Raw genomic sequence first — 63,581 nt, 5'->3', positions numbered from 1 at the left:
GAGCTGAAAGACACAGACATTTAACCTTGGAAATTCCTGCCAGCAACTTAGCTGAAAGGTTAGAGAATTCTCGGTGTAAACATGCAACATGGTGATAGAGATTAACACTGGCTTTGACAAGGGACTTTGAACTCTCCAAATTATAGTTTGACAGAACATCCTCGGTCACATCAAGTGTTTCAAGCTTCGGAGCACTAACAGAGAAATTGTTGACAACACCGATAAGTGCCACATCTCTTAATCTTATTCTTAACTTCTTCAACTCGGTTGCAGAGATTTTAAAATTCAAAACACGAGGTCCAACATCTCCATGTATCGTCAAATCTTCAAGTACAGGGCAGCAAGAAAAAAGATTTCCAGCTGACTCATTATCAAGAAAACAGAAGGTAACATGGAGGAACTTGAGACTTTGGAAACATCCTGACTTAGGTGGAACATAGATAAGACAATTTGAATTCACCTTCAAAACCACCAGTTTTTTGTACATGAAAATACTTTGAGGCAACTTAAAATTTTGATTGGTGAAAGATTCAACAAGAAGATCAAATTCAACAGCATTACGACCAATGGCAGAGCGAATCCAGCCTTCAATAGGAGCGAAATCCTCAACATTTGAACAATGAAGTCGGAACTTATGAATGTCCGTTTCATGTAAGAAAAGTACACGATCTACAAACATAGAGAAACGCACATAGTCATTTGTGTCTCTGTTTCTCCTATAAAAGTGCTCATTCTCGTCGTCTAAGTCTATATTGGGAACAAAAACCCACACGTTCTTCCATCTTTTAGACAGAACGCTGGTCCTCACAGCATATTTTGTTGGAATTAGAGAAAGCATGCGACAAAGGACTGGATCCGGCAATTCACTGATCCTATCTTTAACTATCGATTGCGGCATTGGCTTCTTGTATAGCATGAGAGATTTTGACTGAGAACCCATTTTTGTCTCTGTAAATTGTGATGGAAAAATGAAAGTAAATAAAACAAACTCTTAATGTATGCAAAATTCTTCTCATTATCTTCACAGGTATTATGCAATTCTATTTTCTAGAGATAAGTTGTCCTCAGGAAACAAACATCATGAAATTCTACTTTCTGTAGAGTTATTTTCTCAGGAAACAAACAGCCCAAAGAAGAAAGAAAACAATGAAAAAACTTTGGGTGAAAGTTATTCTATTTAGATCTATGTAGAGTAAGCAACTGAATGGAAAGATTGCATTTTCTTCACAGATAAACAAACTAAAAGGGAAAAGTTTGAATTTTTTATTAATCATTTCTAAATTCTTTTTTTTGCTTTTGTCATTCTACATTTCTCAATTTTCTCAGTAACCAAACAAATGGTAAAGGAAGTAAAAGGGATGTGAAGAAAAGTGTACCTGAAAAGTTCAGCAAGCATTTGCTGTCTTTGCTGCAAGTAGGAACTTCGATCTGAGGTTTGAACACTCCATGCTCCCTAGGGAAGACTTATAAAATTTGAGTCTGACAAAAAGAAGTTTTGGTCCTTTTTAAGCTTATGTGTCGAGAGACTTGTAAGCAATTGCTGCGTGACCTTGTCATGTTTTACAACTGTAGGGTCATCTTTTGTGTCAGTGTGAAATTACTATTTAGTCTAACTCGACCCATTAATATATCGTTCCAAATATGTAAATTGTAACTCATTTGCAATTTGTCGTGTTTCACATTTTACCGTTTATTTTCTATCAATACAACGGTTAAATATAAATTCTGGTTAATTACACATTGCATCACTTTTTTAAATTGAACAAAAATATCCATTAAGTTACAAAATGTTTTAGTGTTAGCCCTTTAGTCCACTTAACTACTATTTTTTGAGTTAGGACGTGGCGGGCAAAAGTTTCTTGAGGAACAAGAATCAATAGTTACAAAATGTTATAGTGTTAGCCCGTAGACAAACCTAACAACAATGAAGTCAATCAGTGAGGTTGTTTTTGCTGGAATGAGATCGTCTCGTATCTCTGGTTTTGAAGTAGACAGACCTCAAAATTCAAATCATTCAATTTAAATCATGCGGCCTTCATTAGTCTATCCCACTAGTTCACCTCACAAACAAAGCCACCCTCCCTCTCTCTCTCTCTCGATCTCTCGAATGGCCTGGATTTCCCAGTCTGGCTGCTCCGGGGGCAGAGATCTGGAGATGTCGTCATGGCATTTTTACTTACATAAACGTTTGCATTTCTTGCCTAAAAAACGTTGTATTTGTGGAATATGAGCCAATTTTTACAATTTATATATTTCAACGTTTAAGATTTTCATTGATAAACCGTGATTCCACGTGACACCAATAACATTCATATATAAGTACAAAACGAACCAAATTAGTAGTAATTAACTTAATAGTTCGATGGACTAAGAGAATAATAGTGTAACACATGTGGCTTGAAGGTTTGTTTTGTCAATTTCACAAGACAATGACCAAACTGTAACTAGTACCAAATTAAAGGGGTGCAAAGTGACCGCACATAGATGTGTAGAAGTTGAAGTACACTACAAGCACTCGTATGATTGGACCTTGAAAACCAAGTAATCTTGCACCGTAAAGGTTTTGATATCCACAAACAATTAATTGGAGAAGTTGTAGTACATAAGAAATTACACAAAGTTAGCCTAAATTCCATGGAACTTCAAGCTCCCTCGTTCGAACAAACCCAGGGTCACCAAATGACACTTCCAACAGATTCATCATAAGATAGTGGTTAAAGATAAAGGAAAGAAACGGCAAAGACAATCATCTTAATATAAACAAGAAGTTGCTTGAATCGTCAACCTCCATGGCAGAATCCTTCTAAAACCCAGAATTAAAGTACCAGAATAATATCTTTGTAAACGCTAAAAATTGCATCTTAATTAGATAAATTTGACTCCTAAACCCAAAACTAGACTTACAAAATAGAACCCCCCTTGCAGCTAATCATCATAAACAAAACTTGACTGTTCTCTAACAAGCACTTTGCTGCTTCCATCTCATGGAGAACGTTTTGAGTTGTGAGAACAAATAAATAGGCACAAACCCTGGGGTATTCCCTTTTTTTTTATACTCTGAGGATTCATCCAATTCTTCATCATCTGAGCACATCTGTATCCTGCTGATAATTTTAAAACTATAAACAAAATACGAATGGTATAGCGGCTGTCCGAAACTTGTTGATAAGAAATGTATACAATACAAAACAAACATCTGCAAATCTTTACATCTTCAGATTAACAAAGGTGCTTGTCTCATTTCCAGCTTTGATAGCAGAATCCATCTAAATCAGCAATCCAAAATTATAACGATGTACAAGCTAACCTTCAACTGGTCAAGTCCTAGAAGCCCTTCTAGGTATGAAATCTTTGTAAGCCCCATTCTTAGCATAGATAGTCATCTTGTCCAAAACTTTACCGTTCTTCATCAAATATTTTAGCACTTTCTGCTCATGCGGGTATATCTTTAATCCCCTTATAGTGATGGTCTTCAGGTGCGATATCAGACAAATGGGCACAGACTCTGGTGTTCGCCATCTATCTGCCGAATTTAAGACATCTCCACACTCCTCAATGCATTCCTTGTCCTGAAAAGTACGAATGATGAGAATGGTAAAGAGCAGCATGTTGTTATGACTTAGTATGAGTGGAAATACTTCTTACTTCTTTATGTTCGACAACAAGAGATTGCAAATTAGGTGATTTCTTGAGCAACTCTGTTAGCAAATCCCAGTGATAGCAATCAGAAAGAACCAACTTCAATTCGGTCAAATGATTGAAAGCAGGCAGACAACCATCCTTCACAAAATACAAAAATGTTGATCAAACAATGCATAACTTAATCGCTCATTTATTTTTCTCAAATCATCAAAATGCAGGCAGACAGTAACCCTCTAGTGAAAGATAAAATATTGATCAAACATTCCATAAACCATGCATAAATGAAACATTTACTAATGCGCATATTGTTTCAAATTATAAATTGTCAAAATGTAATAAGGTTTCAGTTACAAACACTACTTGTGGTATAACGAAAGAATGATGTATAGGGAAAAAGGAATGGGAAAAGACGGCATGCATTTGCTTCATTTAGTTAAGGATAGGACAAGGAAATATGTGCATAAACTTTTCCTCATTTGTTTCGTACATAAAGACCTGATTCAGAAAAAATAAAATAAATAAAATAAAGAATAGGAACAAGATGAGAATTTTATTATTTCTTTTCTTAACACAAAACCAAAATACTATATGTTTTACAAATGAAGGAAAACAATATACTTCTTCTTTTAAAGATCCCCTGCCCTCCTTCCTATTTTTCCTCTTTACCAAACATAGTGTAAAAGAAACGAGTTACGGTGTAGACTAACCTCCACATAATGAGCTGAAATGAACAGATATTTAACGTTGGAAAATGCCTCCAGAAGAGCAGTTGCTCGTTCAGAGAAGCCAACCTGGGTTTTCCCAATATGGCAATAGAGATCGACACTGCCTTTGGCCAGGGATTTTAGATTCTCAAATGTATAATGTGACAAATAGTCCTGCTTAATGTTAAAGTATTCAAGCTTTGGAGCATTCACAGATATATCGTACTCAAAATCTTCAGCACCATTGATAAAACTGAAGAAAGTCATTCTTAATCTCTTGAGTTCAGGCGCTGAGACCTTAAAATTCTGACGGTTATGATCTGGAACAGTTGCCTTTATAGATAAATCTTCAAGTACAGGGCAGCATGAAAAAAGCTTTTCCATTGAGTCATTTTCAGGAAAATCAACTCTGACATCAAGGGACTTCAGACTTGGGAAACAACAGCCTGATGTAGGAGGAGCATAGGTAATAAAATTTGACATCAACTTCAAAACCACTAGCGTTTTGCAAGTGAACACGCATCGAGGCAACTCCAAAGGCGGTTCCTCAATATACTCATCATAATGTGCTTGAACACAGAGATCAAGTTCAACAACATTATGGCTAAAGGCAGAGCGAATCCAGCCATCAATACGAGAGGCATCCTCAACACGACAGTAACAATGAAGACGTAATTTTTTAATATCTGATAAGCCACGAAAATAGAGAACACGATCAACAAACGTCAAAAATCCAACATGGTCAGACAGATCTTCGGCTTCCCATCTGAAACCATCGGGGTCAGGCTGATTTTCATCTCTCCATACAATAGGTATGTTTTCGAATTCGAAGTCAAGAATGGGGACAGAAGCCCATATGCTCTTCCATCTAGTAGAGAGAACACTGGTCCTCACAACATATTTTGCTGGAACGAAGGAAAGTATGTGACAAAGAACTTCATCCGGCAATTCACTAATCTTATCTCTACCCATGGAGAGTATGGGCCTGAAAATTTCAAAGAAAAGTGAAATTCTAATTTCTAAATCTGATCAATTGATACATTAAGAGAGATGAATGCAACAAATTTCTAAAGAAAATTATTTCGGCGGAAACATAAACCCTAGACAATCTGCCTTGCACATAGATCATGAATTGAATGTAGCAATTTCCGGAAACAATATTGAAGCTATAACTAGTTGCATTTTTATAGCAGATAAACAAATCAAATGGCATGCAAGACTTGAATTTGCTATACTATCAATCTTTCTCAGTTTTCTCGGTAACCAAACAAATGGTAAGTAAATCAACAAGTTCACGAAGCAAAAGCATACCTTAAACGTTCAGGGATGGACCCAGTGAAACGCTAGTGGCAACGAATAGTGAAGTATGGTGTTTGGTTGCAGAGAAACGGTGGCAAAATCCAAGAAAATCAACCTTCCAAATTTAAAGTTTAAAAGTATCAACCTTCCAAGCTTTCCTCTGAAAAAATCTGAACCCCTTTTCTGCGACCTTATGTTTCCATGCTAGCTCTGGTTTGGGCCTCTCTTGCCTTTTCATTGGGGTTTTCTTCTTGGGCTTTGCCAATTTGTTTTTGTCAAATTTGGCATTTGGAATTTTGAAATAAAACTATTTGTCTTCTTTACTATTCCGTAAGAATTTGGATTAGTAGAAAAACTATGGAATCGGATGCTAATTACTAATTAATCTCATAACCCCTTGCCTAGTGAAAAGCGAACGAAGGCCCAACCCAAGTCTAAACTTCTACGGATGCATTCTTTAGGATTATCTGTTCTTCATCGAATTTACTTTAACGAACCGTTCCACTTAAGAATCAAAAATACATTGTTGCCTTAAGTGATATCGAAGCTACATAATGAAGGATAGAAATTGTGTGTTACTATTATCTCCCTTAAAATTATCAACTAGATATAAATAGTGTACTAAGAACGTGCATTGATACATAACAGCTAATCACATCGATTAGAAAACCCACATCAACGTATTTGCAAAATTGATCCAGCTCAAGATCAACAATGGACTTGCAATTTAAAAGTTAAAGACTGCGTTTTAGACGATTCAACTCCGCTCCTCCATTTTAATGCATGTTTGTCGTTTTAATCTTTGTAACTGGTTCTGTAAGTGTCGTGGAACTTAAATTCATCAACTCCTCCATTTTAATGCCTAGTTGTTGTTTCGTTTTATCACTTTGATCATCAAATTAGTTGATTATGATGTCCAACTTCCTCCAACGAATAAAGTGACGCATCAAGAAACTAGTAAGGGTTACAAGTGTAAATCCTTGAAGGATAAAACTCTGAAGTCCACCAGTTTGGTAGAAATCTCAAAAGATAATTTGATTAATTGATTAAAAGATTGATAGATTATTACAATGGATAACAAACATGGCTTTAATAAACCATTTACAATCTCTTTGGAAAACTTAAAAGACTTAGGAAATTAAAATGAAAATAAATGACATTAATCGGACTCAAAACTAAAAGGTCCAATTTTTATTACATAAATTAAAATACCATTTGGAAAACCAAAACGATCGATTTTGGCTTTAAAGCTAACGGGCTCTTAGTATATCATGAGTCTTGTTCAGCTCGCAATTCTCTTCAAAATCGACATATTATGCGCCCAATTTTGACATCAGAATATTGGTTGCTGCCTTTTCTATCACCAGATCAATTTGAATGCAATATTTTTCAACTTTAATTATTCTCTTCTAGAATTTAAAACATTTTATTTTCTTTATATTTTTTCGTCGGAATTGACTCATACCTTATCCTACACCAGTCTCCTCCACTTGAAAGCACCTCACCCTTGAGTTGATCTTGAAAAAAACTAGGCTTGATATAATCTTGATGAGTAAATAAATCCTTCAATCCGAGGACCCTATTCCTGATATTTAGTTGAAATCACCAATGAACTAATATCATACAAAAGATTAGAACATGCAACTTGATAATCTAACATCTTCTTGTACTTCATATTTGCTTGTTTTCCCAATCTTGCAATTTAAATCCGCATTAATTTTATTACCTCCAACCATGTCAATCATAATATTTTTCATATTGAAGACTACCTTGATTTTCATGGATGTATTGTTGTGGGATATCAACTTGCAAGATCTCGTCTTCCTCAATCTTTGCTTGTTTGAATTTGGATATCCCTTAGATAAATAAAAATCGTATTCATAAGGAAACAATTGTTCCACCAATAGCCGTTTCATCTTCCTCCATGTGTTAACTTCTGATTTGCCTTTTGTTGACGAGCTTTCTTTATACTTTCTCATGATATTTTAGTGGTACCCTTATCCATAATTTGAAGTTATCTCCACGATTCTCTTCAAAATTGACATATTATGCACCCAATTTTGTCACCAAAATATTATTTGTTGCATTTTCTGTCGCCATATCGATTGAATGCAATATTTTTCAACTTTAATTTTTCTTTTATAGAATTTAAAACATTTTATTTTCTTTATATTTTCCGTGGTATTGACATCATAAAGAAACCCTACAATAACAAGGTAAAGAACTAATAATCATAAATAAGGGGTAAGTAGACATAAATCTCAAAGCAACTAGGAAACGATAAGTTTAAAACTGCGAACTACATTTCATACCCTTGACTACTGCGTGAAAGTTTTATTTTAATTTTTTTCATTTTGCACCATAACATTGAAAATTGTATCACTTTATACTTCTCGACGAAGAATTTGATTATCATTCAACTGATGATATGCTGAGCCTGAGATCTTATATGGGCTAAAGTGCTTCATTTGCACCACATTATTCTCAGTTTTTATTTTTTATTTTTCAGTTCAAAATAAGAAAATTGAGAACCAAAACTAAAAATGGAAATCCATATTTTAAAAACTTGAGAAAATATTTTACTTTTTGATTTTCAGTTTTTGTACTTTTTTTAGTTGAGAAAATAGCTCACTTTTTTGTTGCTTATAGAATTTTGCTAACCATACCAGTTACGAAAGAGGTTTTTCAAAATTAAAGTTGATAAAATCTCATCTTCAATCAATTACATGTGACAAGAAAAACTAAGTGGGTTAGCTATTTTATTAATGAAAAAAGAATTGGTTGAAAAATTAGACTGTGTAAACTTTATTAATACATTTACGTCTAAAAACACGAGACCTGTAATATTTAAGTATTGTTTTCTTGTTTTGATATTAATTTTTTGGTGATGCTATCCAGACACCCATTTTTACCTACCATACACATATTGTTAATTTTTTTCTTTGATCTTCTATAATTCATTTGATCCAATGACCAAAATTTGAGAGAGGTGTATATGGGAAGTAAAGAGGGAAGTGTCAATAGCATCACCCAAAATGTTTAATGATATTTATATATAAATAGACTTTTTCATGGATTTAGTGAAATTTGTTTTTATACATATCAATGTATAAAAGATCGGGGGTCAGAAATAACTTTAGAGTCCCACTTAAAAAGCTCGCCTATAATCCCAAGTTTTCAGAACCGGCCTAGGGGATCAGCCCGCACCGCAGTACATGCCAAAATGGTATTTATATAAGAATTTATGTTTACACTCAATTTTCATTTTTTTTTCGAACAAACGATATTATCTACATTAAGGGGATGGGGGAGTGAGTTAAGCTTGACAATGGGCTAGCAATAATATGGTTCAACTTCGCCTTTGACGAGAATCAAACCTAAGACCTCTCACTTACAAATGAACAGGAATACCACCAAACTGTAGGCCGTCTCTGAGATTTCAGGGGCCCTGTGATAAATTTATAAATGGGCCCCTCCTTAAGATAAAAAAAAATAGAACAATATATTGATGCTAGAAAATAATCACTTAAATCAAAACAAAGTTTAGCACTCACAAATTGCAAGTTTATAAATATCATTCATTATAAGTAAAAAGAGTTATAAACATAACATTAACTAAATAAGCAAAAGAAGTTCAATCTGAAATAACCAAACATTAAAAAAAAAAAATCAAAACCCTAAACTTTAAAGTTTCACTTGAGTATAACCCATTATTATATAATAAAATTGAAAAAAAAAAAAGAAATTGTTATTGGCACTTCAAATTCCTCATTCTACGCTCCAAACTTTCTATATTTAGAAAGAAAAATACCCTTACGAGGAGTGTATAATGAGATTTTTGGACAATAACACTTCCCAAAAAATATAGTTTTTAGAGTGTTATTAACACTCAAAAGCAAGTGGCCCACTACCACAGTGGTGAAGATGAGTTTGCCTTGTACCACGGCGTAAGTTCGAAACACGTCGGCTTCCTAATCTAACACATAATCTGACAAATCTATCGTTTGACAAAAAAATTATTGACACTCAAAATATCTCATTGTACTCCATATTTTTATATTTAGAAGGAAAAAAAATACCTTTATAAAGAATACACAATGAGATCTTAAAATGCTAACAAAAGCAATTTTTTAAATATAAAACATTATTAAATAATATTAAATGGCAAAAATTTGGAGACCCTTTCAAATTTGAGACCATGTGCAACTACATCTTTCGCTTTCCTCTAACACTCCCTCTGACCGTAATACGAAGTGACTCAATTTTTATCTTTGAATGCTCATCAATTTCTCTTTAGTAGAATGAGAATCATCGTCAATTGTAAAAGTACAACATTGCTGAGGCCTACGTTTATCCAAAGTGTGATTTATCTAGTTTTATCCAAAAAATATATCAATTTTTGGAATTAAACCTTAGTCTCTCATGCTCTAATTTCACCTATTTCTGTTTTCATCCCCACTCATCGACTTCTCTAACTCCAAATCCCTAAGTAACGAGAAATTTTTCATTATGATCGAAATGCGGGTGGTACATATTATATCATTATATAAGTGAAGAAAAATTTTACTTTATATGTAGTTAATTATTTAACACAAATATCACATCATTTGTATAATGACATGTGGTGGACCGCGTTATGGGGACTCCGAAATCTCTCCTAAGTGTACAATAAGTCATAAATCACTTATATTGTGTGGAGAGAGTAAATTTGAGGAACAAATGGTCGACTATGAAAATTCTAAAGAGGGAAATAGTGAAATTTTTCGTGTATGTTTGCACTCACCGTTTTGGTTCTTAATTTTGAAAATCTAAAATTTTCAATTTGAAACCCCAAGAAAGAAGGAAAAGAGGAACAAACTTTGACATTCTTTCCTCTTCCGAATTATCACACAATAGTTGTTTCGACTGGCCAAAGGAGGAAATGCAATTCAAAAATTTGAGAACAGAATCCATCGAAAACCCGACATTTGAGTTTGGAATTACAACGTCAAAATGTCCTAAAAGCTACAGATTACGTTTTACACAAATTCAAGTTCGCAATCCTTAGAACCCCTTCGCTGCTTCAATTGTTTGTGAAACTCATTCTCCACTGTCATCTTTTTCAAAACTCTACCATTGTCTAACAGGTACCTTGCCACTTTCGCCTCGTGAGGGTATCCCTTGAATCCCCTGATCACGATACTCTCGAGGTGTGATGTGAGACAAATTGGCACAGATTCTGGTCTACTCCATTGATCCTCCGAGTATAAGACACATTCGAAGTACGATTCCTCGTAGTCATCAATGCAATCCTGGTCCTGAAAAGCATGAAGTAAGTGAGAATAGTAAAGAAAACTGCATGTCGGCATGAATTAGCATGAGTGGAAATACATCTTACATCCTCATGTTCCAGATTGGGTGATTTGTTGAGAAACTCTGTTAGCAAATCCCAGTAATAGCAATCACGAATAACCAGCTTCAATTCCCTCAGTTTATCAAATGCAGGCAGACAACCCTCCTTCGTGAAGAATAAAATATCAATCAAACAGAAACTCAATGATGCATTACATGTTATTTCATCTCATAAATTGGCGAAATGGAAGAAATGCTTAAATTCATTCCCGTATGCAATTTAGAATTTCATACAAGGAAATGTGCACGTAGTTTGCGAGTGGAGGGAATACACTATGAACCATACAAGTTAAGGTATACACACGTACCTTAAGAGAATGAACTGCAATGGAGAGATGTTTAACATTATAAAATGGCTCCAGAAGCGCAGGTGCATATTCGGACACGTAATTATGGTATGAACCATAATGAACACAGAGATCAACACTGCCTTTGACCAGGGAATGTACATTCTCAAACGAATACATTGGCAAAGAGTCATGCTTGATGTCAATGTTTTCAAGCTTTGGGGCATTAATAGAAATACTATGGACAATTTTATGTATATATCATGTATAAAATAGTTTACAAGATCAACCATAAATAGGAGAGGAATACAAGAAAGAAAGTGGAGGAATGGTGCGGACAGGGATGGCAGCTCAGCAAGCATGAGTGAAGACCTGACCTCCACTATCTCTAACTTAAACTAATACCTAGCTTTTCATGATGAGGGAATATTGCTCTTAAATAAGCCTAAAGTAAACAAACAAGCAGCTAACCCTAGCCGAAAGTAAGATGACAATGAGTTGTTATCCATCACCAACTAAACAATGACAACTAGACAAACCCTACCACCAATAATAATAGATACTTCAATACTCCCCCTCAAGCTGGATCGAGAGTTCTTCTGGATCCAAGCTTGAAGAGAAGACGATCAAGTTGTGCAGAAGGCAGAAGCTTGGTGAACACATCGGCAAGTTGATCACTGGAACGAACAAATACAGTTTGTAATAGCTTGGACTGAACTTGGTTGCGAACGAAATGACAGTCAACCTCGATGTGCTTTGTGCGTTCATGGAAGACGGGGTTGGCAGCAATATGCATTGCTGCTTGATTGTCACAGTGAAGAAGAATTGGTTTGGAGGAGATGATTTCAAGATCATGTAGCAACCTCTTTAGCCAAATTAGTTCGCATGCAGTCGATGCCATTGCACGGTACTCAGCTTCTGCGCTTGACCGAGCTACAACAGATTGCTTTTTGCTCTTCCACGTAACGAGGTTACCACCAACAAGAGTGCAGTAACCAGTTGTGGATTTGCGATCAAGGACATTGCCTGCCCAATCAGAGTCTGTGTATCCTTCAATGGTGAAGTGTCCGTTGTTTTGCATGAAAATCCCAGTAGATATTGAGCTTTTCAAGTATCGAAGGATCCTTTTAACTAGTTGCAAATGATGAGATGAGGGAGAATGCATGAACTGGCTGACAAAGCTAACAGCATAAGCAATTTCAGGTCGGGTTATAGTCAAATAGATAAGTTTTCCTACCAACCTTTGATACTCCGATGCATTTTCAAGCTGGATGCCTGAGGTTTCATCCTTGAAATTTGTTGGTAGTGGTGTTTTGGCAGGCTTGCAATGCATCATATTTGCTTCTTCTAAAAGATCTAGAACGTACTTTTGTTGATTTAGAAACAAACCAGTTGGAGATTGATCCATTTCGATTCCAAGAAAGTATCGAAGTCTGCCAAGATCTTTGATTTTGAAGGTTGAATGTAATGTGGCTTTGAGGGCAGTTATTTCTTCTGGATTATCTCCCGTGACAATAAGATCATCAACATAAACAAGTACCACCAATCTTCCATGCGTACCAATCCTAGTGAACATTGAAGAATCTGCATTGCTTCGTTTAAAGCCGGATGACATAAGGAGAGAACTAAGTTTTGAGTACCAAGCCCTTGGAGATTGCTTGAGACCGTAAATAGCCTTGTGAAGCTTGCAGGCTATTCCTTGTTCCTTCTCTCGTTCATGACCAGGTGGTAGTCGCATGTATACCTCTTCTTCTAACTCTCCATGTAGGAAGGCATTTTTTACATCCATTTGATGTAGAGACCAGTTTGAATTGATAGCCACCGAAAGAAGCACTCTAACTGTGTTCATCTTTGCCACAGGGGCAAAGGTTTCTTTGTAATCTACTCTGAAGGTTTGTGTGAAGCCCCTTGCAACTAACCTTGCCTTATGCCGCTCTATGTTTCCATCTGAGTGAAATTTGGTCTTATAAATCCATCTTGCCCCAACCACACGTTGACCTTTTGGCAGAGAAACAATGCTCCAAGTTTGATTTTCATCAAGTGCCTTCAGTTCTTCAAGCATGGCTTGCCTCCATACAGGAGATTGGTGTGCCTCTTTGAAGGATCGAGGCTCAGAATTTTGGGATAACTTGGTCACAAAGACAGCATGAGATGGAGAGCTCTTGCTATGAAAAACCATTTGTCCAATAGGATGTCTAGGCGTGTAGATTTCAAAATCATCAAGCCTGGCTGGAGGTTGTCTGTTTCGAGAAGGATTCCTTCGTGGAGGAGGAGGTTGTTCAAGTTGAGGCTCTCTCCTTTCGAGAATGAATTCTTCATTATCTGCTTCCATACTTTCAGGAGCTGGCTCTATCTCAACAGCTTCATTTTGCGGTGTTGACAGCCTTGTATCATCAAGGAAGAGAGGGGTAGGAAACACTTCATATGAGAGCTCTCCCTGAGGTTCATCATCATGCATTTGAAAGAAGGATTGAGTTTCATCAAAACGCACATCCCTGGATACACATACCTTTCTGGTCTTAGAGTCGTAGCATTTGTATCCCTTTTGGGAAGTTGAGTAACCTACGAATGCACATTTGATAGCCCTTGGATCAAGTTTATCTCGGTGAATAGTTTGAATGTGCACATAGCATACACATCCAAACACACGGAGATGACTTATGTCAATTTCTCTCCCCTTGAGAATTTGGTAAGGAGATTTGAACTTCAAGATTCTACTAGGAAGGCGATTGATGATGTATGCAGCGGTTTGTATAGCTTGAGACCAGAACTTCTTTGGAACTTTTGCTTGTAACATTAGTGATCGTGTTTTTTCAAGCAAATCTCGGTTCTTTCTTTCTGAAATGCCATTTTGTTGTGGCGTTCCTACACAACTTGTTTGTTGCAAAATTCCATGCTCACTTAAGTAAGTTGTCATGATTTTGGAAGTGTACTCAGACCCATTATCAGACCTTAAGATGCCAATTTTAGAGTTAAAATGATTTTGAATTAATTTATGAAAATTTTTGAAACACTGGAAAGCTTCATGCTTGAATTTAAGTAAATACACAAAAGTAGTTCTAGAGAAATCATCAATGAACGATATGTAAAATCTGTAACCATCAAAGGACTCTAAGGTGGCAGGTCCCCAAATGTCGGAATGGACTATTTCAAAGGCTTTGGTAGCTCTAGAGAGAGCGGGGAAAGGGTAACCTGGTGAACTTAGATTTTTGACAAACTTCACAATCTGGAATCACTTTACAGAAACTAGGAAAAAGAAAAGACATAACATGTGAAGAAGGGTGAGCTAATCTCATGTGCCACAGCTGCTCCTTGTTTACAGTGCTTGAGTTTACGTAGAAACTTTTTGGGAAACTTGAAGAGAATTTGACATAGTACAGTCCATTGAGGAAGAATCCTTTACCAATCGTTTCCTTCGAAACTTGGTCCTGGAAAATCACATAGTGAGTTGAAAAAATTGCAAGACAATTTAGCAAATGTGTTATTTTTCCTACTGACAATAGTTTGAAAGGAAAAGAAGGGACATGCATGACAAGGGATTCTTTTTTACTCGAGAAGATTTTGAGTTTCCCTCTGCCTACTATACGAACTTTGGTGCCATTAGCTACGGAGACAAAAGAAGGAGTGGAAAAGTTTTGAAAATCATTTAGTAAAGATGCATCGTTAGTCATGTGATCTGAAGCTCCTGAGTCAACTATCCAAAAATCACAACTACTACTAAGATCCAAAGCAGTGGAGATAGTTGCAATAATACCTGGCATGTCATTTTGTGACACTGAGTTTGATTGTTCGAGGAAGCCAACAAACTTGCCGAGCATGGCTGAAGGAGTTTCATGATTTGTTGCTCCTTGTTTCTGTTGCAAGAAGTTAGCGAATTCATTTATGAGAGCAATGGGACTAGAGGAAGAGTTTATCACATTATTGGAGACATTGTCGCAAACAAGATTTCCTCTAGGAGTGTAGGCAGGCTTCATTTAGTTTCTTGGTGCTCTTCCATCGTCATTGAACTTAGGTTTAAGTTCTGGATAAAGAATCCAGCACTTCTCTTTTATGTGTCCAATACCTGTACGACCTATCTTCACACAGTGAGAACACTTTAAGTCTGGTCGTTTTCCCTTGTATGGTCTAGAGAAGGTGAAGGCTCTTGCTTCTGATGGCCTAAAATTTGATTCTCCAACGACCATGTCTGCGTTCATGACCTTCTTTCTTACTTCTTCACGTTGAATAACGTTGCAGACCATCTGTAAAGTGTGAAGTTCAGGTGTCATTAAGAGATGGCTTCTAAGGTCTTCATAATCTGGTCCAATGCTGGCAAGCAACTGGAACACTTTGTCTTCTTCAGCACGCTTTAGAAGAATGGTTGTGTCCGTGGTATGAGGTCTGTAGAGATCCAATTCATTCCATTTGGCCTTCAAGTTGCCAAGATGTTGAACAAAAGAGAGATTTCCCTGTTGTAATTCCGTAAGATCTTTCTTCAGCTGAAAGACTCGCGCAGCATTGTTTAGATCTCCATACATGTCTCGTACGGAATTCCAAAGTTGGTGAGATGATACTGAGTAGCTGAAAATCTCAGCCATCTTTGGTTCCATAGAGTTTAACAGCCAAGACATGATAAGTTGATCTTGGGATACCCATGCTGCATAATCCGGTGCAGTTGTTTCGGGGATGATGTCATCCTTTTGAATGAATGGGAGCTTACCACGTCCTCCAAGAGCGAGAGAAATAGCTCGTGACCAGGGCAGGTAGTTGAATTCGTTTAGAAGCACAGAGCTCAAACGTTGAATTGGATTGGTATCCATGGTTTCGTTTTTTGAAGTTTTTTCTGCTGGTATGGCCATAATGGCTCAACTGGTTTGGATTTGGTGGGTTTTTCGGAAGAACACAGAAGCAGGTCCAAGAGGAATCACTGCTCTGATACCATATGGACAATTTTATGTATATATCATGTATAAAATAGTTTACAAGATCAACCATAAATAGGAGAGGAATACAAGAAAGAAAGTGGAGGAATGGTGCGGACAGGGATGGCAGCTCAGCAAGCATGAGTGAAGACCTGACCTCCACTATCTCTAACTTAAACTAATACCTAGCTTTTCATGATGAGGGAATATTGCTCTTAAATAAGCCTAAAGTAAACAAACAAGCAGCTAACCCTAGCCGAAAGTAAGATGACAATGAGTTGTTATCCATCACCAACTAAACAATGACAACTAGACAAACCCTACCACCAATAATAATAGATACTTCAATAAATACTATAACTTGGACCATCACCTTTCCCGTAATCACGAAATAAGATCATTTTTAACATCTTCAGTTCAGGCGCAGAGACCTTAAACTTCAAAGCTATAGTTTGTGAAACAACATCCGAAACAATTCCAGTTATAGATAAAACTTGAAGTATAGGGCAGCATGAAAAAAGCTTTTCCATTGAGTCGTCTCGAGGATATTCAACTTTGACATCAAGGGACTTGAGACTTGGGAAACAGCCAGATGTAGGAGGAGCATATGTTATACAATTTGACATCACCTTGAAATCCACGAGTGTTGTGCACAAGAAAACGCATTTAGGCAACTCCAAAGTCGGGCCATCTTCATTAACCTTATAAATTGCTTTAATACGAAGATCAAGTTCAACAACATTATGCCTAATAGCAGTGCGAATCCAACTAGCAACAAGTGAGACATCCTGAGCACGACAATAACAATGAAGACGCAACCTCTGAATATCTGACGAGTCACGAAGAGAAAGCACACCATGGACAAACCTCAAAAGATCAACATGGTCAGACAGATATTTGTCTTTCCACGTACCAGGTGTTGGTGTTTTAATCGTATTTATAGCCCAAACAGCAGACAGTTCTTTGAACACAAAATCTAGTTCGGGGACAGAAGCCCAATATTTCTTCCATCTTTTAGACAAAATAGTGGTCCTAAAAGCATATTTTCTTGGAAGGAATGAGAGTATTCGACTTAGAAATTCATGTGGCAGTTCACTAATCCTATCTGTAATCATGCCTTGAAGTTTTGATGTGGAACCCATTGATTTATATGTGCCTGTAAATTTCAAAGGAAAAATGAAACTCTACTTTCTAGATATGATATAATCCATGAAATTCTACTTTCTACTTGAAAACAAACAGACCCAACAGGAAAATAATCAACTCACCAGAACCCAGGAAATCACTTCTCCATTTTCTCGGTGACCAAACAGATGATAATAACGAAGAGGAGAGAAGGGTTGTGAAGAAGAAGAGTACCTCAAATGTTCTGAAATTAAGAAATTGAGAAGATCAACTGCATTCAGAACGACTGCGCTCCGACATTTTCCGTTAATCATTTGTATTAATCATTTCTGAGCTTTCTTTGTTCTCGGTAACCAAACAGATGATAAGGAAGTAAAAAAGAAGGGTTTATGAAGAAGAAAAGTACCTCAAATCTTCTGAAATCAAGAAATTGTGAAGCTCAATTGCATCCAAAACGACTGCTTTTCCGCTGCTAACTCACACTCTTTCAAGAAGCTTTGGTTTGGGCGGGGTTTGTTCTCGCTTCTCAGGCCTGTGCATCTAACCGCCTTTCCACTTAGCCTTGAATTAAAAGTAACAAGAACATCTCCAAATGAGGTGTCAATTTTTAAATATCAAAATGATAGTTGATAGTTTATGTGACAATTTGACATTTTGTACAATATTTTGCTTCATTCGATATGTTAAATAATAATATCATTTAATAAAATTTTTATCTTTTTGTGGAGTCCAATGATTAAGGCAACCAATCAAATATTTCAAAAACATAACAATATTTATTATATATTATATTAATCTATTACAAAGTCATTTAATAAATTTGACATTTGCTGTCAAATTTGACAGCAAAAGACTTTGCCTTCAATTGACTCAGCGCCACCTAAGAAATTGAAGACTCGGTTGGAGAGAGTTTGCTGCCATTTTTTAGTGTTGTATGCCCACGTGACAATTTTGACATTTCCTTTGGGGATGCTCTAACTTTACCAAATTACAATGGCAAAAACACAACAACAAATTAAATTACATGGACTATTTAGTAATTGGGTTTTCTTGGAAGAGAAACAATACATAATTCGAGTTATCAAGTAAATAAGGAAACTTGTTTAGTTGAAACTTAGTCAATGGTTTTTTCTCATGAAAATCGATAATATAAAGGATAACGTTTTAGAGACTAAATTTGTAAACAAAATTTTTGAAATTAAAAAAAATATAGAAGTTGATGATTAGTTTATTACTTAAACGTTGATAAACGTACTTATTCCTATGTTGGAGTGGAAAAATTTGGTTCCTCCAATCCTCCAACAAGTAAACCTTGTAACCATGTTGAGAAGCCCACAACACCATCTTCCCTCCCCATCAATGAGGGAGGAGGGGACCTGCAAAAAAACACTCTGACACTCAGTATTTGTTCAGAAAATATAGAACGATCTTATACCTCTCTTTTTTCCATCTTTTTCCCCCTATTCTAATGGGATTCTAGGCCTTTTATAGGCGTAAAAAGCTTGGACTTGACTCCAAGTCCCATTAGAGCACTTCCACCGGAACACCATTAGGCCGGCACCCAGTCAAAAAGAGGGGCCGGGACCTAGTCAATCCGCTCTAGCCCGTTCAATTGCCTGGCACCCAGCCCAAGCTGGTCTCCAGCCAGCCCAGAATTGACAGAGCCAGGGACAGGCCTATTAGCGTGTGTTTTGTGGGAATGGTGCCGAGGAAACGCAAGACGACTGAGCAAGAAGAAAAGTAGTTGGTGGCGCCGGCGAAATCAAGCTGGTGACTCGTGGTGCCAGCGAGGAAGAAGGTCAAGGGAGCTCAGAAGAAGAAAGAGCAGGCGAATAAGGAAGAGGTGGAGGCGGAAGAAGCGGAAGGGGAAGCTGTGAAGGAAGAGGAGGACAACTCCGGCGAGAGCAAAGCGGAGGTCGAGTTTCCCCTGTTTCAGAAGCACCCATTCGGATTCCAAGATTACCTCACCACGGACGTCCGATACGAAAACCTCTCGACATGATGGTTGACGCCATCATCAGAACCATGGTCGTTGCACGATACGAGAACACTCTAATGGTCGTGACTGAGACTGGTTGGCCCAGCTTTAGCACCGACCCAAGTGGAGAACAAGAATAAGAAGAAGAAAGAGAAGGAGAAAGTGGAGGCCGAGGCGGAGAACAAGAAGGAGAAAGGGAAAACGAAAGTGGAGGACGACGGAGAAGGTACGGAGGCTGACGATGACAAGTCGGATATGAGGACCATTGTAATAAAAAATAATAAAATTGACTAGTCTATTTTTTGTTAGGAATGGAGATGCTTTGGTCTATTACTGTTCATTAGGGTTTATTACTGTTCATTGAAGTGGATAAATGGGTTGGGTGATGGCGCAAAGTCTTTAGGGGTGGAGTTGCTCTTATCTCACTCCATGTTCTTTAGTAGTGGCTAATTCATGTTGCTTTATTTTAGCCCCACTCCTTGTTTTTAGGATTCATGGGAAATCGCTAGTTTTTAGGATGCATTGACCCTTAATTTTTGCACCCACAGATGCCCCATTTTCTTCTCTGCAAACACACATCATCTTAGTTTGTAGAGGAAAAATATTTATTTGTGACTTGAAATTTCATCATGAGTTTAACTTCCAGCTACAGTCATAATTTAGCCTTTGGCTATGATCACATAGTCGCATGTTATCCTTCGGCCACGATCACTTGGTCATTATTTAGCCTTCAGTTTTGACCACACTATCATAATTTAACCTTCCGTTATGATCATAGGTCTTTATTTAACCTTCGACTAAGATCATAGGGTCAATGTTTAGCGTTCAGCTATGATCATAGGGTCATAATTTAGCCTTCGACTAGGATTATACAGTTAGAGTTTAGCCTTCGGCTACGAGCATATGATATTCAACCATGGGTTTTGGGTTTTCAACCCTTGGTCTTGGGCTTCAACCATAATTAGATTTAGGGTCTTCGACCCTTGATCTTGGGCCTTCAGCCATTTTACTATCTTTGGGTTTTGGTTTTAATGCGGTTGTAACCCATTTGATCTTGGGTTTTCGATCTTAATTTGGTCTTAACCCACTCGGTCTTGGGGATCTTAGTTTGGTCTTAACCCATTAATTCAATCTTGGGTTTTCGATCTTAATTCGGTCTTAAGCCATTCGAACTTGGGTTTTCGAACTTAATTCGGTCTTAACCCATTAATTCAATCTTGGGTTTTTGATCTTAATTCGATCTTAACCCATTAATTCAATCTTGGGTTTTCGATCTTAATTCGGTCTTAACCCATTCAATCTTGGGTTTCGATCTTACCCCTTCGGCTCTAATTCAGTCCTAGGTCTTCGACCATGAATTTTGGTAGTACACTCATGCCCCCAGAATTGTTCAAATGCATTGGTTTTCGCTCTCTGACAACAACTAAGCCAAATTTCAAGAGTAGCATTGCCTGGTTTGATACACCATATAAAAGTTGATGAACATCCAAACATAGAAAAAAAAGAAAAATTCTAAACTTTCTTACTTGTTTTTGCTGGAGTAATAGCTAACCCCAACCTTTACCCTTAATGAAATTAAGTGGCTCTCGTTTCCGATAGAGGTTGAAGTCTGAATATGCTCCTCGCTTGGAAGCCCTTATCGCCACAAAACCTGCGATTATCATGATACGAACATCTCCATCTATTCGGCTCGTTCATGCTCTGATGAGTTCACTTCTCTAGACAATGAATGGCATGAATTTCAAATCTTGATCCGCAACCAAGTGATGTTCAAATACCGTATAGCTATCACACATGGCTTTCCTAGTAGCGTGGAACGCACACCTACATTGGTGTTTACTTCCTTGGTGGGCACAGTCCAAACACTTGTATCTGCTAAGAGCTACTGATCACGTTAAAATCTTTATGGGTAAGTCTTTATCCAAGATGTACAAAATCAAGAACACACAAGACTCTGATTGAGATCAGACCAATTAACATATATTCACGGTGACCAAAGTATTTAGATATTGAGTGAAACGTGACTCTTTAACTTTCTACTAAATCACAATTTAATCGCTTCAGCCTAAGACAACGTTTGTAAAGTTGGTTGGTCCAACGTTGAATTCTAAATCGTTGCTTTACACTAGGAATCTAAATTGATTACCACGATTAGTATTGTTGATATTCAGGATCATATATTATCATAAAAATGTTATTGTTAATTTATTGTTGGTAAACACTACATAAATAAGCAAATAAGTCCTTATCTCCTTGTTCACATGGTACACGACGTGCCCAAATTCTCGGTTAGTCTCACATCCAACAACCATAACGCATTTCTGATTTTCCTTCACTTTCGCTCCCATTATAGCAATTAAAAATAATAATGGTACAACTCAGCCAAATAAAGGGCGTCAGGCAATTACATAATAAACATTGAAATTTGTATGCAAATAAGCCCTAACGAAATCATCTATGCATGTAAACATTGTGAATAATCTACTCTATATCATGTGAAAATCATTATGGATTAGATAAGAGGATTCTTATCTTGCTGTTGATAGAAGCTTGAGTGTGGCCATTAGTTGGTAGCAAACGCCTAGCTTGATGTAATTCACGATTGAATACTTTTCCATCATTTTCAACCTTTCCTGCTAATACAGAATTTTCTACACACTGGTATTAATTAGTTTGTGGCTTTGATCGTTCGTTAGCCATTGAACGCCTATTTGAAGTCTTGGAATCATGCCCCCATCCTAACTTGAACAACATCCATGGAACATCTGCATAAGATGGAGGCTCGCACGCTGTCGAAGTTGGTTGGCGGCTGCTAAAGGACTTAGCTGCCTTTTCTCATAATCCGATTGGTTTGCTTTTCTACAATTAATAATCATCATCTTACCATATGTATATTGGTAGAAGTATTTATAAGAGAGGAAGTAGGAGCGCTTCTCTGTTTGATGTCTCAGCCCGTGCCCCCATGGTGTAGTTGGGATGGATACTATTTCGTTCGCTTCTCAATTTGGCTTTTTGTTCAATTCCCACAGACGGCGCTAACTGTTGGAGCAGAAAAATTTGGTTCCTCCAATCCTCCAACAAGTAAACCTTGTAACCATGTTGAGAAGCCTACAACACCATCTTCGCTCGCCAACAATGAGGGAGGAGGGGATCTGCAAGAAAACACTCCAACGCTCAAGTCAGTATTTGTTCAGAAAATATAGAACTATCTTATACCTATCTTTTTCCCATCTTTTTCTCCCTGTTCTGATGGGATTCTAGGCCTTTTATAGGCGTACAAAACTTGGACTCCAAGTCCCATTATCTCACTCCATGTTCTTTAGTAGTGGCTGATTCATGTTGCTTTATTTTAGCCCCACTCCTTGTTTTTAGGATTCATGGGAAATCGCAAGTTTTTTGAATGCACTGACCCTTAATTTTTGCACCCACATCCTATTTGTGGACAAAATTTGCAAATTAAATGATATGTCACAAATAAAAATGAGCATGTTTATCAACGCTTAAATAATAAACCAATTATCGACTTCTATGTCGTTTAGTTTCCTAAATTTTGTCTACAAATTTAGTCTTCTTAGCATTACTCTTACACTAATATAAATGTTGAATAAGAATGATTACATCTAAATGAGAGAAGACTTAGTCAATGCCATTAAAGATTAGATGAGGCTCCGGAAGAATTACCTCCCATCCCCTCTGATTAATATACGAGATCAAATATTTTGCACTCAAAATATGTGAGGCCTCTTTATGATACCAATCATTGTGTGACATATATTAAGTTAAAGAAAACAAAATTAAAAAAAGCTAAGTTTATAAACACGTGTCAATGATCAGGACCACAAAAAGACCACATAGATAAACTATCATATCAGTAAAATATCGACCAATCATTGAGAACTTATGCAGATCGCTAAGCATACCACTAGTTACTCAATTTAGAAAACAACATCAACGCTTTAAAAGAACAGGGTTCATCATCATTTATTCTTCTAGACTAGCATGATATAATCAATTTAATCCATGAAATTTTTTCAGCCGATTTACTCGGTGAACTTAGCATTAATTAGCTAATTTCCGCCCCTTAGATCATGCATGTGAAAGTATGTAATTACTTTTGAGGGTGAATTCGTACTTCAACCTCTTCGCAATGGAACATTGAAGAAAAATATGTTTTAGACCATTGTGAAGAGTTGAAGAGGCAAAAAATAGGGAGCACTGTTTTAGTGTAGACGTCATGCCCTCAAAATCGAGTGGCATGACACTCACATGATCTGACGTTAGTGGTAAATTGGCTAGATCTCGTGCTAGTTCGGGACAAATTTGACAGGAGACATTTCGATTGGTGAATTAACAATAGTGTGCTAGCTTAGTGGGTAAATGAAGGTCTAGCCAAAAGAAAAGGAGGTGGTGAATGAAAGTTTAGTGGAAAACAGCGTTCAAGAGTAAGGATGGATTGTTTGAGTGGCTTATGATACTTTTTAGACTATCTAATGCGTTGAGTACTTTCATGAGGCTTATGAATCGGGTTCTTCATCCCTTTATCGGTCTCTTTGTTGTGGTTTATTTTGATGACATTTTAATCTATATGAAGACCAAAGAAGAACACGTGACGCATTTGAGACAAGTTTTGAGAGTGACGAAAGAAAATCAATTGTATACGAATCTTAAGAAATGCATATTTGTACAAATAAATTGCTATTTCTGGAATTTGTGGTTGGTGAGAATGCCACTCAGATGGGTGATGAAAAGAACAAGGCCATCCAAAATTCGCCACTCCGAAGTCCGTCTCTGACGGAAGAAGTTTCTATGGACTAGCTACTTCTTTATCGGATATTTGTGCGCCAATTCAGTGCCATCATCGCACCTTCACAGAGTGTTTGAAGAAAGGCAAGTTCCATTGGGGAAAGGAACAAGAACGAAGCTTTGCCCTGATCAAAGAAAAGCTTTGTACCGCTCCGGTGTTAGCGTTTCAGAATTTTGAGAAAGTATTTGCAAATAAAAGGGATATAAAAAAAATTAATTAAAAAAAAAAAAACCACGCTTGCTATGGGCTGTATTTCTAATTTAAATTGACGAAGATGATTTATTCACACTAAAAAAAGAGGAGTATGAGCGATAAATAGCGGAATGAAATTCCTTAGATGGTATTTGCACACAGACAACAAGTCTATGTGATGACTCCAATTTTCGCAAAATAAAACACCCCTTGAATGTTTGGGAAATTGATACTGTCAACACTTATATTTGTTCAACATTTCTTAGCACTTACGACAAAATATCGGCCAGATATCACCAATGTATAATGCCTATAGTCTGCAAGGCATACCAGTTGATCGCTCCCTTTAGAAATCCAACAGCAGCGCATTTACAGAATCAAACAAACACTACAGAGAGTCATAGAGATTAAGAAATGTGCAATCCAATAACAACTTTGTAAAAGTTAAACATTTCAGTTTAGATCAATTCAACTCGGCAGTCCCCAGAACCCTTTTTCTGCTTCATCTCTGTGTAAAACTTATTTTGAATAGTCTTTCCTCTCGTGCGGGTACCCCTTGAATCCCCTGAAAGCTATAGTACTCTGGATGACACACCCCAACCCCAATTTTTCCCGAATACCAGGATAGGCACGTGCTGGCCGACACCCGAGGGTGACGAAAGCCATTTATTGAGTGCAAACGCTGAAAACAAGGGATAAATAAGGCTTATAAATATAAAAGAATAATTAATATGCAAATAAGGACCGTGTTCAGAGCACAACTCTAATCTAGAACACTAAAAGAAAATAATATAAAATTGAATGAAACAAATGAATGGGTCCTACACTGAGAGGACTCGAAGATGCCAATGCGGAAGTGCCTGGACGTCGGGATTGTATGCCTCGATTCTAAGTCCTGAAAGAGGCGCAAAACAAACATGAGTGGACCAAGTTGATATATATATAATAAAACAGTTATCAACATACTAACCCCCAGGTTTTATGAAAACACATATATATAATGATAAACATAGGTTTTCCGAAACCTAGCATGTCGTGCAATGTCTCAAATCATAATTCGCATAAATAATAAACACTAGTGAATGTCCGATACAACTCTCCAGGCCCCATGCCGGCTCCCCGTCTCTGAGCACACAGTCAGAGGAAAATACACTTCAGGCCCCATGCCGGCTCCCCATCTCTGAGCAGACAGTCAGAGGAAAACACACTCCAGGCCCTATGCCAACACCAAACCGTCGCTCGGGACGGACCGGATCTATCCCTACGTCCCGTAACGGAGAGAACCACTAGGTAAGTACCAAAACCAGTGAACATACATATATTTGAAAATCAACTTCATAGTATAAAGTCATCCATCATCTATACTATAAAGAGGTGTTCTAAACATGTTCTAAATATCATATCGTCATCCATCAGATATTCTACAAGAACATGGGTTATAGGAAAAATAGTAATAATTCAAACTAGCCTCAGTAAGGATGTTATCTCGTAAAACGTTTCATAAAACATAATCATCAAATCATGCTTTTCATGTATGCATTTATACTATCAAAACATGCATTTTTAGAAGGGGTCCACTCACAGTACTTCGCCGTCGAAAAGCCACGCCATCTAGCGAAGAAGGAAACGCCATAGATAATCGCCCATAAGCACATAAATGGTACATTTAGTCAAACTCAACTCAAACGATTGAATTTGGGAAAACGGACATCGGAAACGGGTTCAGAACGTCGAAATTAGCCTAGGAGGGGACCTGCACGAAAACCCAAAAAGTCAACCCCGAGGTTAAAGTCAACGGTCAACGGTCAACGGGTCGCGGGTCGTGGGTCAACCCGTCAGAGCCAACCCGGTTTATGGTTTGGGTATTGGATCCGGGTTTAGGCCCTAGGGTTTTGGGTTAGGGTAATTGGGTTTAGGTTTTAGGTGGGTTGGGTTTGGGTTAGAAGGAAAATGGGTTTGGGTTTGAAACCTCACGGCCCAATGGCCAATTTAAAAAGGGTAATGGGTTTGGGCTTGCAACCAGGGTTTTGGGCTTGGCAGGAAAGGCCCAAAGGCCTTGGGTTTGGGTGGTTCGCCGGATTCCAAGGAGGGAGAAGGCTGGATTTCGGCCGGAGAATTCCCAAGCTCCGTTGGAGCTCAAAACTCAACCAAAACATGTCATTCAATATGCCAAAATGAAGCCCCGAAGGTAAGGAATCGAAATATACCCTTGGTTCCCTTCATCGTGGTCGGAGTTGGCCGGAAAACAGCTTGGAAGCCACGGGTATCCGCCGGAAACTGGGTAAGATTCAAATGAGCATAACTTCTTCAATACTCAATGAACTTAGGTGAAACAAAAAGGAATGTTGTAGTACTCAGCGAGACGAAGAGATTGATACCTTGCACGCCGGCCAACTCGCCGTGGTTTGGCCGTAAATTGCCTCGAAAGGGGCGGTGCTCGCCGGAAAACTGAGAAATGTCTCCGAGGTAGTTTCTTCGTGGTTTGACGTCCAAAACACAACCACGGGGTTAGAAAAAAGTTATAGGCGTGGGCATGGGTGTGTGTGTGTGTGTTCTTGTCGAAGAAAAAAGCACCGAGAGGGGAAGGAGAAATCAAAGAGGAAGAAGGAGAGAAGAGAGAAGAGAGACTTTTCCAAAAAAATAAAAGAAAAGAGGAAGGGAAAGGAACCGGGGACAAAACAGGGGTGGGCCCCTTGGGCTCACCAATTAAGACTAAAAATAATTTTAAAATGAAAAGTATCCCTTAAATTTAATGAAAATATAAAAAAACTCATTTTCTTACGTAAATCCCGGGACGGGATGTTACACTGGAGGTGTGATATCAGACATATAGGCACAACATCTGGTGTACTCCATCGCTCCTCCGAGTATAAGACATCTTCTAAGTAACTTTGATGCATCTCGTATTCATCAACACAATCTTGGTCCTGAAAATTATGAATGCGATCAGAATAGTAAAGAGCTGCATGTTGAAATGAGATATCATGAGTGAAAATACATCTTACTTCTTCATGTTCTATGATAAGGGATTCCAAAATGGGTGATTTCTTGAGCAACGCTGTTAGCAAATCCCAGTAATAGCAATCACGAAGAACCAGCTTTAATTCACGCAGTTGATCAAATGCAGGCAGACAACCCTCCATGAGCGATAAAATATCGATCAAACCTCATGATGGATTATATCTATTTCATATCATAAATTGGCCAAATGGAAGAAATGCTTTAATTCTTTCCCTCGTGCAGTTTATAATTTTATGGGGGAAACATGCACACACTTTACAAATGAAGAGAACAAACAGTAAAGGCAGATTCTTACCTTAAGAGAATGAACTGAAAAAGACAGATATTTAACGTTGGAAAATGGCTCCAGAAGTGCAGATGCTCGGTTAAAAATGTAATCCTCATCTTCCCCAAAATGACGACAGATATCAAGACTGCCTTTGACCAGCGATTGTACATTTTCAAACGGATAGTTTGGCAAATAGTCATGCTTGATGTCAATGTTTTCAAGCTTTGGGGTGTTAACAAAAATATTGTAGTTAGGACCATCACCAACAAAGTCATCATCGCAAATCAAGTTCATTCTTAACTTCTTAAGTGTAGGCGCAACAATCTTAAAAGTGAAAGCCATATCACCTGAAACAATTCCATCAATGGATGAATCGTCTAGTACAGGGCAGCATGTAAAAAGCTTTTCCATTGAGCCGCCATGAAGACATACAACTTTGACATCAAGCAACTTGAGACTTGGAAAACAGCCTGATGTCAGAGGAACATAGGTAATACAATTTGACTTCACCTCCAAACCTACCAACGTTTCGTTCATGAAAACACATTGAGGCAACTCCAACTTGGGGAAATTATCATCATCAGTATAAAGCGCTTTAACACGAAGATTGAGCTCAACAACATTATTGGTAGTGGCAATGCGAATACACTGAGCAATACAAGAGACGTCCTCAGCATGACAGTAACAATGAAGACACAAATTTTGAATCTTTGACAACGAGAAGTACACGGTAGACAAAATCTAAGAAAAGATTATGGTGAAGCAGATACTCGTCTTTCCAGGTACTAGACATTTCTTCTAATACGAAATCAAGATTGGGGACAGAAGCCCATATCCTCTTCCATCTTTCAGATAGAATGCTGGTCCTCATAGCATATTTTGTTGGAACAAAGGAGAGTATGTGAGAAAGACAAGGAGAATTAAGTTTTTCTAACATTGGTGCAGCGCAGAGAATATTAAGTTTTTCTAACATTGGCAAGGGCAAGTAAAGAAGAGTGCTAGGGGAGGGAGAACAAATATCCTCTAGTTTTCTCTTTCTTGTAGGGACAAATAATTACCCTCTGAAGTTGATTTAAACCCCTACTTAAGGTAGGCTTAAATAGGCTTTGGAGGCGATTTATTTCATTTTCCTAAAAGAATATAATTTCGAGTTGAAGTGAGAATCTACGTCAAAGCTAGAGATTTCTACACCTGCTAAATAATCAAGAAAATTATGGAGGCAACACATGTACTTTTGGGTGAAAAATGACAATATTACCCTCAAGGCACACTAGAACTTCTACGCCCAAGCAGCAGACAATCATGGCACAATCAAGGTCAAAAGTGATCAAAATAGGTATTTATTCAAAATTTATTTCATCCATCCTTATTAAATCCTCCCCACAAGGTAACCTTCAATTATTCATTCAAAATAGGATTAATTACCTAAATTAATTGATTAATTTCATAATATCTTGCAATTACACCCAAAAACCACCATATGTGGCCAGTTCCCATCTCTCCAAAGGGGGTCGGCCACACCCCTATAAATACCACCTCATTTCTCCAAAAACCTAATCCCAACTCTTTTGCAAAATTCTCCAAATTTCTCTAAACACTTTTCCCTCAAATTCTAACTTTGGCATCAAAGGTTCTTCGGCCAAAATACCCCCTGCCATTTGTCGTGGGCGCGTGAGGCTTTTGGCCTTGACCTAAGGTGTTAATTGTTTTGCAGGCGTATTTTTTTCCAAGAAGAAAGGTGGAAATTTGCATCCACTAGGCACCTACTCACATATTCAACGATATTATAAAAAACCTAACCGTCTTCAAATTATAGTTTATTAAAACGGCAATAGATACAAGCAGTGAAGTCCTTATAAGATTAGTTCAAACGGTGAGGTAGGATTACGGTTAAACTATATATGTTTCGGATTTTCACTTCAATTGTAACTAAAACATAAGGAGTAGTGTCCAATTATATATTAATGTTAGCTAGCTAGGGTTTTTTCCATGTGCGCACTTGCATTGCCAAGGTTCGGTTTTTTTGTTTTGAGTGTGCCATATCATCAATGTCGATTCATGATGATCAACTGTTTTAGCACTTGATTGCTAAAGAGATCCTTTAATCTGGTCCTGATCTCGTCTCTTTCAACGGAACAACAAGAAGAAATGAATTCTCAGAAAGAAAGAGAAAGATTCTCTGTATTTTAACAATGTAATTCTCGATCACACGTATAAATGATATACCTCGATAGCTATTTATGCGAGCAGATTAATGACTTAGAGACTAGGTCACCAAGCCATTCACTTAACTACTAACAAACTATTACACCGGATGGTGACACGTGTCACTTACTAGTCTCTTTGTTCCCTTGCATGGTTCATTGAGTCAAGCCACAGATCCACACTGAACGGGTTGTTAACTACATTGAAATATTTGAGAATTGAAGAGAAAATGGAGAAGAAAGAGTAACTGAGAAAGAGTAACTAGAAAGAATTTAGAGAGAGTTTAGAGAGAGAAATATGAGACTTGTATTAACTAAAGAGAAAGATTACACAACTCTATTTTTATACTAGAAAGCCTAACAACTCTAACCAAATACTAACAAACTTGCTAATTGTATTGCTAACTATATTTCTAACTGTATTGCTGACTTGTATCTTAAATACGGGTGAGCATATACAATCAGCAGGAGATGTATAATTGTTATTGCCAATATAACAAACACAATACTGTATATATATATATATATATATATATATATATTAATGCATATTGTTGGATTTCAATAAATATGCTAATAAGTTTGCTGACCAAACACTTTGTCTCATTACACATTTGAGTTATTATTTGTTAATAAAACCAAATGAAGTTCAAAATTGTTCCACGGTTGGACGCTAGAAGGGGAGATTTGAACTTAAAATATATATAAATCATCGTCCTCGTCAAACAGGAAGTACCAATCGAATCAAATCATGCGTACAAATTTACCAAATCATCATCTTCCCATGTATTGACGGAATTATGTTTAAAAACTTTTTTGACAACAAAGCAAAAAAACAAAAAGAAGAAAAGTTGATGGAAGGAGACATGTGTACATATATATCAACTATTAGTCATTAGTTACAAACGATCATCTACTATGGAATTTCGTCTCCTGTCTAAGCAAGGAAGAGACCATGCACGTTAATATTCATCATTAGTAGCAGGTTGATCATCACAAGCAGTAGAACTGTTGTTATTCATGTTATAATCTTGATTTACTACTTGTACTGGTGGAGTTGGTAAAATTTTATCATTTGAGCTGCTGAATCCATTCTGCTCCTCATCCGTCACGGCATATTTTTCAGGTGATTCATTGATTTGTCCACCACTGCCTGTACTAAGACCTGGCCTTGTGTCTCCAGAAGCACATCTTCTAAACAAACGGAAAAAAATGAAGATTAATTGAAGTACAAACGAAAGTAACATTGCACCTTAATATTTTCTATGATTGTCAACTTAAAGTTCTTTAATTTTATGATACAAGCAAATCATTCATTTTTTTGCAAGTTATTATCATTTTCGTTGATGTTTTTCTTTGGGGGTTTTGGCCTAGTCATATGTTTTCATATTTCTTTTTTTTCTGTTAATAAAACTTATTAATGTGGAGGAGGGACGGTCATAAGATTTCTAGGTGTAATGGTCATCTTCCCCTCAAGAAATGGTAGGTTTCTAGCACGCGACCTGCCAAGAGTTAATCTCACCTAATATTTTTCTGCTTAAAATTTATCAAAAAAAAAAGGATAGCATAGAAATGTTATAATACGAACAATCTCGCCTAGTCTCACATAATCTTTCTCTACTATTGTGGCATTGTTTCACCATAGAAACGTTATAATACGAACAATGTCATATTACCTTTTCTATGGTGGAAACATTCCTTCAATTTGGAGACCATTTAGTCGTCGCCATCAATCAAAGAAATTGGTGGTTTATCATGAGGTTGCTACTTGTTACTATAATTGTCGATTCGTTCGACATATATAGATGGATAAATGGTCTTTAAATCAAATGAATTTTTTGAAAGTCGATCATCTTTAGATGATGATAATAAAGAGAATAAATAGTTTTAATCATTTTCATTAATTATATTGTAAAATGAAGTAACGAGTGGGGAAGGACCCAAGAATGAGGGTTTAAAATGTTCCAACCTATCTCAAGTCATATTTATTGTAAATACCTAAAATTAACTTATGTGGATTAAAATATGGCGATTCTAACTCTATAAATAACAAGAAATTGGGAAGAAAAAAAAAATCAACCAAAAGAAAAGATAGGGGAAATTGATATATATAGAAAGACGAATCAACTTACACAGTAAGAAATTTCCATTGCATGGCCTTCAACATGGGTATTTGGAGCATGGCCTTTGACATGAAGCCTCTAACAACAGCCATATGTTAGCAACTACTGATGGTTCTTACTTCTATTGCTAATTCAAAGTTTGCTCCAAGTTATTTCATCTCTTGACTTGAGCCCAAATGTTAGATTTATAGGCTACTAGCAACCAGCAAAGTCGACTAACAAGACAACCGTTACAAAAAAGAATAAAAATGTAGCACTACCATATACAAAAATAATTGATAAAAAAAATAAAAAAATAAAAAAAAACTATCGTTTTTGATATATTTAACATCCTTAAGAAAAATAAATCATCAGTGATCAAAGTGAACCTAATTAAGTTGGCATGTATATATACTGTGGTCCTCAAGTTGTTTTCCCATTGACGACCAAGTTTTTATTTAAAACAAATGGAGTTGGCAGCTGATTAACAAGGATTCAGTCTTCAGACTTGAATTGGCCAGAGTCATAGACTATAGGAAGACCTGACCTCTCTCTCTCTCTCTCTCTCTCTCTCTGTGCCTGTGGAACTTATATGAATTCACATGTGTGCGCGACTTTGATTAGTCCTTCCCAAGTTTTTAAAATCCCACAACAGTGACTTCTTGTTGAAGATCATTTGATCGTCTTGATTAGTCTCTTTGATTGTTTTGGAGCACGATTTCTTACAAGAAGAAATATCGCCAAAGATTTCTAACAAGGTTCTGTTGGCGGAACAACAATCAGTATCAATTAATTTAACGGAAAATAAAATCTAATACAACAAAATAATACTACGAAATAGATACGTAAATAATCACAAAGAATAAAAATATGAAACACAATGAACTAACGGAGTTTGCAAATAGAGGCTTGCGTATTTGCAATGTTCTTGAAACATAATTTCGCCTCAGTGCTTGTAGTTTTGCAGACATCTACTCCATCAGGATTCAACAACGAAACTTTAATTCTGACGAACTTTTGTCTGTTTCCGTTTCTTTCAGGAAGTTTGTAAAAATGAATATTGCAAATTGACGTATGAAATGCAAATGCACGTTAGAAATATATAGGCAGTCTGATGCCTTTTCACAAGAAGTATCACTATTTGATTCAAATTCATTCAGACACAACTGTTTGAAATAATCTGTAAGTTTAAAAATAATTTAGTTAAACATTTAACCAATTAACGTCATAATCCAGAAAAAGAACGTAACGGAAATTTGTAACTTTGTTGTCCGAGTTTCGAATTGGACCTATGATACCTTTTTCAGAAAAGAAACAACACCACATGTCATAGCTTTGCCATGACGTACGATAGATTTTGGTCATCTGAGGTCGTGTATTAGTCCAAAAACGCATTTAAAGTTATGTAACAAAAATTGGACTTCCATTTCACATCCGTTGTTTGTTCTAGATACTCCCGAGCCTTTCCAAAGTTGAAATTTTAACTCAAACATTGTTCTTCAACATGAACAGGTTCCACACGCCTCTTGCAAAGCCGGGAAAGGAATTCCAAGTAACGTCCACCAATCAAATGTGGGGGAGGGCCACCTGCATAAGACACATCTAAGCTCAAGTCATTGTTTTGCAGGATATCTCTTGTGCTTCAAGTGGTATTGCTTGCATACCTTTCATTAAAGCCAACCCCTAGCTTTTATCATCGTGAAGCTTAGGAATCAAGCTCCGCCAACCTCAGATTTTAGCCCCTCAATGCATTGCGCACGCACTTTGTGCATGAGCAAGGTTATAAAACGCATTAACCGCTAGTTGGACGGCAGGCAGATGTCTAATGCCCAGAAGTTTAGTCGGGAGCTTTGGCATTTTTTATTTATTTTAACTATACTTATTTTATAACATATAAAAAAAATGTCTTTACACTTTATATATATATATATATATATATAATTGTATTAGAATACATAATGATATATAAATTATAAAGTACTAGAACATATTGAAAACATGGGGAACATCCAAGCATCCAACAAGTCTTTTAAATTGATTGAAAAAATAAAAGTTATCTATTTTTTGTTTAAGTGAGAGACGTGACCTAATCAACTCAAGCAGGTGCCTAGATAAGTTTAGACACACTTTCTTAATTTTTAAATGCATAAGAATTAATCATATCCGTAATCAACTGGCTAAAGCATAGGTGGGACCTAGACAACCATAAACGGGGATTTTTAGAAGGGTAGGTGAGTGGGGGTTGCTTGCTACGCAGTTCCCAAGTAAGCCACAACACCCCCTTTTTAGGCACACTCGCTTATACCGTTATCGATTCACGACTACTTTGGGCAAACCTCTCGTCCTTCCTTGGACTTTTATCTTTGGTCACCTTCACGCTAACCTTCTTCAGCCCACTAGTAATAAAAAAAAATCTAGTCTCCCACAGGTTGTATGAATGCATGATTCAGTCAAGCCACATGTTCACACTGGAAAAAAAAAATATCAGAATTAAGCTGTACGTTCCAGCTTTGGTATTTTCTTTAGCTAGAGATGATAATTGATAGCTATTCCGAACTGCAATACAATAAAATTCCAGTCGCTAAATTTGTTTACTAAATAATTTCTCAAAGGTTAGGATTTGGACATACTTATCCCCTTTTAATTTTGTTTTGCATTGACTGAGGTTTAATTACACCAAGAATGTCTACGACTTTCAAACTAACTAGCTAATAGGTTGTTTCCATTACACTCAGTCAAGCTAGATTTTTCTCTCCTGGTCACGTCCGAGATGTTTCTGATAAACAAATTTTAGTCTATCTTCAATCTTGACTGAGTTGTGTAAAGCTTCTTCTATTGCTCTAGCATCTTCCTTCGTATCCATGGGTGTGAATACGGTTGGGCTTGCTAAGGGTAAACTAGGTCCTGTAGCTTGTGGCGTACGCCCTCTTATTAGTTTGCGTATCAGCACTCAATATATAATATTTTGCTATAATATTAAACTGAAAATATAAATCACATTTGTGTATACGAATGAAATACTTCTAGTTCCACCACTGCAGAAAACACTTAACATGCTTGATCATTATTTATAAAACACGTCTGCAAGCTAAAACACACTAACCAAATTACACTTCAAACATAAACACACCACACAAACACAAACATCTAAGCTATGAGGGACGGAAGACTTAAATCCATCACAGACTCCACACAGCTGGTCACTTAATTAAAAAAGAGTAACTTATATGTATAGTACTCAACCAGTAGACCCAGTCTTTGTTGTAGTTTTGGCATCTCCGTTAGTTTGCTTGCCATCGTTCTGATCAGTCTTTGAGCTGCTGATTTGATCAGAAACATTCCGCTCCCTCAACTTCGTCGTCCCATTAATTTTCCCACCGCCCCCTTTGCTGATCGGTGGCCTGCTTTTACCTCCACATCTTAAGATCAATAACAAATAAATACTAAAACGTTAATTTCTTCATAATATTATAATAGATTTTTTAAAGAATAGTACTTCATAATTACTTATAAAGTGAAAATATGACTTTAGCCCTTCAAACTTAATTTTCTTTATATAAAACCCTACATAACTTTTTTACTCAAATAAAACCCAATGATTAGGATCCACATAAGCAAATTCATTAACTTCATATTAATTCACACATTTTACATTTTTCACATGCCTAAAATACCCCTATTACATACTTGATGTAGACAATTAATTGTAAGGAAATAGTAAATGATTTTGCGACAAGAAAAAAAAAGACATTAATGTTAAAAATTTAGAAAGGTATTGAATTTTCATAAAACTATTCGATTCAGTTTCTTCACCCTACTCTTGAATACTTTTGAATTTATCCCCTTTTTTTTATTAATATATTAGAACATTGTATTTCATTATCTACATGCACATTAATTTACCTACGAACAATTATACCATGGGTGTAATTCGATGTATATTAAGAAGAAATGTAGTTCGATGTATATTAAAAAGAAGAAATAATTTACCTATATTAAGAAGAAATGTAGTTCGATGTATGGTATTAAAAATAGTATGTTACACCCATGTTTATACAACAATAAAACGTGCCTAACATATCTAACAATACATGAAAAATAATTTACCTACAACTTAGAGAAATGTTATTTGGTTGGGTGTAGTATAAATTTTTTTAATAATTGGAAAAATTAAATATAGCTAGGTGTAGTGTAATTTTTTTTATATAATTAGAACAAATTAATTTACCTACCTACTCTTTGAAATGTTCATTTCCAATGATGCAAAATGTTCATTACCTAACTACAAATTAATTTCCAATAATTTACCTACAACAATTATACCATGGGTGTAATGTAACATCTTTCTTTACAATGATACAAAATATTGTATGTACCAACCACAAAACTTGCCTAACATAAGTACTTGTACATGGAAAATAATTTAACTATAACAAAAGAAATGCAGTTTGATGTATAAAATCAACAATATTATGTTCCACTCATGTTTATACAACAACAAAACGTGTCTAACATATATAACAATACATAGAAAATAATTTACCTACAAGTTAGAGGAATGTTATTTGATTCAAAATATATAATATAGGTGTAGTATTTTTTTTTTTTAAATAACTGGAACAAACTAATTTACCTACCAATTAATATGGATAAAATTGCTACAAAATATATCACGAAAAAAAAAAACTACTTTTCTAGTTTGACATAGATACGGTTAATGCAAACACTTTTTTCATTTTATTTCACTTTTTCTACTACTTTTAATTTGGCATAAATTTAGAAATTTGGAAAAGGGACCATAAAGTATGAGTGGCATGAGTGTAAATAAATTGTATTAATAGGTCAATAGTGTTCCTATATGTTTGCAAATTTTAAATTTGGGCTTAAATTAGATCTTTAAAAATAGATGGGTTTTTATCTAGAAATAATGAATTGTAAGGGCCAAAATCTAAAGCACCCTTTTACGTACACCAAACAAAGAAAACAATATTCTCACGAGGGAATTGACTGCCGCACAAGGTTTCATTTTTGTGCACTCTTGATTATTTCCACCTCTTAGCAATCCTTTGATTTGTTTCATCAAAAGACTAGAAATAACCATGAATGTTTAAATAAAGAAAACGGATGAGCGGAAATCACTTCCGTCGAATACAAAATTGTAATTACCAATCTTATACATGCAAATTATAATGAAACCACCATACTTTATGGAGTGACTAATATTCCTGCGGGCGTACATGCGGTCGTAATGCGTGATCTGCGGCCTGCACATATATAATCCAATTCAATCATATAAATAATTGGTAACATAATTCACAAATAAATGATGATTTCTATTTCTTGCAAAGATATATTGCTAATTAAACAAACAAATTATGTTCTTACAAAAGAAATTAAATTTCATTATCACTTACGTATTCACAGGTCGATGTCGGTAGGACTCGCAACTGGGAATTTGGACGATGTTGGTCTTTGGCATGACGATGAAACCACGCACAGTTTGAGCCATGATCTTAGTAATTTAGAGAGATTAGTTTACTAATTGTGTGTGTTTCTGAGTGTGAGACTGAAAGTCTGAAGTTTATAAAGATTGAGCATGCATGGCACAATATATAATGCAACTTGTACTATTATTACAACTTTGATTCTGCTTTATTTTTGCCCCATTTTTTTCCATCTTATCCCTATAGGCTATAGGACATGGAGGTAAAGATAAGGGCTTATATAGTCTTTGTCCATAATTGAGTTGGATCCTCAATCAAAGGCTTGTATAGGCATTCTTTATTTGAGCAGAGAATATATGGTCACACAGTTATTCGATCAACCCGTTCAATATACGGGTGGGACGACTTCGACTATGCCTTTCCCAACCTTTTTCTAGGGTTCGTGCATGGTTTACATTTTGAAGTGCTAGCAATCTTTGTATTTAAACTTTTTTATGTCTTGCCACTTAGTATTATGGTTTAGTGATATTCCTCTTCACTTATAAATGTAAGGTCTTAGGTTCGATTCTTGTCAAAGGTGAATTTAAACCACATTATTGCTAGTCCATTGTGAGGTTACGTCCATCCCCTTCCCTTAGTGTAGATAATATCTTTGCTAAAAAAAAATTTAAAAAAACCATTTTCACTTATTCAAATGACACATGTCATTTTATTTCACACAAAAATCTGCCCCCTGCAAAAATTGTTAACATTTCTCTTAACGAATTAGCAACAGTTACGATTGGGGCCTCCACGATATTTTAGGTTTTTCTAACTGAATTATTGTCCCTACATGATTGCTCTAAAATACATAGGGAAAATAAGGATTTAATTGCTATATTAAATCATGCAACATTTGAAAATAATCATGAAGCAATACAAATGAACATGAAAATTAGGATAGAAATTGTGGATGCAAATTTCCGCCTTCTCCTTATTGGAAAAAATTGCACCTGCAAAACAATTAACACCTAAAGTCAAGGCCAAGAGCCACATGCACCCACGATGAATGGGGGGGGGCTTTGGCCGAAGAACATCTGATGCCAAAGTTAGAATTTTGAGGGAAAAGTGTTTGGAGAATTTAGAGAATTTTGCAAAAGGATTCAACTTAGGTTTTTTGAGAAAATGGGGAGGTAATTATAAGGGTGTGGCCAACCCCTTTGGGAGAGATGGGAACCAGCCACTTTAGTGGTTTTTTGGATGTAATTAAAAACTTGTTCCCCCTCCCCTAGCACCCTTCTTTGCTTGTCCGTGCAAAGAACCATCTTCCATTGATTTCTTTGTCTTCTCCGTGCTGCACTGATGTAAGAAAAACTTAATTCTCCTTGTCTTCTTCTTGGGTGGTGTTGCCATTGGAAAGCCGTCAGGGTATTGCGACACGTCGGTTGTCAGAGGCCAGGAGTTGACTTGTGATGGACCAAGAAGAAGGTGTGGTAGGGGCCATTTGCTTGTGCTGCTCAGCTTGACTGAAGCCAAGGAGTGGCTCGGCATAGACCGAGGAAGTGGGGTGGCGTAGCATGGGCCACGGTTTGGGCTACCACGTTTGGGCTGCTTGCCAAAAATAAGGAAATTTCTTGAGTTTGATTTCTCAACTGCAATAGATGGAGCAGTCAAGGATAGAGTTGCCAAGATCGGAGCTGCTGAAGATGAAGTGTTGGATAAGCGAACTATTGGGTGCAAAGTGACTGCTGTCTCCTGACCATTTGTTGCTTAGTTGGTCTTCAAGCATTTGATCTTTTGAGCTATGTGGCATTCTCGCACTCGAGAGCTTACCCAAATGGGTGTCAACGAATTAGTTTACCCTATTGCACTGAAGTGTAATTAGTTTACCCTCTCGCACTGGAGAGCTTACCTATATGGATGTCAGGGTAATTGGTTTACCCTATCATATTGAAGAGCAATTAGTTTATCCTCTCACACTGGAGAACGGACCCTTTTGGGTGTCGGGGAATTGGTTTACCCTCTTGCACTGGAGAGCAATTAGTTTATCCTCTCATATTGAAGAGCAAACCCAAGTGGAGCTTTGAGCAGTTGTTATAGACAGCAGTTGAGCCAAGCTTCTGAATAACTTCTTGAATCTTCATTGAGAATAAAGAAATAAATCAACTTTGCTGGAAGGTAGAAACTGCATAAAAAACTGGATAATCTTCAGCTTGCGAGGCTATGTTCGTCGAGCTGCTTGAGACTTCGAACTTATTTAGAGAAGCCCTAACGAGGTTCAAGGGGTGATGGAAACTTCCCATGCTTGTGTAGATTGTATCGTTGACCTGTCAAGATACTCATCACACCAGCCCTTATTTGTTAACTTCTCAAGGTACTGCTTCCACTTTAGGCAGCTGTTGGTAGTGTGGCCCAGTCCTTGATGGAATGCGCAATACTTTGTATAATTCAGCTTAGTAAGATCGGCTTTCATGGGTGGCGGCAGTTCGAACCAAGGTTTGTTCTTGAGCTTGCAGAGAATTTGGCTAATTGGAACTGTGAACTTTGTGAATGTTTCGGGCACTAAGTCTTCTCTGGTCAGGGAACGTTCCATGCGTTTCTTTTCCGACTCATTTTTGTTAGACTGCTTGGCCTCGTCGCATAGTGTGTGCTTTTCCGCCAAAGCATACGAAACTGCTAGAGTTAGTTCTTCTCCCATGATTAGTTTTTTAAATAAAAGGTGTTCGATGGAAAGCCCATTTCTGAATGTTGCCGTTGTTATGTCCTCGTTATAGCTAATAATCTTGGCCTTCTCCGTTTTGAACCTCTTGACATAGTCGCAAATTGTCTCCTTATGGTCTTTTACGATGTTGAAGAGATGGTTAGATGTCTTTTTCATTGAGCGGTTAGACGAATACTCCTTAGTGAAAACTAAGGAAAGTTCGTTGAAACTCCGAATCAACTGCGGTGGTAGGGTGTGAAACCAATCTTGCGCCTTGTCGTTCCTGAAGAGGATCATGGTACTACGGTAGTGCTTGAGATGTCAATCTGGATCTTCACCTCCCTTGTACGGAGTGAAATGAGGCATAGTGAATCCGAGAGGTGGATCTGTCTGCTCGATCTTATCCGTGAATGGTGACATGCTTATATTGGTCATGTCTCATCGAAGCGCATCGTCAGCAGCCTCGTTTCGCTGAAAATTATGCAATCGTTCAGTCAGGAGCCTGTCAACTTCTTCTTGAATTTGCCTCTACTGGGGCAGTGGAACTTTTGGCTGCCTCGATAGTGACCTATTGGTCTAGGCCGTTCTTCCCTATGCTCGACTTGTCTATGTCGTGGCTCCGGTGTATATGGCACATTCCTGGCAAACCAACGGGTTGTTTGCAGGATGCCGATTGAACTTAAGCCGAATTGAGTGACTGCTTTTCTCCATCTGTTGTGTTACCTACTCCGATGTAAGGTGAAGAATGCTCTTTGAGAGCCTAGTTGTGAATGAACACTTCACCTGGAAGGTTATACATGTTAATAATCGAAGTGTGGCCTCAATTGTGAACGTATGCTCGTCCGTGGGCTTGCTCAGGAGTACACGCTTCTCTGTGCGCTAAGATAAAAGTATACGTTATCCCGATGACCCAAGCGAAAGCGTAAACTGCTAGAATGCTCGAATCGTGGCTGGTTGACGGGTTGCTTGCCAGGACGCTGTTGGAGAGGTTCGTCATTTGCCTTTGTCATGCTTCGGGACACCTCATCTAGGGCACGTTGCATTTCAGTGCGCTGCAAAAACTGATTCACCAAGGTTTTCTGTTGTGTGAAGGCGCTTATTAATTCTATGACTTGTCGAGCCAACTGTGATTCATCATTTGTGTTAGAAAAGCTTAGACAGTATATGTTTCCTTAAGTAGTGGAAATGTAATGGACTTTGGGTGCAAGATTTGAATTGGGAAATGTCAAATCTGCGGAGAAATAAGGTGAAAATGCCCCATGTTCAATCGTCGGTCCAAAAATACAAATTCGAGACGGTTGAACTGGTTTTGGACTAGTTGGGATTGCCAAGTGAGCCAAGGGAACGGGTTGGGCCGCAGAAGTGAGTCGTGCCATGTGCGGGTAGTGTAGGTGCGGTGCGGCAATATAAGCTCATTAGATCTAGGTCGAAGGAATGGTTAGCGCAGCTTGGGCCTGCGATGCGTCTTGGGCAACAATTTGGGCCTGCTCACGCTAGGCTTGGCTCGGCTGCCTTGCGACGTGGGCTGCAGATTGGGCCGCCTGCTGGGCTACTTGTGTAGCTGTTACCAGCATCTGAGCCTGGGCTTGGTCTTGGGTTTGGATTGCTGTAATGGCAACGCATAAGGCCATGGTCTGCTGCCATGGAGCTGGCCCACTCCCCACTGCCACGATGGTCCCCATGGCTGCCATGGTGGTGGTGCTCCGTGGTGGCAAAGTTGCTCCTCTTACGGTCGCATTGAGCCTTGTGGATCGTCATGGTGGGGCTATATCGCAATCTCCATCACTTGATCAGGATCTTTGAACCTAGGAAGTTTCGTTCGTGGTGGTTTCCAAATTTCTTGTCATTGTATTTTTCTTTTATGTTTATTTATAGAATTTTATAAAAAATTCTAGGAAGTAGAACGTACGAAAAATCTACAAATGAACAATAAATTAGAAATGTTGAATGCAAGAGTCTTCTTCGAGCGTGTGAATCAAACTCTCAATGAAAGCACCAATTTGTGGATAAAAATTTCCGCCTTCTCCTTATTGGACGAAAATGCACCTACAAAATAATTAACACCTAAGGTCAAGGCCAAAAGCCTCATGCGCCCACGATGAATGAGGGAAGGCTTTGGCCGAAGAGCCTCCGATGCTAAAGTTAGAATTTTGAAGGGAGAGTGTTTAGAAAATTTAGAGAATTTTGCAAAAGGATTCAACTTCGGTTTTTGGAGAAAATGGGGTGGTGTTTATAGGGGTGTGACCGGCCCTTTTGGGAGAGATGGGAACCGGCCACTTTAGTCGTTTTTTAGGTGTAATTTACAATTAATTAGCTAATTAATGAATTAATATCAATTAATTAGCTAATTAATATAATTTAGGAGAAATAATTTGGGAGCTACCTTGTGAGGGAGATTTGATGAGGATGGATGAAATAGGTTTTGAATAAATACCTATTTTGATCATTTTTTATCTTCATTGAGCCATGATTGTCCGCTACTTGTGCGTAGAAGCTTCGGTGTGCCTCGACGGTAATTTTGTCTTTTTTACCCTATAATCCATGTATCGCCTCCATATTTTTCTCGATTATTTTTTCTTCCACATAAACATCTAAAGATTGGTGGAGACAAAAACGTGGTATTTAGTCAAATTTACGCCCCACTAAATTGGTTGTTGTCTTTTAGCGCAAATGACCGCACTATCTGATAGTAGCATCGCCAAATCATAAGATTCTAGTAAACTAAGATTGTGTTGAACTCACTTAAACTATAAACTTAATTAATGTAAAAACTCATTTATCAACTTTGAGAATAAATGACTTGGAACTTTCTTCTACATCAAAAAAAGATAGAACCTTCTTATTTTAACAATTGTTCAAAATGACTATCTATAAAAGTTGAGATGCTGTTTAAAATAAATGTGATTACTTTGAAAAGTCAAAGGTTTCTTGAATTTATGCTTGGACAGACATGTACCTTCACCAAGAAACACTATTTTATCAATTCAATTACAAATATAATATCATAATAATAAATATTAAATTTTCTATCAAAATCTAGAGGTGGTTTTCTCGCTTATTATTTGTTTTCAATTTCAGAAATCGCATCTACGGCTCTTTATTGAAAAAATTATAAGCATATTAGTACTCTTCCCATCGTTTGGTTTGTTTTTCTTTGTTTTGTGGATAATTAACATCCAAAGGAATGCATGGTTTACGTGGCATGTTATGAAATTCATATATATATCTTCCTCTTTTCCAGAAGTAAAGAACATGTAAGCGATTCTCATGATTCAAGTTGGATGGTTAAGATTTCTGCAGCAGTATAAACTAATTAATAAGCCAAAAGGAATTCAAGCTAGCACTAGTTAGTGGGAAGAATAAAACATAAAGGGGACTATATATATACATTAATACTGATTATGACATGCATGTTGCTCGTTGTTTATTTCTTATTCTTATAGAAACTGGATGAAATAATTTTATGTTAGAAGCTCTTTACAGAGTATAGAATGAATAGCATCTTGTTTTGCCCTAAACTAATTGATGGGTATGAACTTATGAGCATTTATCTTCTGCGCACTCAAGATATTTTTTTTTGAATTTTGCCTCCCTCAGTTAGAAACGTTTATGAATAATGGTGCCATGTGTAAGTGTGACTGTCAGGAGCCTTAAAAAAAAAATTATTAATTGATATATTTGTAGGAGAAAGAATTAAAACATAATGTTAAAATTAATTTTATAAAAAGGTCATTTGTTAAAATCTAATTCTTTTTCTTTTACTAAAAGAATTTAATTTGTTATTTCGAACCCAAACGTGCAAATGTCTTTTTCCTTATTTTTCCATTCTCTCCTTCTCTAGTCCCCTCAAATATTCCCTAACCATGCATACTTTGGCCTCGTCAGTTGCCAAATTTGTTTGCGATTTGATGTTAACAATGTTTTGATATGGTATAAGATCGTGTAATTAAATCATATTCTACCATATATGTTATAAGAAGAAGCAATGTTTTTTCGGTTAACGAATTAAAATGATAATTATTTGTTCAAGAAGAAATTATGATAAAGTACATATATAATTAAGCTGCTAACAAATCACATTCAGCCATGCTTTGCTAGACAACGAGCCATCATATGACAACTACAGGGATTAATCGACGAGCTGGATTAATTAACAAACTAATGGTCCTGCATTATTAATTAATCAGTGGCAGCAGCAGTGTTGGTTGTATTGTTAACTTCATCAGCAACAACATTTCCTCCATTTGTTTTCCCATCTTCTCCACTCATACTGTTGTTGAGGCTGACCTGATCACTTCTCAAGCTCCTGTTACTGCTTTTGCTTACCCGGTTGATTTGCGGAGGTTTCCCTCTACTGATCTGTCGTCTAGGCGCTGCAGCACATCTTCTGATCAACCAAAGAATTAATACTGTTAATAAATAGTTAAAATTAACTTAATGCAACATTAATATGTACATAATTAAAGATTGAAAAATGAGAATGAGTATATATAGGAGAGGAAGTTTAGCTCACATTATCACACTCTTATTATTCAGCAGGCTGTAGGGCTTGGAATCGATGGGCATTTGGAGCATGGTTTTTGGCATGAAGCTATTAACTAGAGCCATGATATGACCAAAAAGAAGAAATTTGTGTATGTTTAACAGCTTAATCTGCTCGATAAACCAAAGCTTAATAGCCACTTATGAGTTGTGAGTAATTAGAGTCCGTGGTTCAATTTATAAGCTAAATATTGAGTGTGTGTTGACCCTCAATTTCTTCTAGCTGGTCAAACTTAGGCAGCTCATAAACCCTAAACATAAAAGTTATTTGGGCAATTTTATTAATAAACTGCCTTTCACGTGGTTTATATTTTATAATCGGCAGCTACAAAACAGACATATCTTAGACTTTGCGAACTAGTTATTTTGTGTACATATTTTGACAAAAACGACACGCCTTGACTATACTCTCTAAAAAGCTTGTAATACTCTGAAATTCTGCATTTTTTTTTTGTCGGTGTGAACTTATAAAATTGCAGTATGGAAAATCTTGAGTATATTTAATACACTGATGCAGTAACGATACACTTTACATAAATTATACCTCGTGCTGTGATTAAAATGATGCGATTCCTTTTTTTTTAATATGCAAGGATATTTGTTGTTTATGTTTGGCCGGTTGCCAAAAGACATACCGCATGAGGTGTTCTCGTCAATAAAGAAAATAATGAATTTATAATTGCCTAATTGTTGTAAATAGTATTTTACTCTATTCTCCCTCGCAATGGTTAGTTTGACAACATTTATGTTATATTCTTTGGATTTATAATTGCGTATAGATATATTATTTCCGTGTTTATGTTCATTATATTAAACTAGCAATCTTATTAGGGGTTGGTGCGATTCATATTGGAGTGGTTTCACCTCAAAATTAGAATAAAACCAATTAGAATGCAATTGGGATTCATATTGGTTTGATTTTGACAAAACTTATTAAAAATAAAAATAAAAATTCTAAAGTAATGTTGAACAGTTTGGTACGGGTGGAGATTAAATTATTAGACAAATTTATTTATTTTCTACTATTGATATCAAATCCGATGAATAATTATGAATCGTTGATCATCAGATGACTCATCCACATGTAGCACCTGTCGGATTCCTCCAATCAATCCCTCACGATCACTAGGACTTCTAACGAAGTCGTGCGTAAGATGCGTAATGGAGGGGGTTCTATCGAAGTTGGGCTCTCATTGAGCTTATTATGGGCTTATGGGTTTAGCTTGATGTTGTTTGTTTGAATTAATTTGGGGGCCTGTTTGAGTCACCTTACGTGGGCTTGGGCATACTCTTGTGTTCGACATTGGTTTGGATGACCGATTGGTTGGTTTTTGACCCAAAAAAGAGAGTATGAAATTGTTTACTTGTCCATAAAAGTTTATGAAAATGTCGCATACGACAACTTCCTTTGTTTCCAAGTTTAAAGTTCAAATACTTTTATCTTGTTTTGCTCACGCGGAAATTTTGAACAAAACCGAAACCGGACTGAGCATATGTAACATGTAGTTTTCAAGTTAGGAGGAAACAAATCGAACTGAATTGTTCACGCCTAAACAAAAATAATGATTAGGGAATGATCTAGTGCACGCTCATATTTTGATAAAAAAGTGATATGTTTTTAGAGAAAGATTAAGTATGCTGAGTTCATTGCAAACTTAGGAATCCTTTAACTAGAGGAATCCTTATTTTTCTAAAAAAATAAAAACATCATCTCGACCGTTGGATTTGATTTTAATAAAATTGTGTCCTTGAGATTGTGTGGTCTGTGATTTAATCTCAACGACACAATTTCATTAAGGTCAATCCAACGATCAAGAAGGTGTTCCTATTTTAAAAATAAAATTGGATCCCTCTAGTTAAAGGACCTGTTTAACCATATATATTAGCTAAAATGAAAGCATTATTCATATGTACTCGAGTTTGATATTCTCTATATAATTTATATTAATTTTAACTTTAAAATAAAATAAAGAAGTAACTTTTTTTATTTATAATCATTAAATTAAATAAATTAAACGAAATTAACAATTAAAAATTTAACAGGTTAAAAATACGTAAAAAAAATTTCTCAAAAAAATATTGTTGTCCGGTCACATAATTAATAAACCATGTTTCCAATCACATTGCAAATTTGTGGAATCTGTCTCCTATCTGACACATAATTAATGAATCTGACTATTTTCTGACTCAACGTTTTTGTTGGCTTCCTTCCACGTGACCATTACCTCTCAACACTCAATAGTTATATCACCACCGCCCTCCTCCTCCTCTTTTCCAAATTGCCGGCCGTACGAAAACACCGTGAGCTCAGCCGCACGCAACAAACAACATACGCATTTCAACAAACGCGTCCTAGGCACACCATTCCTCCCCTCCTCCTCTTCCTCCATGCCAAATCCAACTCGTCGGTCCCCATTTCCTCTTTCCCAACATGCCCTCCAACTTCCTCACTAATTCCACGTCTACCCCAACGCCCGACCCCTCCGATTCCGCATCCTCATCCTCCGACGCTCAGTCCGCCGCAGCGTCCCCAAAGACGACACCCGCAGAGATGTGGAGCTGCCTCTGGATTCCTTTCCTAATTTCCCTGTCCAAGGAGCTGAGCTTGGCCAAAGCCCAGTCTACGGTTGTCTTACCAAGTCAACTCGGAACATCCGACTCGTCCTCGGCCAGGTGTACGGCGCCCGACCCCAAGCTCAATTACCGGCCGGTGATCGGCATCCTCAGCCACCCCGGCGACGGCGCGTCCGGCCGGCTCAGCAACGCCTCCACGGCGTCGTATATCGCAGCTTCATATGTCAAGTTCGTCGAATCGGCTGGGGCTCGTGTTATTCCTCTCATCTATAACGAGCCGCGTGATATTCTTTTCCAGGTGGCCACGATAAAAGTTTAAATTTGAAAATTTGATTTTATCTGTTATGTTATTGGTCGAGAAGAAATTGAGCTTTATGGAGAAGTTGCTTCTGTGTTCTTACGTTAATACTGCTTTTCAAAGATGCACGTTATGCGTTCAGTTAAAACTGCTTTTTCAAGAAGTGCTTTTGTATAGGTTCTTTTGTTAGCTGGAGAAACCAGTTATAGAAACGACCCAGTAGTTGTATTGGCCTTTCTAATCGAAAGCTTTCTACTTTCGTTTGTCTTTTGGGCAAACAATCAAAAGTTGAAGTTGGTCTGTGATTATTCATTGTTTTTCCCCTCTTTCCCCGTAAAAGGCTGCGCATTTATAAAAATTTTGTTCGATATGTGTGTGTGTACGTACATTAGTATTGCAACCGTTTGTTTACTATGAGGCGTAAGCGCTATGAGGTAAACTATACTGTCCTCTCCTAGTGATTTTGTTATGTTGCTCACTGTAAATGCTGCATTGCAGAAGCTCGATCTCGTTAATGGCGTGCTTTTCACCGGAGGATGGGCTAAACGTGGGTTGTACTATGATGTTGTTGAGAGAATATTTCAGGTAATTTAGTGCTTGATATTATAACCAGTGCATGATGTGCACTAGCATTATAGTCCTGGCTTACCAGGCTGAACAATTATATCTACTCTTCCATATATTCTGGGGCCAGTTTTCTGCTAAACAAACAGAAGATTGTATAGGTATCATGAAAATTATTCCGACTGCAAAATGGATTTGATCTAAATTGTAGCTAGATTGGTTTTGTATGGGCAAGGCTTGGCAGCATAAGTATCATGATTCTTAATAGGATTTTAGAGGTCGAAATTGAAATCATACCAAGTCCAACATCATCTCATTCCCCATGATCATTAGCATGAAGGATCATTCTCTGTACTCCAGCAAGCACTAGGCAAAAGAAAATTTTGATAGATACTGGTTAAATAGAGTGGTCGACATAACCGCTACATAGGGTTTTTAGAGGTCAAAGTTGGAGTTTCTGCATTGCAACCATGTCACTGTGTCATGGCTGGCTAACATCAAATGCTTCAAGGCTCTCCTGCATCATAAAGAATTCACGTAAATTGTTATCTCTTAGGATAATTTCAGTGCTTTTCTGACAAAATTCTTCAATATTACATTCCATGTTTATAATTATTAGCTATGCACGTATCTGTTTTCAACAGAAAATTATAGAGAAGAATGATGCTGGAGATCATTTCCCATTATACGCCATCTGCTTAGGTTTTGAACTTCTAACAATGATCATCAGCAAGGTAAACTATCCTTCTCAATATTCACTGTTTTTCCTTAAGAATTCAGTCTTGTCATTCAAACTGCATGTCTTTCACCTTTTTGAATGCATAATTAGCCATTTTAAATTATCAAAGCAGTCAATTTTGCAAGTTCCAGTGGCGCTTTAAATTATCAATTGCTAAAAGAGATAAAACCAGGACGTCTGGTTCTGCAATTCTAAACTATTTGGCCACGTGTCATGGTCCTTCTTTTGCGAATGGCCTTTCTTGGTTTCTTCAGTTGGCATACAACTTGAGACTACTTGAAAAATACCATTTAATGAACTTGCGGATAACTTTACAACACATTCAATATTGAAATTATGGAATAATAGTTCAGTTTCTTTTATTAGAATTGTCACAGTAGTCCTTTCAATCTGAATCACCTTAGCCATGTCAGTTAATGATCCTCTGCTTTTAACTTGAATTTTTTATCCTTATCGATGCTTCATCAACTCCTCTTAATATATTTGTCTCGATTTTAAGATTTACACAACTCTCTTTCTTTCTTCTAGAACAAGAAAATTCTTGAGTCATTCAGTGCAGTAGATGTGCCGTCAACTTTACAATTTACCGAGAACACCATTATTGAAGGAACTGTATTTCAAAGGTATAAATCTTGGAATGAGGTTTTCCTGACTCAGTTTAGACGTCATTGTCCTATTATTATGCCAAAGAATTTTATTTTGAATTTTTTTCCTCAAACATGTTTTGCATTTATGACTGATCTTAGATCCTTAGTCAAAACAAACTGTGAGGACGCTGAGTATGTGAATTCATGGAACACCATTGATATATGGCTATAACAGAAGTGTGTTAATTGTTTGTTCACCTCTAGAAGTTACCTTAAATTCATGGTGGGCCTTCTAATCTGTCTTCTTTAATTTTTTGTTTGATTCTTATATGAAAAGTTCAACCATCATTCGAGGTAGCTTCCCTGCAAAAGCATACTTATCAAAGATTTTTGCCTTAAATAGGATTGAAACGCGAGAAATTTATGTACTTCACCCCAATCAATAGGATTAAGCAGAGTAGAGGTCAATTGAGCATGCTAGACATGTATTTCTATCAGTCATCTTTGTCTGATCTTTTTTACCTCTGTTCTAATAATTAAGCGGAGGATGGTTGATGTTCTATGAGTTAGTATGGAAGTTCTTTCACGTTACTGTAAATCCAGGGTGATTTAATTTCTTCAGCCACTAATTTAATTTTTTTTGCAGATTTCCTCCAGACTTGCTTAGGAAGTTGAGTACAGATTGTCTTGTAATGCAAAACCATAAAGTGAGTTCTAATCTAAAGGCTCATCCATTGAAGTTAGACTTAGTTATCAAAGATAGCATTTATGCTTATAATCACGCATGGAATGATCCTGAATAATCAAATCCAAAACCATTTACTTGGTCAAATCTTATACTTGCTCAGTCTGTTTACTTTCCCAAGGCAACCCACTTCGAAACATATATCATGAGCTTTGGTTGAGAAAGTTTCGATCGTGTTTCATTACAATTCTGAGTTTGTCCAATCGTTTACAAGATTGGTTAGACAAATGTCGGTTTTGAGAACATATCTTGTATTATGAGTTTTGTTCTTTCTGTTTACTATTTGATTTATGCTTCTTGTACTAATGCATTTTGGTTTTTCTGCTACTCTTGTCCAGATGGTTATTCTTATGCTTACCAAGCATGGTATAGGTTTCCTAACCAAGTTTTTAATGATTCAATGCAACAGTATGGTATTTCACCGGAGAGGCTTATGGAGAATGAGAATCTGTCTAGTTTCTTTAAGATCTTGACAACTTGTACTGATGAAGATGATAAGGTACTGAATGTAATTATCTTGTTTGGTTATGCATTTCACTCTCTCGCAATCTCTCTGGATTTATTTTATTCCCCTTAAGATTCTAACTGTTGCAGTAACACTATTACCAGGTCTATGTGTCCACAGCACACGCATACAACTATCCTGTGACTGCCTTCCAATGGCATCCAGAGGTATTACCGTAATATTTTTTTCGTCATCTTTATTACTACTCTAAATTTAGCAATATAAGCAACAGCACAATAACAGTGTTTAAATATGGAATCATCTCGAGGCGCCTTTTATTTGAATAGGTGTCTGCAAGGATCTCTACTAATATGCATTCACAACCTTGAGAAGGAGAAGCTATTATTGTGGAATTATCAAATTTTGCTTTTCTTACCATCTTTGCATGAAAGATTACACAAAAACATTAACTATTTCCACTTGAGACATTTGCAATATTGCCATATTTGTAGTCTTAAGAAGATTTTCAATAATTATTGCTGTTTATGAAAAGCAAAAGACTAAAGTTTGCATCTAAAATATTAAATACTTTTGAGGATATCTGGACTTAATAGATTATTCCAACGGATCTGTTTCAAGTTTTAGGAGACTAACTAATTGAGTTGCAGAAAAATGCTTTTGAATGGGGCTTACCAATGATTCCACACTCAGAGGATGCTATTCAAGTGACCCAGCACGTCGCAAACTTCTTGGTCAGGTTAGGGATTATGCTTTATCCTTCTGTATCTGTCTTTTAGTTCTAAGTGAACCGTTGCGTTTTTTAACATTGTCTGGAATGTTGAGTGGCACTCTATTCGGGAGGGCATAAGTAGAAAAAAAAATTGGAAAATTTAAGGTTCAGAATCTTCGGATAACCGCATTATTTGTTTATTCAATGCATCTAGAACTTTAAAACTCCTCCAAGTTTATTCAACCGGAATGGTCAGACCCTAAACTTACGCCAATCGTGAATTTGTGATGCAGCGAGGCAAGGAAGTCATTAAACAGACCGCCTGTTGGGCAAGTCCTTGACAATCTCATCTACAATTACAGTCCGACTTTTTGTGGGAAGGCTGGGTAAGCCAAAAAGTGCTCTTCAAACTGCACTTTTATTTTGGATTTGCGCATGAATTTATTAACTTGGTTGCCTATGCTTTGCTTTGTGTCCGCAGGAAGGGATACGACGAAGTTTACATCTTTACACAACCTTCACTCGCTCATTTGTAAATCAAACGTGCAATCGAACTTGTAATGGACATTGGAAATGGAAATATTTGAAGACTTTGAGAACTGTAAACATTGTAATTACTGGACATTAGCACTCTCATGAGTCCAAAACCTTTTTGTGATATTCATGTCATCAGATTATTTATGAAATAATCACTACTCCGCAGTCCGGTGTGCATAAGAAGTAGCAACTAGAATATTGCTTGCATCAAAAGAAAAGGAAAAGGAAAAGGAAAAATGAAGCAAATGCACTTCAAACAAACCATGAAGATTTTTCATGCAGTTGAAGCCATAGTTCCCGGGATGTAGTGCATTTGCAGACTTGCTCGAGTGCCCTGGACGAGAGTGTAGCATTGATCGCCGCCATCACTGCTTGATCCTCCCTGCACCATATTGCCTTGTCTGCAGCCCAAAACATGTCGGAGCGTAAGAGCGAGCCATTGACATAACCCATGAGATCGTAAGCTCCGAGTATAGCGGTCATCTGATATTTCCAGACATCAAAGTTGGAATCTACCTTCAACTTCATAGGCATAAGATTGTTTATACTTGAGAGCAGATCGTTGATTGGACGTTTCGGGGTGGAGCTAAATGAAGAAGCCATGGTGGAATACCTTTCGGTGTTGCAGTGTAGAACTGGATCAAAAGAAGTAGGCTTCAGGCAAAGACACAAAGATTATGTTCATTAAAATTCTATTCCCACTTGGTTTCCAGCATCCAAATCACAACCTATTTATATAATAAAAGGAACCTAATTAGACTAGTCCAAGAAATAAATAAGGAAGCTCAATAGGTCCATCCGTTCCCAATGTTATTAATCTCCTTGGTCTTGGAATTTGATGGGTTTTGTAATCATTCCCTTAAGACATTCCTTGAAAATAGAATATCGCACCTCAGACTTTAATTCTCTCAGTGACTCTTTAGATGGTCACCCATCAGAGATGGCGTCAATTGCAGTGGTTTTAAGGGAGTTGGTGGCAGCATTGGTGGTGGGGTTGGTAATGGCAATGGTGGTGATGGGATGGTGGTGTAGGCTACTGAGGTGACGGCGGTGTTGACAAAGCCGGAGATTATGAGGGTATTAGTGGGACATTGGTGGCAGGAATAGCGGTGGTTTTGAGAGTGTTAGTCTCAGCATTGACTGTGGGGCATGTAATGGTAATAATGTGAGAGGTGGTGATGACAATAGACTAGCAATAATGTGATTCAAATTCATCTTTGTCAATAATCGAACTTAAGACCTCTCAATTAGTATTGAACTTATTATCTACAAGATTTGAACTTAAAACATTTTACTTACAGAGAAAGGATCACCACTGTAAAGTGGCAAGAGTACTTTTTGAAGCACGGTTAGGTTTTGGATAACATGGTACTCTGTACTAGAGCTAGACACTGAAATGCCGATATATGGAAAGAAGTTCAAAAGTTTCCGAGGGTTTTACAGAATCGGATTATATTACATAACATTAGATTTGCAGCCTTTTTCACATGAATTAATTAGGTTCATCTTTGATAAGCAGTTGTGAGTTTACTAGCTATGATTAGCTTCTTTATGTCGTTCGAGGCATGGCTCACTACTACAAAATAGAGCTTTCATGACACTTATTAAAATTTTTAATGACATTTATTTATTAAAAATGTTATTAAAATAAATGGATGACGCAACTTTAAAAAAATCCACGGGAAGGATTTAAAATTTCAGAAAAGAGCGAAGATCCCGCGACTCACAACTTCCTAAATCCTCACGACTCATTCACTCCACTACCCAACCCCCCTTCAGCCAACTCCCAGATAGAGAATGAAAGATCAAAGCTCTCATTCTCCTCTCCTTCTCTCTCGCTCCGCAGTTCCAACCCCAATTCCCTCCGCTCTTCCTCGCCCTCCTCCCATCGCGTCCTCCACTTCTGGTAATTTCTCTGCTCCACTTTTGATTTCTCCATTTCTCGCCTTTGTTCTAGTGTAATTTCGGTTTTGTTCTGGTTTTTAATTTCAGTTTGGGAATGTAGGGTTTCTAGATTTTTCTAGAAGAACAATAGGTCGCTTGGATTTAGGAAGACTTATTGTCATTCTTTCTCTCCCTCTATTTCTCTCTCGCTCTCTCTGTCTCTCTGGGACGCCCACAGTTTTCATCAACCAGATTGATTGTTTTCCTCAAATTTCACTCAAAACCTAATTGTGTAAGGTAAGTTTATTGGAATGGTTATGGGTTTTCTAGAAAATAATTTCTATATTAATCTGTTTTGTGAAGTTGTATTGATTAGTCTGAGCTATGTGGCTGGATAGATTTTAGTTTAGCCTTGTCATTTGCTAAAGTAGTTTCTGAACAAATTGTAGTTGAGCCATGATCATTGTTTTTATTTTTTATTTTTATTTAGATTGAAGTTAGGTATATGTATTTTATATACATATATATGTGCGCGCATGTGTGTGTGTGTGTGTGTGTGTGTGTGTGTGTGTGTAGAACGTTGTTTATATAGAATAAAGAGACCCTCGCCCCCATGCATATATATACAAGTAATTAATATAATTGATGGAGATTGGTTGAGCTTGTCCAATGCTCTAATTAATCCAGTTAAGCAATTGTAGTATACTGCGCATGCACATGGTCTAATTAATCCACTTGAAAAATGGGGATCCGAGGGTTCGATAAAACTCCTCATAAGCTCTACTTCTGTTTATAGCACACCACGTGTTTGATAAAACTCCTCATAAGCTCTGCTTCTGTTTATAGCACACCACGTGTTTGATAAAACTCCTCATAAGCTCTGCTTCTGTTTTTTATCTTTAGCTTGCAATAGTTTATATATTGTGCCCTCATGCAATCTCATTATATGTGTTATTCTAATATCAATCAATATAACTATTTTAGAATGGATAAATCTTGGATGTCTATGGATAGAAGATCACAAATGTATTCTGAAGGGGTTGAAAGCTTTTTGAATTATGCAATGCTTCACGCTACTGATATTAACTACATACGTTGTCTGTGCCTAAAATGTGGTAACATCAAATCAAGGACGGTTAAAGAGATAAGAGAGGATCTCTTTTTCAATGGTATAGATCAAAGTTATTGTACATGGTATTGGCATGGAGAAGCTGTTCCAGATAGTAAGAATGAGAAAATGAGTAATCGGGAAGAAATAGTTGAAGATAACATTATCGGGATGGTGGAAGCAGCTTATGGTCATTTTGCTTCAAATCCTGAACAATTTGAGAAGTTGTTAAAGGATGTAGAGAAACCTGTATACCCTGGTTCAAACTTCACAAAGTTATCAACCTTGGTCAGATTGTACAATATAAAAGCAAAGAATGGGTGTAGTGATAAACTATTTGTAGATTTACTAGAATTTTTAGGAGTATTGCTCCCACAGAAGAATGAAATACCCCTCTCTGTGTATGAAGCAAAACATACATTGTTTTCTCTCGAAATTGAGTACGAAAAAATACATGCATGCCCCAATGATTGCATCCTATACAGGAAAGAGCATTTAGATGCAATTGCATGTCCTACATGTGGTTTTTCTAGATGGAAGGTTAACAAAAGTTCTGGGGAGCCTAGTAAGGGGGTACCTGCAAAGGTATTATGGTATTTTCCCCCTATTCCAAGATTTCAAAGAATGTTTTATAACAGCAAGACATCAAAGAATTTGATATGGCATGCCCAAGATAGAGAAGTTGATGGTAACTTGCATCATCCGGCTGACTCTCCCTCATGGAAGCTTGTTGACCACATGTGGCCAGAATTTGGTGGTGACCCAAGAAATCTCCGACTAGCAATTTCAACAGATGAGATTAATCCCCACAGCGCTTTAAGCAATAGATATAGTTGTTGGCCAGTGATTATGGTCACTTACAACCTTCCACCATGGTTATGCATGAAGCGGAAATTTATGATGTTAACACTGTTGATATCTGGCCCTAAGCAACCAGGTAATGATATCGACGTTTATATGGCACCATTTATTGATGACTTAAAAACTCTATGAGAGGTTGGTGTTGAAACTTATGATGCATACAATAAGGAGAACTTTATGTTAAAGGCTGTGTTATTATGGACTATCAATGACTTTCCTGCTTACAGGAACTTATGTGGGTGTAGTGTGAAATGATACTCTGGATGCCCTATATGTGGTGATAGAACATCTTCTAAATGGCTAAAGTTAGGGAGAAAGGTAATCTTTACTGGTCATAGAAGATTCCTACCACAAAATCATCATTACCGACAACAAAAAAAACCATTTGATGGTACTCAAGAGTTTGGGTCAGCTCCATCTCCGTTGAGCGGGGAAGAAATATTGCATGAAGTTGAAGGAATCAAAATATCATGGGGTAAGAAGAATGTAGATCTCCCATCAAAAAACAAAAACAAAGGAAATATTATGTCAAAGAATACAAAGCTTCTTGGAAAAAGGAAGGTGAGGAGTGGAATAGCGAACACAAAAGAAACAGATAAGAAGGCAAAAGAAATAGATAAAAAGGCTGATGTTCAAACTCGCTAGAAAAAGAAGTCAATTTTCTTTGATTTACCATATTGGAAGTCACTGCATGTTCGACATTGTTTAGATGTTATGCACATTGAGAAAAATGTTTGTGAGAGTATCTATGGTACATTACTTAACATTCCTGGAAAAACAAAGGATGGTGTGGCAGCTCGGAATGATCTAATTGCTTTAGATCTACGTACAGATTTGGCACCAGAACATGGAAATAATAAAACATTTCTTCCCCCAGCACCTTATACATTATCTAAGGCTGAGAAGATTTCAGTTTGCAAAGCATTGTCCGAACTCAAGGTCCCATCAGGATATTCTTCAAATTTTAGAAACCTTGTGTCAATGGAGGAGCTAAAACTGTTTAATCTTAAATCTCATGATTGTCATATACTTATGCAGCAACAACTTCCCGTGGCACTTCGTGCAGTACAACCAAAGCATGTAAGATATGCTATCACCAAATTTTGTCCATTCTTTAGCCACTTATGCAGCAAAACAGTGGATGTTTTAAGGTTAGATGAAATACAAAGTGAGTTGGTGATTACTTTGTGCTTGCTTGAAAAGATTTTTCCACCTTCCTTTTTTGATATAATGGTCTATCTCACAGTGCACTTGATTAGGGAAGTTCACTTATGTGGACCGGTTTATTTTCGTTGGATGTACCCTTTTGAAAGGTACATGAAAATATTAAAGGGTTATGTGAGAAATACATATCGTCCAGAGGGTTGTATGGTTGAATGTTATATTGCAGAAGAAGCTATAGAGGTTTGTAGCGAGTATTTATCAGGGGTAGACCCAATTGGAATTCCGTTGAAGATTCGTTCACATCATAAAGATGTTGGCTATCCATTATCGGCAGGAAAATTTTTGAAGGCGGATAAAAAGCATTGGCAGCAAGCACATCACTATGTTTTGGTTAACACACCTGAAGTGGAACCTTATATCAAGTAAGTTTAACCATTCATACTCATTTATATAGTTTAACTCATTGTTTTTTCATTTACTTACAACATTTCCTATCCTTTTGACCAACTCAATGTTACCTAATTAAAAAAACTATCAAGAGCATAAGAAATCCTTGATTAAGGAGCACCCCAAAAAATCAAAAAATTTGAAGTGGCTTCAGGATGAACATAATCGAACTTTCATTTATTGGCTGCAAAAAAAGGTATTAAACTCGCATTGTACTTATGCACTAACATTTTTGTTTATGAACTCAAAATAATTATGCCAACATATGCAGGTTGAGGATGAGCTTAATGTCCCTAATAATCACATATCAGAAACCTTGAGATGGATAGCACAAGGCCCTCGATATGAAGTAACAAAATATTCTGGATATTTTGTTAATGGTTGTAATTTTCACACCAAGTCTCGTGATGATTCACAAGTCACTCAAAACAGTGGAGTAAGCTTAGTGGCCAATACGATGCAAATTTCAAGCGCTAAGGATAAGAATCCTATTATCTCATATATGACTTTTTATGGGGTGATTCAAGAGATATGGGAACTTAATTATAACGCATTCATGCGTGTAGTATTTAAATGTGATTGGGTTGAAAATAAAAGTGGTATCAGATTAGAAGAGTTTGGGATCAAATTAATTGACCTCAACAAAATTGGACATAAGTCAGATAGTTTTGTTTTAGCTACTCAAGTGAAGCAGATATTTTACATTGCAGATCCAGAGGATTCAAGGTGGTCGGTTGTTCTGCCTGGGCCTTAGTATGATTGGTTACATGATGATGAGCTAGGAGATACTATAATTGAACGCGAATGTCTTACTACTAAATTGCCACCCATTGAGTCATTTGATGTTCTAACTGAGGAGTTTGATGATATCTACATGCGGGATGATTGCGAAGGCATTTGGGTTGAAAATACATAGTCATATCACTCAGAGGAATATCTACTCTATTTCATATGTTATTGAATGCTATGTTGAATACATATTTTTAAATTACATTACGACTTTATATTTTCTCCATACTTTTGGATTTATCTTGTTTAGTTGTGACTTATTGGTAAGGCTTAATTTATTTAGAGATTATTGGGCTGAGATGAAGTATGATGATAATCTTTGTGGAAATAGGAGTTGAATTCATATTGTTCTTTTTTTTTAGTATTGACAATTGTCACTTAGGGAGTATTTGTTTATTGAAATGAACATTGGAATTGAATTGAATGAAGGTTGGTTTTATGATTTTGGAGAATGGCCAATTGCCTTATTTCTTTATTTTTCTTTCTTCCTCAACCAACTATTGGCATGAGCCTATCCGTTTAAGGTTCATTCAATGAACCAAACATTACCTTTAAGGTTCTTTATATTTCTTTCTTCCGTACTAATTTGATCATTGTCTTGATTTTAAATGAATCTTGCAGAATATCTTGATGAAATGACAGATTCAGAAGAAGATGACCAAGATTTTGTAACAAGGAAACCAAGAGGTGCAACTCAATTGCAAGACTTGGTGCAAGGTAGAAGTGATGGGGATCGGTTGGAGGTTGGATATAACAGTAAGGAACAACCGTGTGGACTTGCAGGAGCAAAACTAGCAAGTTTTATTGGTGTTATGGCGCGTACCACAGTTCCAATTACAATTCCAACTTGGAAAGAAGTAGAGTCATCTTATAAAAAAAAAGATTTGGGACATGGTTCAGGTATATCTCCAAAAAATTAAACAAAAAAAAAAGTTTTTACATCTGTATGACTTTGTGAAAGTAATGACCAATTTCTATTATGCATTTGTAGAAAGCCTTTATAGTACATTCAAATAGCAGATCGGATATTTTGAAGAGTGCTGCAAAGACATGGCGAACATTCAAGAGTAGTCTAACATGTGAGTACATATTAAAGTTCAAAGATCAACCTGAAGTCTTAAAGAAACCACCAAAGATCTATGATTTCATTCGTCAGCCAATATGGGATGAATTTGTGAGGTCGAGATTAACTGAGAAGCATATGGTACGCATATATGATTTCAAAATTAAGTACGAAGCATCCGGTACATATTATGCTTTGCAATTATTAATGACTAATTATTGGATTGCATTTGATAGAAAATCCATGAAGAACAATCGAGGAGGCGAGCTAAGCATAAGTACCCTCATCGACTTTCTAGAAAAGGCTATGCAAGATTGGAAGAACAAATATTAATGTCCAGTTACTTTTGTATTCATTTAATTATCATACAAATAAAAACTATCTGATATAATTTTGATACGTTCATCCAAATAGAAATCAGCTTATGGAATCACTGCTGACATTGATCGATCAGTGCTTTGGAAGCTTGGGCGTGTTGATAAAAAAGGAAACTATATGAATGAGATGGTGAAAGTATGCGCTGATAAAATAGTAAGTTTTATTTGTAAGGTTGGGAAAGATACTTAATTGATGTATTTCATACTAACGCCAACTGTTATAGGATGAAGTAACTAAGGCCGTTGAAGATGAGACTTTACCAATGTCTGGTAGTAATGACATATTGACAATTGCTTTGGAAAGACCTGAATATTCAGGTCGTGTAAGAGGTGTTGGAACTGGCGTGAGTCCTAGAATGTACTTCAAGACTCCAAGATGCAAAACTCAATCGAGTCAACAACAAATGATGCAAACACATTTGGAGCGGCAAAGTTTACACATTGAGGAGTTAAATAAGAAGTTCAATTTGATTGCTTCTTTGTTAACTCCAGATCAGTTGAGCAAGATGCAAGATTTGGTCCAATATAATGTGGTACAGTCCAATCATATTTCTGAGAAAGCTAGTTGCACAGCAAAGAAAGAAAAAAATGAAACATCTACTAAGAAAGTGAAACAGGGTGATTTGGTGGAAATCATGTCTAAGAAGAGAGCGAAACATGACGATGTGCCGAAATTCATGTCTAAGAAGAGAGCGAAACAAAAGGTTAACAAAAATACTAAAACCATGGATAAGATTGAAGCTAAGAAGGTATGTACTAGTCATGCAAGTTTCGCTCTTCTTAACTATAATAAGTAGCAATGTTAATTTAAGTTTACTTTTCTTAGGTCAAGCAAAAGGATATGCAGGAAATATTTGATTTGAACATCATGGAAAAGACAGACAAAATTGCAAATTCAAACGAAAAAGAAAGTGATATCAAGAAGCATTTCAAGGTACATAGTCATTGTAGTATTTGTTCTTTTTGGCTATTTTAAATAGCAATTATTAATTAATTTAATTTTCCAAGGCAAAGCAAAGTGACCAAGAGAACATATATGATGTGAACATCAACGATAAGACAAACAAAATTACAAATTCCATGGAAAAAATATTTGATATCAAGAAGGTACATGCCCTTTATGTCTTTCCTATTTATGCTATAATCCCAACAATAGTTGGTTAATGAAATTTTTTTTTTTTTTTAAGGTACAACAGTGCAAGCTCGCTATAGACACTGCTAAGAACATTGTTGCATATGGATCAGTCATCATATTAGACGGGCCAATACATGGAATTCCACTTGGGCCTAAGAACCTACATGTTTCTATTGATTTAGCAATTAAAGAAGATGCTCTTCTTCCAATACCTAGTTGTGAAGCTGTGAATATCAAACAAGCAATTGGGAGTCACGTAGCTTGGCCACGACATCTTGTCGTGATAAATGATGAGGTACTCCTATGTGATTTTCTTATGAATATGTGGAAAAAATTATAGTACTAATATGTCTCATTTCACTATATTTATCTATCTATGCAAAGTTGAGAACGAATCCACCCCTCAGGCAAAGATCCCAAAAACAACCTTTGGCTTTGCATTCACTTATGCTCATAGCTCAAAACATGCATAAGGATGTTACTGTAACTATCATTATGGAATCTGACCTATTCGGAAATGAGCACACAACATTTATTGGTGGAGATGACATCATTCAATTTTGTTCCATGGCTGAAATATCGACTGTTTGCATTTCAATTTACATCAGGTTTGACATAATCTTAAATTTATATACAATATAGTCTATTGCATGCACCCACATTGGGTAATGATAAGATACTAATTGCCACATTTTTTGTAGGCAACTTTGGTCAACGTTGAAGAAGAACAATCTTGATGGAATGTTTGGATTTGTAGATCCTGGCAGAATTTCTCAAAAGGCTGGCAAAAAGGAACAAAGATCAAATGCACTGGCTCTTAGATTACAGAACTGCAAAAAAGGACAATTAATTTTTGCTCCGTATAACAAAGGGTTATTAGTACTATGTGTTTTGAACTTTTGTTCCTAACAGATCAGTAGTTGACCATTGTTTGATAAAGAATGCAATTATTTATGTTTTGTAGGTTTCATTGGTTGTTGGCTATTATTGACCCCTATGAGGAATTAATGTATTATATGGACTCGCTTAATTGGATACAGATAGATCCTAGAATGAAGAACATTGTTGAACTGTAAGTATTTGGATATACGTTTGTCTTTATTTAATGCATTTCAAGATTTGTATATATTTCATGTGTTATTATCCTCTATGTGCAGAGCATTAAAGATGTTTAAAGCTCAAAAGGGAATAAAGGGTCGAAAAAATATTAATTGGAAAGTAGTAAAGGTAAGGAATCTTTGTCTCACGGGATCGGCATGCCTGTAAGCTTCTCATTATTCTTGATAATATTTTGGTGGTGTTCTGGAATACTGAATGGTTTTGCTTTTATTTTTTATTTTTTTACCTTACCTAGTGTGTTTTAGCATTGGAAGTACAGAGTGGTATCTTAAGATCTTTCAACAAGATCTTTTTTTATAAGGAATCTGGTTAATAGCCAGCAATAAGTGTAATAAATATTGTTATTAATCCACTAAATTTTTAAGCACGTGGTGTAATATTCTGTATATTAAAAGATATGCCTTTCCATAGGATAATCATATGACAAAAGGTCTTTTTTGGCATTGCATTAACAATATGATACCATCAGGGGAAATGAAAGAGTATTTGCTACTTTGTGCTGATAGGTTCTGTACTGGATGGGACCAGACTATATGTATAGATATGTTGCCGACAATTATTTGCGTTTTGTATCTAGGAGCACAAAAACTGAAATGTTACACCAAACGATATGTGGAAATGATTATTTGAATTGCTATGGTCATGATATCTTACATCCTTTTAAAGTTCTTTGTTTATATGCTTTTATTTTTGCATTTCTGATGTGCGTGTGTATGTTGTGGAGACTGCTTTAAATTAATCTGACTAACTTACATTTTATACTTTTTTTATTTTTGTATGCAGTGCCCTTTGCAAGAAGGAACTGTAGAATGTGGATATTATGTGATGAAATACATGAAGGAAATCGTTGATGATCCGAACTGCTCAATTATTACCAAGGTTAGTACTACTGTTACAAAGAGCACTTAAGCGGGTGTATTCGCTTGACATTTTATTAGCTCTATACCGAGTGAAAAAAAAATAAAAAAAATAAAAAAAAAACACATCAGCGAAAAATACGAGTACAGAGCCCTTGTTCTTTCTGGGCTAGTTGATGCTAATTGACCACTTCCTTATTAGTTAATGATTGAAATTAGTTTTTGTTGTAACATGTTCTCTTTGGTTGTGATTTGTTGCAATTCGAAGAAAAAGCTACATACACTCAACAGGAAATTGATGCATTAAGAATAGAGTGGGCTGAGTATGTTGATGACTTCATCCCAATAGATGAAACACTAGATTAGCTAGTTTGTGAAATTTTAAATTAAGTGAACTTATACTTATATTTTAGTAGGAAACTCTACACATTATATTGTCTTTTGTAATACTTCGGTACTGGATGAATTACAAATTTATGAAGCAATATTGTTTAATTTAATATCTTGCTTCTTCGATGAATTATGTTAAGTCTTTTTATATATGTCATCATACATATTTCAGGACGTGTATTGAATTGTTTATGACACGCTTTGTGTGTCGTTGCTAATATTCAATGACGTTGGAGTGCTATAGGACATGACACTATACAGATGTCATGTTTACTGTACCATGACACTTATTCCTCTGTTTATGACACATATTCTGGTCTTCAATTGAAATAGATGACACACTTTTTTAATTCAATGATCCTTGTTAGGTGTCTCTAAACGCTATACATGACATTGTGCGTATGTCATGATTAGTATACCATGACGCTCATTCCTATGTTTATGACACTTATTCTGTGTCTTAAATGGTAATAGATGACACAAGTTCTTAATTTAATGATGCTTATTGGGCATCCTTAAAAGTAATACATGACACTCTTTCAACGTCATAAAAAATATCTTTAATGACCCACAAAGATGACGCT

At 36.6% G+C, this 63,581-nt stretch overlaps 5 protein-coding genes and 2 pseudogenes across 6 annotated transcripts in view; 1 reads left to right on the top strand and 6 right to left on the bottom strand.

Moving 5' to 3' along the window:
• The window catches only part of LOC103934883 (F-box/LRR-repeat protein At3g58900-like), a 2,439-nt gene extending 918 nt beyond the window's left edge, over window positions 1-1,521 (bottom strand). For both annotated transcript variants that reach the window (XM_009344643.3, XM_048586927.1), the window contains exons 1-2: window positions 1,377-1,521; window positions 1-948 (exon numbers count right to left, since the gene is read on the bottom strand). The exon at window positions 1-948 is cut by the window's left edge and continues 11 nt beyond it. In XM_009344643.3, coding sequence (XP_009342918.2) covers window positions 1-940 — 940 coding nt within the window. In that variant the 5' untranslated portion in view covers window positions 941-948; window positions 1,377-1,521. The remainder of the gene's footprint in view (window positions 949-1,376) is intronic.
• A 1,599-nt stretch (window positions 1,522-3,120) lies between these two features.
• On the bottom strand, window positions 3,121-5,828 carry LOC103934882 (FBD-associated F-box protein At5g60610). Its single transcript, XM_009344642.3, has 4 exons — window positions 5,658-5,828; window positions 4,350-5,331; window positions 3,646-3,780; window positions 3,121-3,569 (listed from the first exon to the last, which is right to left on the bottom strand). The coding sequence occupies exons 2-4, from the start codon at window positions 5,316-5,318 to the stop codon at window positions 3,318-3,320; spliced, it is 1,356 nt and encodes a 451-aa protein (XP_009342917.1). The 5' UTR covers window positions 5,319-5,331; window positions 5,658-5,828; the 3' UTR covers window positions 3,121-3,317.
• A 4,723-nt stretch (window positions 5,829-10,551) lies between these two features.
• LOC103934896 lies at window positions 10,552-17,897 on the bottom strand (annotated as a pseudogene).
• A 6,211-nt stretch (window positions 17,898-24,108) lies between these two features.
• LOC103934895 lies at window positions 24,109-28,549 on the bottom strand (annotated as a pseudogene).
• A 2,229-nt stretch (window positions 28,550-30,778) lies between these two features.
• Window positions 30,779-40,339, bottom strand: LOC103934893. The gene is made up of 2 exons (XM_009344653.2): window positions 39,669-40,339; window positions 30,779-31,010 (listed from the first exon to the last, which is right to left on the bottom strand). Exons 1-2 carry the CDS (start codon window positions 40,337-40,339, stop codon window positions 30,779-30,781), a joined length of 903 nt encoding a protein of 300 aa, XP_009342928.2.
• A 3,687-nt stretch (window positions 40,340-44,026) lies between these two features.
• LOC125478440 lies at window positions 44,027-44,746 on the bottom strand. Its single transcript, XM_048586605.1, has 2 exons — window positions 44,556-44,746; window positions 44,027-44,429 (listed from the first exon to the last, which is right to left on the bottom strand). Exons 1-2 carry the CDS (start codon window positions 44,648-44,650, stop codon window positions 44,222-44,224), a joined length of 303 nt encoding a protein of 100 aa, XP_048442562.1. The 5' UTR covers window positions 44,651-44,746; the 3' UTR covers window positions 44,027-44,221.
• Window positions 44,747-46,847: 2,101 nt separating this feature from the next.
• On the top strand, window positions 46,848-51,968 carry LOC103934880 (gamma-glutamyl hydrolase 2). The gene is made up of 10 exons (XM_009344639.3): window positions 46,848-47,456; window positions 47,955-48,041; window positions 48,665-48,754; window positions 49,288-49,382; window positions 49,993-50,053; window positions 50,501-50,590; window positions 50,701-50,763; window positions 51,205-51,293; window positions 51,560-51,652; window positions 51,748-51,968. Exons 1-10 carry the CDS (start codon window positions 47,016-47,018, stop codon window positions 51,800-51,802), a joined length of 1,164 nt encoding a protein of 387 aa, XP_009342914.2. The 5' UTR covers window positions 46,848-47,015; the 3' UTR covers window positions 51,803-51,968.
• Window positions 51,969-63,581: the final 11,613 nt, after the last annotated feature.

Source organism: the organism of the source record quoted next, unplaced genomic scaffold, assembly GCF_019419815.1.
Source record: "Pyrus x bretschneideri cultivar Hongxiangsu unplaced genomic scaffold, Pyrus_bretschneideri_v1 Contig25, whole genome shotgun sequence".
Lineage (NCBI taxonomy): Eukaryota > Viridiplantae > Streptophyta > Magnoliopsida > Rosales > Rosaceae > Pyrus > Pyrus x bretschneideri.
This window is presented reverse-complemented; position numbering and strand designations above follow the sequence as displayed.

Bases quoted from the DNA above. Each gene is read 5' to 3' on its own strand.
- LOC103934893 (XM_009344653.2), bottom strand. From the start codon at position 40,339: ATGATCCTCTTCAGGAACGACAAGGCGCAAGATTGGTTTCACACCCTA. The intron at 31,011-39,668 runs GTCAACGATACA...CCGTTTGTTTAG, and splicing joins TGTGATGAGTATCTTGACAG to AAGATGTGCTTCTGGAGACA.
- LOC125478440 (XM_048586605.1), bottom strand. From the start codon at position 44,650: ATGGCTCTAGTTAATAGCTTCATGCCAAAAACCATGCTCCAAATGCCC. The intron at 44,430-44,555 runs GTGAGCTAAACT...TTGGTTGATCAG, and splicing joins AATAATAAGAGTGTGATAAT to AAGATGTGCTGCAGCGCCTA.
- LOC103934880 (XM_009344639.3), top strand. From the start codon at position 47,016: ATGCCCTCCAACTTCCTCACTAATTCCACGTCTACCCCAACGCCCGAC. The intron at 49,383-49,992 runs GTATAAATCTTG...TTTTTTTTGCAG, and splicing joins GAAGGAACTGTATTTCAAAG to ATTTCCTCCAGACTTGCTTA. The intron at 50,591-50,700 runs GTACTGAATGTA...CACTATTACCAG, and splicing joins GTACTGATGAAGATGATAAG to GTCTATGTGTCCACAGCACA.
- LOC103934882 (XM_009344642.3), bottom strand. From the start codon at position 5,318: ATGGGTAGAGATAAGATTAGTGAATTGCCGGATGAAGTTCTTTGTCAC. The intron at 3,781-4,349 runs GTTAGTCTACAC...TATTTTGTGAAG, and splicing joins TTTCAGCTCATTATGTGGAG to GATGGTTGTCTGCCTGCTTT. The intron at 3,570-3,645 runs GTAAGAAGTATT...CGTACTTTTCAG, and splicing joins TTGTTGTCGAACATAAAGAA to GACAAGGAATGCATTGAGGA.